General features: G+C 37.9%; 1 protein-coding gene across 1 annotated transcript; it reads left to right on the forward strand.

Moving 5' to 3' along the window:
- The first annotated feature begins 15,316 nt into the window (after positions 1-15,316).
- Positions 15,317-60,588, forward strand: PPP4R3A (protein phosphatase 4 regulatory subunit 3A). The gene is made up of 15 exons (XM_009815233.2): positions 15,317-15,927; positions 24,207-24,262; positions 34,098-34,196; positions 36,702-37,319; positions 46,193-46,270; positions 46,374-46,490; positions 46,995-47,111; positions 48,466-48,597; positions 48,692-48,794; positions 50,097-50,255; positions 51,504-51,673; positions 53,498-53,640; positions 56,244-56,434; positions 56,960-57,186; positions 59,508-60,588. The coding sequence occupies exons 1-15, from the start codon at positions 15,786-15,788 to the stop codon at positions 59,619-59,621; spliced, it is 2,466 nt and encodes an 821-aa protein (XP_009813535.1). The 5' UTR covers positions 15,317-15,785; the 3' UTR covers positions 59,622-60,588.
- Positions 60,589-65,096: the final 4,508 nt, after the last annotated feature.

The raw sequence follows: 65,096 nt of genomic DNA on the forward strand, positions 1-65,096 counted from the left end.
AAGACCAATGTAGTAGCACTAGATAAGACACAGAGAAGTTAAACAGTAGTGATCAGAAACAATCAATAGGTTCTATACAAGGGAAACTGGAAAGTACATTCCTTCATGGAAAGGAGGTGATTAAAGGTGGACAAGGCATAAAATCAGTGGTATAAACATGGTGATTCATTGTTTCTCAGAAGTGCAAAAGCTATATAGTAATTTGAAATAAACAAAAGGAAACATTTTTTTTTACATGTTGCTTGACTGAATTGCTGAACTCATTGCTAGAGGATGCTTTGGAAATCAGACGTATAGATAGGTTTAAAAATGGATTAGACAAATATATGGAGGATATGTACATCGTTTGCTGATGAATTCAATGGTCCAAAATGCTTTAACAACTGATTGTCAGAAATAAGGACCACTTTATATTACTCTGTTTCTTACATCCTTTCTTTGAACAGTCACAACTGGTCACTGTACAGAATGCTGAAATACATGGACCTTTGGTCTAACCAGTGTGGCAGTTCTAACAGACTTGTGACAGACGCTTTTTCTTTAACTGTGTTCGGTGTCATGCTGAGGCAACATCGGTTGAGCAATATGAGAAGTTCAGTATAAAAATAACATCCTTTTCAAAGTATTCTTTCCATTTGTATCTACCACCCCTCTCTACCGTGGCAGGCATTGCCAGTAGCTAAAAATACACACGCCCATAAATAACATTAGCACCAATCATGTGTAGCAGTGATCTGCTTCTACCATACTTGTCTACATCATTTCTGTTATCAGTTTTACCAATTCATAATTGGCAACTGCTTCCCCCAAGTACTCTGGTGAAAGTATGGCATTGCCACATGCACTGAAAACTAACAAAATCAGACTTTGTTACATTAAAAGTAGAACTACGAATTCTTCAACCAAAGACACCACGCTAAGCGCATTCTGCTATGAGGCCATTCCTAACAAAAAGAGGGATTGATTAAATGGTCTTCTAATCATTACTGTAGGAGAGTTACAAAGGCAGAAAGACAGTTTTAAAATGAGTGGCTCCAAAACAAACAAATTCAAACCAGTCCCTTTATACACTTGTACTGGATTGGCAGGCAAGAGGAGCAAACTTTGCAATGCAGATATATCTGCCAGTGCAAATATGGTATTCACTACATTCTTTTCAATGGCTATCTTTCTTTGTTTTGGGAGTACTAATTTATTTTCTCAACATAACTACCTATAGCATAAATCTATGATAGCTGTGATTATCCCAGAAGCATTGTGCATTTGTGATACAGTAGCGCATATTATAACACTGAAGAGTGGCAGTGTATGTGGGAAATCAATTAATTACATTTCTCCAGTTCCAATGACTGCTGAACGGTGGCTACAGAAAGATTCAAAAGATGAAAATGGTTTTCTGCTCCTAAAAGGACTGCCAGTAAGAAAGGTAGGCAGCCATTAGGTGGTGCCTAGGAATTGGTATAGAAAGGGTAGGACTTCCTAACTTGTGCGTTCATTTTTGCAAAGGAACGAGGACCGTGTGGTGTACACTTATGTGCATGTTTATCTGAAGAAGTTGTCAAGAACAGCCTACCAATTTCTGTAGCGAAAATGCATTCTGCAGAAATAAATCAACATGCAAAATCAGACACAAGATTGAAAAAGTGCATAAAATGAGTCTATTTTTAATGTATGCTAAAATATTCCTTTTGCTATTTAGGCTACTTAAACTGCTACTTTCCATGTAACCCCATGACCTTCCAGGGCTTTTATTTTTCAGTACAGTGTTTTGAAAAAAAAAAAAAAAGAAATTTCCCTCAGGATCCCTAAGTTCTGCTGTGAAAGATCTGAACTGAGATAGCTGGAGGCAAGAAACAGCACAGTTCCCAATTACAATACCGTTCACTGTACTATTATTAGAAAAGTACCATTTAATTGTCATTCCATAAACATCTCCTGTTCAAATGGCTGAAGATTCCTTTTGCTACCAAGTTTTTGTTTAATTTTGTGAAATGCGTGGACTTGAGTTTAAACTATTATAAAACTGCATGATATGTCCTGTGTTTAAAATGCAACTGATTAACAGAACTTGTATCTCACATTAAACTCACATTTCTGATTTTGTTGACTAAATAAGACATACATTCTGTTCATCTCTTTGCTTTAAACTTAAGACAAGCCTGTAAAAGTAAGATGTATGCTAAAGATCAGTCAAAGTGGACTGAAAGCATCTAATGTCTTCTGAACATGGTTTCTGAGCAGTGTCAGGTAGAGGTGAGAGATCACCTGAAAATCCTGAGCCTGAAGGACTCAGTCAAGAAATTATGGACATATATTAAATCACGTAATTCATATGAGTAGCAAGCACCTGTTGGCTCAGTTGCCACCGCTGAGGTGATGGCTAAGAATGAAAGAAAAAAAAAGATAGTTCTTTTTCTCTGAAGGACTTCCTGGGAACTGAAGTATTTGATATAGATGAATGACTTGCTTTGTTTTGTATGCTTTGGAGTTTAATACCATACCATTTCTTCTGTTGTATTATCCTGACATTAAGAATAACTCTTTATCCTCCTTTCTGCACAATAAATGTATACTTAATTTATATCCCTCTGTCTTAAGGTGCATTTATATGCAGGTAAACTACAGACCTGTACCTGAACAGAGAACAGGTATTCCACTTGGTGAAAACATTTATAATGCAGATCCCAGCAAACTAAGAATGAGAAATTATCCTAAGGATTCAAAAGTAAGTATTTTTTAATAATTTTGTGGTTAGTGAACATATCTTAAAATGAATTATTTTACCATCATTTATTTCATACACAGTGTTCTTTGTTTTTCTACAACGTACTTTAATAATATTTCAAAAAGCAGACTGTAACAGACAGGACAGTTCAGTGGTGTGCTTACAGCAGCCTATTTTCTTTCAATTAAGGCCTTTTGGTTACACACTATTGGAGGATACATATTTTTATATCAGGCTCTGTAGGATGTGATGGTGTAAAATTATGAATATTACATTGACAGAGAGGATAGATTGCGACAGAACAGGAATTGAAATATAAAATCAGGTAACTTCAATGTAAATGTTTAAATCATAGTCGTTAATGAGGAAAGCACCTGTGCCAGAGTTTCCACTTCAAATCTATTCTCATCACCACTGGCAGAGGCACTGATAAGATGTCATGAGTTAAAATAGAAAGACAGGAGAGGATATCTGTAAACCTAGCTCTTCCCATCCCAAAACACTGTTGTTAAAACAACTGGCATGGTGTGCCACTTTGATAATTCTGAAATTGTAACACATGTGGGGAAAAAATAGCTTTGTTATCAAAATTTTCAAATTGAGACTTTTAAACAGATCTTTACTTTGTGTGTTAATAAACCTTAAAAGTTAATACAGACTTGACACCATACACCGAAGTAGTAGAAGTTTTGTAGTTTCTCTGTGAAAATGTCACGTGGAATGTGCTCACAGGGGTTTTTGTTAACTCATACATGCCTCTCCATGTTCCTGGCTTTTGCCTACACTACAAAAGGTTTCTAAACTTTAAAGATCTCCTCTTTATAGACACTTCCTAACAACTAAAGCACAGGTTGACTTTCTGCTTGTCGCAGGAAAGGGAAAGGCCCATTAGATGGCTTGTCACCATATTGTGAGTCTAAGGAAACAGAGCTTTTGGCAATGAGATAAGCTGGGGCTGACTAAAGGAAATCTGTTGTGAGCAGCTGGGCCGTTCAGGCAGGGCTGGCTTTAGGCGTAAGTACAGAAAACAGTTGCTTAGGCCAGAAGTTCATGGGGACAGCAGAGGAGCTTCCCCAAGACCATCCTCCCCAAACAGCTCCCTTTCTACCAGTTGGCTCTGGACTCACTGCTTATGTCCTCGGCCCCAGTATGCATCTGCCTTTATTCCTGCTCCCATGCTACTGAAGGGGAAGGCCCATGCAACTAGAGGTATTCTCTCCAGCAATGAAAAGTAGGAAGATGGCACAGAGGTTCGTCTTTCTCCGTGCCTTCCCTTCTCCTCCTTGGTTTGGGCAGGGGAAGCTGGATCCATCCAGGGCTGATCTTTTTGGTTTCCAAAGAGTCTTTTAGGAATTTCAAACACAGTTCATTTTTCTTCCCTAATGGAACAATTTTCTGCTGGAAAACCCTGTCTCATCAAAGCAAAGAATACCATCAACATTTTGACAGAAAATCACTGGAATTTTAAAAGGATGGAATTTTTGGATGTAGTAATATTAGTGGAAACAATAAAGTAGAGATGAAATTTTTTAATCTCAATAATAGCATTTTGTAAGTCTGAAAAACTTTTTTTTAATATCAGATTCTTTGAAAAATCCTAAGTTTTCAATATTTTTCCAGATTAGAAATGCAATAAAAATTTTGGCCTGGTATCTGACTTGTAGCAAATATCATTATTTTGAAATCACCTACACCGTATAGGGATAGTTGCACTGGTTTACTCATAACTTCTTCTGTAAAGTCTTGTATTCAGGATGTAGTCAAGAAACTGAGCTAGAATCGGTTTTCATGGCCTTTCCACAGATTCCTGAATTGTATAAAAAGTGTGCCAACAAGTCATCTTGAGCTGAATGCAACTTACCTTGGCTGAGAAAATGTCTTCACTTTCAGCTTTCTCAGACTGTACAGAGAAGCTAAGAAATAGAGCATAAGTATCAAAATTATTGTCTGTAAGCTAAATTCTGGTACTTGGCCAGACACTCAACCAGTATTAGAGTAAAAACTGCTCAAGGAAAATTGTGCTCAAATTTGACTATAAAGGAGATATTCCAAACCAGCACCAAGGCTTGAAAGGCTTAATGAATACCTGAAATAACCACAGCAGTTTTTCCTTTAAATGTAGCCATGTAACAATATACAACTTAAATTTCAGGTTTTAAGAATGAAGTATCTAGTTACAATGCTTCCAATCCATTTCCAACTTAAGCATTTCAGGTCCATTAGAAATCTGTCATTTCCTTACTTTGTCACAGTTACTGAAGTCAACCAAAGGACAGGCTGGGAAGTCAAAGGTAAGGATAATTTGAAATTTGAAATTATAGGACAATTTTGACCCCAATGAGTCCATGGCAAAATCCACTAATTCCAGTGAAACCAGGAATCATGGTCTTTAAAGGTCATTGCATAATTACAGAAGTCAGAAATCCTTCTGAGTATTACTCTAAGAAAAGAGTAATTCCCTCATACTCTTACTTTTCTCGTATCCATGCTTTCACCATAGTTTGTGGTTACAGTGTATTCTCTATACAGTTATTTTGCAATATTATCAGGAATCTTTTCTCCCCTTGCCACTCCTCATGCCTACAAAGAGGCTAGACTAAACTAAATGACAAGGCTGTGTGCGGGAATCCCCAAAAAGTCACTTCCTGGGAAAACTGAGAACAGTGTTTGCAATGCGAAGAAGAAAGGGCACTATACATGGGATAAACCAGAGGCTGATACATGCTGATTGATAGGGGAAGCTTTCAAGCCAGTATAAGACGGGAAGGAGAAGGATAGTAAAAAACACTGGGAATGTATTTGGCTTGAAGAGGGAACCAAGTTGTGCAGGACCTTGCAAGTGTAGAGATTAGTCCTATAGCAGGGGACATGGTAAAGCAGAGATTTCAAACTAGTGATGGGTATGAGCAGAATGGCAGGTGAGAACATAACCTAAGCACAAATCATTTGGGTGTGCTGAAACGAATCAGGAGAAATGCAGTAAAGATAGGAAGAGGGCAGCTCCAGGAGTGAAGGAGGGAGATGAACATGATTAGATCCATGCTTTCCTAGATGAGAAGGTCAGGGAAGGGATTTAGTGCTGGTCGATGTGATATATAAAAGGTAACAGGAAAGCATAAATCATAATCCCAATGATTTGGGATTATGAGAAGTGAGAAGCACAGAGGAAACCAGGAAGGGATCAAGGCTGCAGCTTTACTGACTGGAATTACTCTTGTTTTCCTTCATCTCTAGTTGCCCTAGAATTCTCTCATGCCTGCAAAGCACTGTAGGATCTTTAGGTGATCAGGGCTCTAGGGTGGCAGTGCCAGGAGACCTCAGCAAATGCCTACTGGCAGCAGGCAATTCTGTTGTCCCCGTACATATGCATTAAATTGAATGGCTATGGTACCACATATTTGAAATACTAGAGAATGTCTTGAAATCAGTGACCCTCAAACACCTATGGAGGCTAATAAAAATCAGAAAACCCCAAAAGTCTAATAGGCAACAAATCGAAGTGAGGAAAAAATCAGGCCCACAATTTTTCCATGCACTGCTGCAAGAATGTGAAGAACGCATCTGACACCTCCTGCTGCCAAATGAGTGGGGGGTTAGATTGTTTATCCAGCTTACCCTCCAGTACTGGACTCCCTAGATCATGACCCCACACAGCTTTCATAGCATCCTGAGCCAGCTGCTGACACAAAGATACAAGTCCATGGCTACTGAAATGTCTCAGTCAGTATGAACAGCACCTACAGCTGCCTGCAAGGACTTTGGGCTTGTTTTGTAATGGGTCTCAAGACTGTCCAGCACTAATGATGCTTGACCAGGTTGAGCTGGAGCTTATGAATGATGACTCAGGTATGGACCCTGCATTGACATGCTGGGTTTTTATTCTGTTTCTCATGAAGCTTCACTTTATGTATTGAGACAATCTCTCACAGTCAGCAGATTGCTCTACTGATCCTTGAGCATTGTGGTAGAGACAGGATACCAAACAATTGCAAATGCCTCTGTCAGTGGTGAATGTAATCTGTCACCTAATGGGAGACAGTACTCAGTGCCCCACAGGAATCACAGTTAGGGGAAAAGTTAGGAAAAAAAAAAATTAATTAACTAATTCTCTTTCCCCATCTGTCTGTGAAACCAAAAACTACAGTAGGTGCATTTAATACATCTGGGGAAAATAAAAAATTGAAAATATTTTTGCAGGTTTTTTTTTTAAATTTTACAGGTATCAATGAAGCACCAGGAATGTTAAAAATAAAAGACTATTCAGGAAAAATACTCCAGACTACTTTATATAATACAGAGTCTATGTTCTTAAACATACCTGTAAGTTTTATAATTTCAAATTAAAATCAATATTATGACTAGAAATGTGTATAATCCACAGTTTCAGAACTGAACACCATTCACCTTTGAGGCAGTTTCGATATGAATTGAAATATCTTTTCAACAACACACTTATAATTTGGGCCCATATCTAGATGGGATAAATTGGGGTTTCTATTTTATGCATCATGTACTATTTTAAGGCGGTAGTCCCAGAGACAACGAAGGAAACTTTTGACAAGTCTTTTGTGTATGAACCTTTGGAATAAGTTGCTTTAGATATCTTGTTAAAAATCCTGCCTTTTTTAAGTAACCAGTTTATTCTATACACTGTCACCTAGACTCTTTGCCTTAGAAATACGACTTACTAACCTGTGTGATTACATTGCATACAGATTTTAGAAGAGTAAGTATGCCTTATTTGGATGAAATAAATGCTACTAGTTGATTTTGAACCCCCTAAACACCTCTGTGGAAGCTGTCTTCTCCTACTGCACTGCCTTATGGGAATTATAGCCTGGGCCCATATCATCTGTTTAGAGCTGGGCTGTGATGATGAGACTACATCTCCTGCAGTGGAATGTGGTCCTGCTGCCCAAACTAGGAAACTGCACTTTTATTTTGAACTGACTCATGAGGAAACCTTTCTTATCGATCAAGAAGAAACAAAATATGTGAAGAAAACAGTGATCCAGCTTTCAGTCTGCTTGATAGCAGAACTTTCCTGAGCACCAGAAAGCAAAAAATACCCACCACTAGACAAAATTGTTGGTCAGCTGAAGGTCCTTATTTCTATCTTGCTTGATTGCTTTTAAGAGCAGCATAGGTATGTTTCTTCCTAGCCCTACTTTTGCTTGATGTTATATTCAAAATTCAGCAATTCTTATAGAACTGATTGAAAATGGTGTCAAATGTTTCTGCTCAGCAAAGCCTGCATTTTGTTTAGGGTTTTTTTTTTTTTCTGCAAAACAAAGGATGATGATGATGATTTCTTTTAAAAGGGATCTGGGCTTTTCCATTTCAAAGTATCAACTATTCCTGGACTTTCCCATTGCCATCTGTCTGATGAATTTCAGGAACCATAAATAGACTGTAATTTATGTCATTTATAGGGCCTTAGGGCCCTGCAGTACGTGTAACTGCATTCACACTACACTTCAACGCACTGGGGCGTGAAAGCTGCCATACCCGCTTTGCACCTCGCGCTACAGACCTTTCTAGCACACACACCATTCCCAACCTTCTTCCTCCTGCACATCTGCTGATAATCCCCACATGCCACTAATGCCTTTGCCCATTAGTCACAGAAAGTTTCTGACTTAAGAGCTCTGCTTTGAGGCTATCCATACGCTCTGCAAGACAGCCTGGTAGGAGGTTAGTATGTTGGACTAGTGCATTGGACTTCAGCACCCATGTCACCTTGCAGCAGAGCGTTCCATCACTTTCTTCAACGAGGTATGAAGAAAGACTCTTTTTCTTGTTCTAACTGTGCCTCCCACTAGCTGGACTTCTTGATCCTCAGTTCTTGTGTCAGAGAAAACATTAAACAACTGACCGTTGCTGACCTCATTCATGTCTTTCAAGACGTTACAGACGCCTGCCGCATCCTGTCTCTGGCATGAGCCAGAAAGGAGACAACATGTATGGAAAATCAGGGGACTAGGCTGGGAATGTAGAATCAGGAGAATTTCAATGTGACTACTGCGGCATACCCATTCCAAAACAATTCACATTGTTATTTCTAGGTGACAATAAGATCAAAAACTCCAGTTTTGCATTTGCTCTACTAAGCTTCACTTCTGGCTAGAGAAGCGATGCGCTGTGAGGACAGTGCGCATTTCCCTCCCTAAATGCCTAGCCTCTGGTACTGCAGAGCTCATCCACAGATTACAGAGCCTGGGTGTCAGGTTCTCACCTCTGCTTCGTTAGCTTCATATGCAAAATGGAAGATACTACAGCCGACTTAGATAATTAGTAAAGTAATCTCTCTAGTAGTTGGATGTGCTCCCAATCTGTCTGCTGTTCATGTTACCTAGTTGCAAATCGTACCACAATCATTCCTGCTCTGTGCAAGTCTCGAATTATTTGCATTTTTAAGGCCATCATTGTCACGAACACTGAAGTGACTCATAACTTTTAAAACTGAAAAAAATAAGCCTATATTTGAGTTGTTGTCAGTACAATGGCTGATTTTAAAACACTTCCTTCAAAAAGCTCATCTTCCTTCTTTTTTTCCAGAACATTTTTTCAGGCTTCTAACATTTTTTTACATTTATTACATTTTATTACATACAGAAATACTGTTAGCTTCACCAGCTTTTGTCCAGGAACCTGATCCCAAATTTACACAGGTGCAGTCCAGTCATCCCGGATGACTGCTCTAATTAAAGTATCAGCCTACTGAGACTCTGTGTGTGTATGGATGAGTGTCTGTCTGCGTCCATGTGCTGCTGACTTGCTCTGGCTCTGACAATGTCCCTTCTCCTCCCCTTTTGGTCTTTCTCCCTTTTCGCTCCAAATCCACCTATGTAGTCCTTATTTACACAAACTGGAAACAGCTTTAACAGTTCCCACACTCACCCCAGGATGCGCCTAAGGTAATGAGTAATTTATTTTAATGAGAGTATTGCATTGGTTAGTAACTTTTTAGGTGATTAGCTAGATACACAATAGGAACATGGGCTAGTGTTTTCTCTTCTGGATTTTTGGTGGACTTTCAAAGCTTCTTGGAAACAAGGTTATGATGTGGATCTCACACTTCCCACCTCTCTATCCATCATTTTCTCAAAAGGTCAGCAACCATATGGGTCTAAGAGAAGCCTCTTGCAGTTTGAGTTACAGATAAAGTACTGAAAATCTTGTAAAAAAAAAAAAAGGATACATGGGAGCAAAAGTTAGCAATAGGAAGTCTGACATAGAAAAAGGAGAAAAAATCCTCAATAACATCTTACTAAAAAGGTTTACAAATATCGTCCATCAGGCACAATAATAAGTGTAAAAATAGAAATACGCATTGCATAGGGACAGCTACCATAATTCAGATGTCTCAGAGTTCCCCACTCAGAAAAGGGGGAATGTCCACTATCAGATGAATAAATGACCCAGACATATTCTCTGCATCCAATAGTTTCAGCAGTGCTTTGAAATTCTTCAGTCTTTGATGACGAGGTCTACGTATTTAGATAAAATGTAGCACTTCCAGAGAGGCATGCAGGAATTCAAAACAAATACAGCCTTTGCATGACTATGCAGTTGCACAGAACTCTTAAAAGGATGCTCTGCTTGGAAGACTAAGGTCTGTTCAGCACTGTGACATTAAGGTGATGATATGGGTTGAGAGAAAAAAGATGACATTTCTGTTGAGAGGACTTATATGCACATTTTGTAGGAGGAAGACTCACAGAATTTTAACTGCTGATCTACACAGGGTCAGGTTTGTGGTCCAGGTACAAGAACAGGGCTACCCCTAGAAGGGGATCTGCAGCACGATGTGAAAACTGAGCAGTGGCATCTGCGACCTCGTATTTGGCTGCATCTGAATGGTCCCATTTAGGAGGTGTAAGTGAGAGCACAACCAGGCCATCCCTAGCTGACCATGGTACCCCCCACCCTGGCTGCCTGAGCTGCTCATCCATAAGCTCTTGAATCAACACTGTTTACAGCTCAGAATTTTAAGTTGAAGTGTCATTGTTTGCCTTAAAAATGCAGCGATGACTGGTAGGTGCTTATGAGCTCACAGACATTTGTAAACCTGGAATAAGAAGCAGCTGCTAGTAACCTTCCCAGCTGTTCCAGGCTAAGGCATTCCTTCTCCTCCATCAGAGCCTTCAGTGGGTGAACCTCTCTGTTTCTGATCGCTTTCTCCTCCGTTGTATGTATAACTCTTCCAGCCTCTCTCAGTCATACACAGTTTTTATTCACAAGAGATTTTACATCGACTTTCTAATCATTACTACAAATCCTAAACAGCATCAGTCCTACTCCTGATTTCGGCACAATCATCTACATTCACCTCCACTGATCAATAATTCCTTTTGAGCTACGTTGGCCATGCCATATCTGACCCATGCAGAGCGAGCTTTCTTCATACAATACAATGTTGACTTTCCAGAAAAATACCGGACAATTATCCAAGTGTTTATATCTGCACCATTACCCTTAGGAGCGACTCTGTAATTTAACAAGAAATTAAACAATTTTTTCCATAAAGCCACATCATCTGCTACTGCTGTATTCCCATCTTGTAATTTCTTATTGCATCCTGTATCAGCATTTATTGTCTGTGATTGATGTCAGATAAATCAGTCTATTATTATCTGTGTTCTCACTTGTCCGATTTGAGTAGTCATAGCCTGTCTTCATGCCTTGCAGAATTTCTGTGATAATTTAAGCTTTATTAAAAATTAATATGATTTCATGCTTTCTGAGATGACACATGCAAACTCCTTTAGGACTCTCAAATTCAAGTTCTTTAGGACCTGAGTACTTTAAAATGTTTCATGCTAAGAAAAGTTGTTCAATATACTTCTCAATAATGACCAGGAAGGATAGTCATCATCATATCATATAAATACATCACACATTCTTTCAAGTATAGAACAAATTTATTTATTAAACAGTTTTACTTTTTCGTATCAATATCACCATTTTTTTTAAATCTAGATATCATAGGCCTATAAGAGTGCTAAGATTTAGAAAACTTGAGCTGTTCCTAACACTACCAACCATGCATATTCCTTCATATTCTCATCCATTTTTCTATGTTTTATAACTTGTAATGATTGCTAGGTTTGCCTTTTTTCTACTTCTTGTATGTATTTATTTCAAACTGCTGTGTTCACTTCCCCACTAAACTAGAAATGTATTTTTCTGAATCTCCCCTCTTTCTTGATCACAATATCCTGACTTCTTTACAGACGTCGTCTTCTTTATAGACTCCCTGTACTTTGATACAGTTTTTCTATGTAATTTTTCTTTTCACTCCATCATTCATTTCCCACAGCTTTTTTGGGAACAAGTCAAAATACATCTCTTGGGAACAAGACATAGTCAGTGTCCATGCGTGTGTATATAGTATCGATTGTAACCTTGTTTGCACATACTAAATGTAGCTATATCTAAATACTCAGGCAAGCAATGACTTTCTTTCTAGCAATTATCTTTACCATAATAAGGTCTGAAGTTGTTAGTTTCCCTAACATGATTTTTTTTGGTCAGAAAATCATTAGCTAGGATTTTTAGGAACTCTAATAATGCTTTAGTGCATAGCTCCAAGTGTCATGTCTGATCTGAAGTTCCTCGTAATAACAATCTAATTTTCTTTCCCAAAATTATGAGCAGATATTGAAAGAAAAAGTTATCTTGTTCTTTAGTCTTGACGGCTGTGCAAGAGGTCCTCACTGGTAAATCCATTTTAGGCTTATTCCTATTACATTGATCTATATGCAGTTACTTTCCTATGAATATGAGAAGTTTAAAACTGTATTCAATACTCCATTTCCTCATTTATTACTCAATTCCTGGTGGGCCAAAACCTCTGCCAGGGCAAGGCCCTTGATTATTTACAGGAACTAAGGGAGCCTAACCTTTTAATTCAGTTAAGAATGGCCTCTCACAATCCCTGAAGATATTTCCCTCTGGACACAGTCCTTCAAACCTCTGGAAATGGAGAGAAGGAATTGAGATGTGACCAGACACACTTTTGCCTTCTAACTCATGACTCTTAAGAAAAATAAACTGAGTAGTTTTTTTCTTTCACATCTGCTTTCCAGCATGGAAAGTTGCCCTCAATGCCCAGCTTTTCTTCTGGAATCACTGGGGTGGAAACATTTTAAAAAAATAAAAGCCCTTGGCAAATACAATGAGAATCGGGATAAAACCTGACAAGCGGGCACTATTGTTGTGCTGAGCATTGTTCAGACTGATACCAAAATAACACAAGGCCAATGAAAAGAAGCTGAACCCAAAATTTTCATACAGCAAACTATGCAAACTGAAATCTCATTGAACTTCTTGTTTTCCATTCACAAAAAAAACCCTGAAAGACTCAAAACCGCAGTGAACAGTGGTCTATGCTTAATCTGATGGCCACAAGAGGGTACAATTTGTAAATTGTAAATGAGTGTAACGGTCCCACGGAGGTTTCCCTAAGTGACATCAATCTTTTTTGAAGTCACAAAAATCCATCTCCAGAACTGCTTAAAAGAAATTCTGGCGCAGCACCTCCCCAGACACGTCCCCTCGGGGGCTGCGCAGGTCGCCAAACGAAGGCGACGAGCGTCTTTCTGTGCACGTGCTGCGTGACAGTTTCCCTTCATCAGGGCCCATAATCTGAAGTTCTCAGACAGCTGAATCTTTCCCAACCTTTTGCTGCATTAGTCAGGAACACCGTACTAAGAATAACAGAGCACAACATGCCTTCAGCTACACTATGGATGCCCGAACGATACTCTTGAGGACATTTGTATTCTTAACCAGGCCTGAAAGCAAAGGCCAGATGGCTTCATCTGAGCACATCAGGGAACTGGGGATCAATTGCGGAGCTGGACACTGTCTTTCTCATGGGGCAAGCAAAAGAGAAGACAGAGAAAGGAAAGCAGTGCTTGACCAGAGGCTTCCTCCTGATGTGTAATTAATTCTGGGGTGAAAGCTCGGAATCTGTGCTTTTGGCTCAAACCAGCCCAGTATAACTCCCTTGGACAAACAAGTATCAATACTTGTTCAAAAGTATAAAATAAAAATAAATTGATCTAACTGAGTATATAAATTGCAGTGAGCTCCCATGTACACAGCATATTTAGGATATACTCTGAAATGGACCCTCCCATGCAGTGGTGTGTCTGTGGGGTCCCAAATGCACCAGTGTTTTTGCATATTTTATCGAAATCCGTCAGACATATGTTCAGATGTTGGCAGCAGCGGCAAAAGCAGAGACTCGACAGCTTCTGTTTGTTACTGCAATTGTTAGATCCTATCTCTGTCTGTGGCGATCCAACAGCCGCTCACCAGAAGCTGTTTGGGATCTCTCAGCAATGTGCGACGGGAAAAAAAGAAGGGAAGAAAGACCAAACCCTTGGGCGAGAGGGCCGGTCCGGCTGCGCTCACAAAGCCAAGTCACCCCGAAACACGGCCCCAGGTGCGGCCCAGGGAGGTGAGGGGCGGGAGCAGCTCCCCGAGGCCTCCTCGGGGGTGGGACCCCGCCGCGCACACGTGCGGCTGCCGGCGGACCCCGCCTCGCCGCCGCGGCCGCGCTACCTGCCACTTCCTGACCCCGGCAGCACCTGGCGGGGTCCGAGCCGCCGCCGGGCGCGGCAGCCAGCGGGGGCAGCCAGCGCCGCCCCCCGCGCCGCCGACCCAGGCCGCGCTGCCCCTCCGCTCCCTGGGCCCACGGTAACGGCCCGGCCAGGGCCGCCCGCGTGTCCCGCCCGCGCAGATCCGACAGGGATCCCGACAGGGCGCTGCGTGAGGGCGGTGCCGGGCGCAGTACAGGGCACGCTGCTGTGCGGCAGGGCTGCCGGTGCTGCGTGGGGTGGCCAGGAGCGCGCGGGCCCCAGCCGCTCACGCCCGCCCGTCGGCGCGGAGCGCGCCCCCAGCCCGCTGCCGGCTCGGGGCCGCTGGCCCTTTAAATGCTGGCGGGCGGCCCGTGCCGCTGCTGGCTGGGAGACCCCGCGCCTCCAGTGAGAGGTGAAACCAAGATGGCGGCCGCGCAGTGACTGAGGCGGAGACGGAGCCGGTGGGAGCAGGGCTGCACGGGCCGCGCTGCACGGCGGCGTCGCCGCTTGCCTCCTCTTGCTCCCTCCGCGGGGCAGAGCGCCTCTCTGCCGGTTGGGCTGCTGAGTGCCTGGACCGCAGCCACGTCGCAGGGCGCGCTGAGGAGTCGGGACTGAGCCGGCGCAGCACCGGGAGGAGGAGGAGGAGGAGGAGGAAGAAGAAGAATATGGCGGCGGAGTCGGGCTGGGAGTGAAGCCGCCGCCTGCGACAGGAGCCCATGGGGGATACGGGGCGCTGAGCTTGCCCGCCCGCTTCATCCCGCCCCGGGACAGACGGTGCCCGCAGGCCCCGGCCAGCCCCGGCGGGAAGGAGGGCGACTTCTTGAAGCCCCGCGCTGACGGACGGCGCGCGAGGGGCTTCGGGCCTGGGCAGCTGCTGCACAATAGAGCCGAGCTCCAGGCCGGGGCGAGCGGCCCCTCTCCCGCCTGTCTCCCCCCGCCAGCTTCACCCCGACCTCGCCAGCCTCCCGCCTGCTTCCCTCGCTGGGGCCCCGGCCTCCAGGGTCGCCTGTTCCTGTCACCCAGGGCCGGCTGCCCGTTGCCGCCCGTGCCATCTGCTGTCCACCGCTGCTTCTACTCCCGTGGATCCACTTCTCCTTCAGGATCCCTTCTTCACCGCCTCTCCTGCCTGCCCTTCATCCTGCAAAGAGCCGCTCTCCTCTCTGCGGCTCTCCCCTGTGTAGGCTTACTGGCCTTTTGTGCAGCGCCTGACTGTGCCTGGGGGAGCTCTCCTTTCACATCTTCACCTCTTTTCTTGTTCCCCCTCTTCCCTTGTGCCCTCCAATCCCCGATAATGAGGATGTCTTTGGAGAACTGAAGAGGAGTAAGAAGAGCTTGCTTGGCGTGGCCGTGTGGGGCTGCTACCTTCTTTTCCGTTCCCCTCCTTTGAGGGGGGCCTAGCCCCCGACCAGCCTCCTGCTCCTCCAGCAGTTGCAAGCCAGAGTGGTGGCTGTGGTGTGGCAGGCGGCAGGATGACTGACACCCGGCGGAGGGTGAAGGTTTACACGCTAAATGAGGACCGCCAGTGGGATGATCGAGGAACAGGGCATGTGTCCTCTTGCTACGTGGAGAGGCTGAAGGGCATGTCCCTGCTAGTCAGGGCAGAGAGTGATGGTAAGTGTGTATGTCTGAAGGTACAATCTTTCCTCATCCTACCCAGAAAAGGAACTGGGCTTAGCTTTGTGTCTGTTGCCTTAATGTTTTGCTGTGTGATTCAGATGTGATTGCTAAAAGCAAGTAGGCACTAACCATAGTTCATTCGTGTTAGGCCAAGTGGAAGAAATGGAATATTGCTGTCAAGTGCAAATATAGCAGGCACTTGGTTCATAGTGAATACACAGTGTTGCGTACAAAATATGTTCAGGTCTTGTTGTAAATCTTGTATGGGTTTGGATATCTAGTGATCTATCACTAGATGCCCAATGTACTCCAGTTTCAAAATGGGTCATTGTGGAGTATCCTTCCTTAAATGTTTCTGGGAACGATCACCTCGTGAAAGTTGTTAAAAACTTAGATCATGTTTTTTAGTATAAATTTTTAAAAGGTCATTGGAAGGCTAACAGCCTTTTTTTTTTTCTTCTTTTTTTTTCCCACACCTCTTTTCTTTGGTAGCAAGAATTATGTGAGACATTCTAAAAGCTATCAACAGTTATCAAAGTACAGTTGTTATAGTAGTAAAGAGAATACAATGGACAGAACAGCATTTTCAGGGATGCTTGCTTTTATGGCATAGTACTTCTCAATCCTTCAGCGGTTCTAGATCTTCCTGTAAATAAATTTAAAATGACTCATTATCAACTTCCTTCACATTTTCTGACAACATATGGCAATAGTGTAGGTTGAGTAGTACTGTCTACCCCTGTAGCTACATGTTTGGCTAGTCTTGATTATTGGTTAAGTGAGTTCACGACTGCTATGATCAGGGTAGATTTTAAAATGTATACTGTGCAGTATCTAGCATGTACCATTTTGCTAGTGAAGTCTGCCCATGCATGACTTACTACTTCATTAGAATGTATAGTCACTGTATCTAGTAACTTGTAGATCTAGTTGTAGTTTGCGAGTGTCAACAGACCTTGTAACTTTCTTTATTTGGCTATTTCGTTGTAGGTACTAGGATGAAAAGCAACTTGAAAATCATTAGTTCGTACTGTTTGAGAAAGTTCTGACAAACTGTACAATCTCTATAGCAAAGATCATAAACTGAGATGGAGGAAACAAACTTTCATCTAAGCAGGATTTTGATAATTGAGCTTCTGATAAGCATGAATCTCAGGGTTTTGTAGTTTCTTGATTATACTTTAAAAAGTTAAATTGGTACTTGATTTTATTTATTTTACACTGAAGGAGATGCATTTATAGTTTGGCCAACTTCATAGTGTAAGAGAAAACATTCAAAATGTAAATATACTTAGTTTAATTTCAGTATGAGGGAAGGAGGTAAAAAGAAGGTTATCACTAAATTTTTAGGCTAATCTTTACACTATATTTTGTTGTAGATACAGTCCTTTCTGTCTACATGGCTGCTGTGCTCAGGTTTAAAAACTGTCATGTCTTCTATACGCTAAACAACTTCCTGATATTTTTTTTATTCTTTTTAGAAAAGAAAGCAAACGAACTGCAGTTCATAACCTGCTTGTGAAGAAATAGCCCATTCAAACTAAAATCCCTTTATTGACTTTCAGTGGGATATGTATGCTTAAGACTGATTAGAACCTGAATTGGACTGTTGTTGCCAGCTTATTTGTTGTAAATGAACATCTGTAAGAAGGAAAATACAAACTGGTATAAACGATCCCAAAACAAAGAGGAAGTCATTACCCTGTGTTGCATAGCTCTAATCAAAGCAGAACTGCCTCAAGCTTACTTATTGCACCTAATACACAGAAGCATATTTAATAGGATACACACATTAGACCTCTCAAAAAGCATACGGATACTTCAAGAGTATTGAATAATATACAGAGCTTAAGTCCTTAATTTAGTAGGTAGTATCAGTCCTGGGTAAATGTGCACCTATTAATAGGCTAGCTTTTCTAACTTGCTTGTGTAAACAACTCAAAAAATTTGATTTATATTTTGTTTACTCCCAGTGTCAATTGTTTGTGGGTTAATTTTGAAGGCAAATGCAGTCATTTTTACATGTGAGAAAATGGTTTGGAAAAAGGTAATGCCAGACTTGTGTTTTAGGTACTGTGCAATTTGTGTGTTCCCTCACGTGCTTTTTTACCTACATGAAGTAGTTGACTGTGATTTATTTTTTTATATATATTTTTTTTTTTCCTAGTTACCTAAAACATACAAGTACTAGGAACCTGACTTACCATTTGCCTCCACCTTTCCATTGCGTTCTTGTATTGTCTTTCTTTGTCAGCGCCTCCTCTTTCCACAATGAAACTTCTTCCTTCCTCCGTTTCTAAACCAGCTCTTCCTAGCATTTGAGCTGAGATTCATTCTGTGCATGCTGGCATGTTCTTACTGTCTTACTCCAGGAAGCTGACTGAAAACCTCGGGATCTGCCTGAAGTTGAGGGCTCCCGTTTCCTGAGTGGGGGAGGCCGGGGGGGATGTTAGCAGTAGTTCCTGCTGTGTATAGGAAATTCCCACTCCTGTTAAAGGGCCAGTTCGTCTGTGCACAGAGCAACAGCAGAATTGCCTGAGGTTCGTTTGGCTAGCACATAGTTCAGTCTTTTGATTGTGCAGCTCAGACTTGGTGTAGCTCCATAGCTTCTTCACAAGTGGTTGAGATTTTACAGCAGGGTCAGGGTGTTCAGATAAGGGAACTACAATCAGTATGCCAAGTCCAAGGTAAGCTGTCATCCAGAACTGGAGCAATAAGAACTGAATAAGAGTGCAGTTTTTTTGTCTATAGGAGTGGGTTTTTTTCTTGGGTTGGTGTTTTTTTAACACTGTCTTAAAAGAATTTAGAGCAGATGAGTGATTTGTGTTGCTATCTGAGTCTAATGCTCCCAGGCACTAAACTTTAAGAGTCATTGCAGGCAATTTGGAGTAATCTATTATAGTACAGTAATATCATAAACTGCTTTGAGATCACATATATTATGCTTTGAAACAGGGAATTGTATTTCTTTTTTACACTTAAACAACTGTTAACTTTTTTACTTAAAACCCTGAAAAGTTTATCTGTCTCGTTCCTAGTTGCAGTGTGTCCTACTTGAATTGCACTAGAGCAATAACAAACTCTTTTCTTACAAATGATCACCTTCCATGTGAGTTTCCATGTATAATCAGAAGCCTTTGATTTCTTACCTGTTTCTCACATGATATTTTAGGCTGCTGTGGCCTGCCTCATTCTTAAGATGCCTGTGTGCTTCTAGATTTTCACTGCATGGTTTCAATTGCTTTTTTTGTTCTGAGCCTGAATGACTGAAGTGACCTCTAAAATGAACTTTTCTGTTCCACTAACTTGGGTTAATTTGAAGGCTTAAACTTTTAATTAAAAGCTTACTAGTTCTGTAACTAAACTTTCTGACAAGCCAAAGTGAACTCCCGCATTGGAAGCCATGTTTGCCAGCTTTCTTTTAGGAACTATCTAATCACTTTTATTCAGAAGCTGTAGTTTGCCACTTCTGAATTCTATATGTTAATGACACTTGCCACAGGGTGGGCATCCATATCCTCACTGTTTCTTTAGACCAGGTATCAGTAATCCTGTAATACTGGCAGAATGCTTAGCCAAAACTTGGCTTAAGTTTGCTTTACCTTGCTCAAACTCAAGGGATGAATTTTATTTATTTATTTTTAGGAATGCAACACAGAAGAATTTGTGGTTATGTACTTACCTTAGGTTAAAATGAAAAAAATGTGGGGGGATTTTTTTGTTTTTGTTTCTTTTCCCCTTGTTCTCCCCTTTCAACGTTTGGGTTTGACCCTTCAGAAATGTGGTAGACTGAGGAATAGTCTCTTGTGAATGCAGACCGTGTTCTTGGACCTCGGTTTGAGCTGTTTTGTAAGTTTCTGTGGATTGGTTTCTGTGATTTAGTAGCAGCAGAACTGATTGCAGAACTTAAACCTCTGTTTGCATCTTGCAAAAAAACAGCTGTTGAATTGAAATTTTCATTTAAACATAAGCATGTTTATACTTGTGAGGAGTAATGAATGACACTGTACCTTTCCTCCTTTTGAGGAAGGATCCTCATAACAGTTTGATGGGAGAGGAGCAGTATTCTGTATCAGCAGGTCTCCCCCATATGCATATATGTAAACAAGTTTACAGATTTGTTGTTTAAGAATACTGGATTGGGATGCTGATGTTCTCCAAATACCTTTGAAAATAGCATTGTATACCTATATGTAAACTCCTTTGAGCAAGTCTTTCCCTACAAACACATTCCTTTCACAGCATAGAATGGTGTTACTATACTAACAAAAAACCCCAGCTGTGCTATATTGCATTACAGTGGCAAATAACAGAATTCTGCAAATCAGTGTTTTCTTCTTTATAGGTGGTTTCAGATGTTACTTTCTGGCACCAGTGTTTTGCAGTTACCTTTACAAATTCATTCAAAGCTATAATTTAGAAAATAACTGGATCTGCATAATTTTGGGGAGTTTATTAAAACCGTAGCTTGTATTAAGGTGAGTTTTCAGGTCTTGCCTAACTTTGAACAGAGTCATTGGGTCAATGAAGATGAAATTTTGTTGGTGTATTTTAATAGACTGCATAGTCTTAACATATTCTACGATAGTACAAAGAGAAAAATACCTACATAAAAAGTAATTGCTTATGACAAATGCAAGAGGAAGCATCTTGAACTGTATTTAGGAATCAATACTGATAATGGACTTTGAATGGAGAAGAACTTTATTTGCAGTATCTTAAATTTCTGTATCCTTTTTCTAAAGAATGTGTTACAGGCATCTGTTACTGTTGCCTTGTTCCCTGAAGCAAGTAACAGAGACCTAAGACTGCCTCGTACCAGGAAGGGGCCTGGTCCTGTAAAACTTACTATATGAAAATAAACTCACTGAACTGACTAGTAGAAGAGTCACTGATTTTCCGAGTTGTTGAACCCTTTTTGGGGAACAGATTGCACAAATGGAGCATCGGATTCTCTAGAAGGATGGTTTTGTGGCAGTTATAGAGCACAGTTTACACTTCATATGTTTCTATCTCCAAATTCATATTTTTTTTAGTTGTTGTCCGGAATGGTGAGGAATAAGTTGACTCATGTGGTAATGACAAGCAAGTCAAGCCTTATAAGGCTTGATTTGTCTTTCCTGCAAGCATCAGGTTTAGTCGAGAAGAAGAAATGCTCTTTTGTGGTAAGTCTAGTAAAGAGGTCATTCTCTAGTATCTGCTTCTAGCCTGGAAGATGAAATGTCTGCATTCAAAGCTGAGGCTTTGAAACTGAAAGTAAGATTGAAGTGAAATACTGTCTATAACTGCTGATCGTAATGGAAAAGGAATGCTGTTTTTAGATGTTCACTAGGCAAATCCAAAATTCAAAGCTTGAGACTATGGACTAAGTAGTACAGTGTATTGGATTCATCAGTAAAGCTCATCTTAGATGTTTTCCTTCTCTGTCCTGTTCTATAGTTTGTGATTTTTATTTTTTTCTTTAGTTATGCTGTCACACTTAAGCAAATAAGCTGCTTTGTTAACAGAGCTGATGCAGGTTAGAAAACTGGAAAAACTCTTAAAAAAAGAAAGAGTACTATATGTGGCTTTGGGGGGGAGATTGCTTTTTTGTTGCCTCTTGTTTTCCCTTGGGGGCTCTATAGTTTGGTTTTATTGTTGGATTGTGTCTTAGTTTGTAAACAGCTCTTACTGCAAGAGAGTTGAGACAGGGCGATAGCTTCTCAAGCCAACTTCACTAGTGAAGGCTGCTTCTTATAGAACAACAGACTTAAAAATTAGGAAGAAGCAGCCATCACAGGTACGTTACTCTGTCAATTAAAAAAAAAGATTAATTAATTCATATCTGATTATCACTTACATAGTAAGCTAATGAATATCAAAATCCTTGGTAGAGCTTCTAAATTCATGCGGTAATAATCTTTCTTATCAGACAGCAAACTGTTCTGATATTTTTGTAATTCTTTCATGATACACCCCCTCTTTCAGCAAGTGAAGTTCTGTGATCTGGTTCTTTAGTTTCTCTTCCCTTACCTCCCCCAATCTAACATATTCATCCATGACATAGACAGTGGGTTCGTGCGCGCACCCTGAGCAAGTTTGCAGGTGACACCAAGCTGAGTGCTGTGGTTGACACACCTCAGGGACAGGATGCCATCCAGAGGGATGCCTGGACAAGTGTGAGAAGTGGGCCCATGTGAACCTCATGAGGTTCACCAAGGCCAAGTGCAAGGTCCTGCACCTGGATTGGGGGAACCCCTGTTATCAATACAGGCTATTGAAGGGATGAAGGGATTGAGAGCAGCCCTGCTGAGAAGGACTTGGAGGTACCGGTGGATTAAAAGCTGGACATGAGCTGGCAATGTGCGCTCGCAGCCCAGAAAGCCAACCATATCCTGGGCCGCATCAAAAGAAGCGTGGCCAGCAGGTCCGAGGGAGGTGATTCTGCCCCTCTGCTCTGCTCTGGTGAGACTCCCACCTGGGGTACTGCATCCAGCTCTGGAGTCCTCAGCACAGGAAAGACATGGAGCTGTTGGAGCAGGTCCAGAGGAGGGCCACAAAAATGATCAGAGGGATGGAACACCTCTCCTATGAGGAAAGGCTGAGAGAGTTGGGGTGGTTCAGCGTGGAGAAGAGGAGGCGCTGGGGAGACCTTATTGCAGCCTTTCAATGCTTAAAGGGGGCTTCTAAGAAAGATGGGGACAGACTCTTTAGTAGGGCCTGTAGTGATAGTATATGAAAGAGGGTAGATTCAGACTAGATATGAGGAAGAAATTTTTTACGATGAGGGTGGTGAAACACGGACTAGAACAGATTGCCCAGAGAGGTGGTAGATGCCCCATCCCTGGAAACATCCAAGGTCGGGTTGGACAGAGCTCTGAGCAACCTGATGTAGTTGATGATGTCCCTGCTCATTGCAGGCGGGTTGGACTAGATGACCTTTAAAGGTTCCTTCCAACTCATACCATTCTATGATTCTGTGATCTTCTGTTAGTAGCAATTCTTCAGGAAACGAGCATGGGGTTTTTTGTAGATGTAACCTATGAGACTGAGGATGGTGGTACTTAGTAAACAAACATTGGTTTGGGATATTTTTTGCTGTGGATTTTATAATTGGTGTACTCTTCAGATAGTGAAAACTAGCTAGTCCTTCTTGATTCTACTGCGAGATTTGGAAGTACAATTTTCAATTCCAAGTATGTTTTTCAAATCCAAGTAATTTGTTTTCCTGTCCTGTCTTCAAGTTCTCAGGCTTCCATATTTGAGGTGGTTGAAGAATTTTTATTTTTCTTTAGTGTAGATTTTGTGAGGACATTTGGCAAATATTCTGGTAATATAAATACAAGATTGCCTTAGAACTATAGCTGTGAAACTGAGAAGTTGAGACTTTTCTTAAAGAATAAATTTAAGCAGGTAAATGAATGGAGAAGTGCCTCTATAAGGGGGTGCTTGCAGCCTTATGTTTTAATTAAAAGACTGACTATGCAAGTTAATTTATCAGTACTTCTTTGTGTATGTTGAGTGAAGCTCTGCAGATATGTAAATTTAAGTCATGGCTGTAAAGAGTCCCTCATGCACTGCCATTTGTGCAGCTGAGCAGCAGGGTGGGTGAGGGAAGTGATTGGACCAAAAATAGAAGCAGTTTTAAGGGTTGTTTTCACCTCTGAACCATTTAAATGTGGCATGTATTAACACTGATGCTTATGCAAAAGGAAGGGCAAGAAAACATAGACATGAGAATGGAACTGCTGTTCTATGTCTTAAATCAGTATAAGCTGCTGTGAAACCATTGTTCCTAAGTTTATCATGTCTGAAGTTTTTTGGTATTGGCAATCACAATGGTTGCTGCAGTAAGCATTAGTTTCTAGATATGCTTTCCAGCAAACTAATACAAGTGTTTTAGCTAAACTTTAAGGACAAATACCACATGATTAGCAAGTTTCATACAACCAACCGTAGGTGATCTACAGAATGCAGTTGTGATGCTTTTTGTCGGCTAATTTTTTTTTTTTTCAGACTTTATCATCTCTAAAAAATTTTCTTTGGAAAAGTCATTACTCAGAATAAGAAAGAGGTTAAAAATCCAGTCCTCAAAACACTTCTGAATGTTCTGTACTATGTGAACAATATCTTTGAGGGAAAAATGAAATGTAAAGCTGTAGAATATGGGTTTAACAGGCTTACTGTTGAGAGGAAAGGTGTTAATACGTACATGAGGAAAGAGTGATCAGAAAATTAATGTTGAGATTGCAATTTTAGTGCACATGTAAATAAGCGGAACTTTTTTTTTCTAGGGTCTCTTCTTTTGGAGTCCAAAATTAACCCGAACACTGCGTACCAGAAGCAACAGGTAAACATACTTTTTTCTCACATTTAAAGGCAGGTTCTTAAACTTCAGCAATACAGTCATTTTTTTGCCTCTGTTGCAAATTATATTATATGTTCTTGTACCAAAAATAGGAGGCAAAGTAGTTCTCAACATTTTTTGTGCATTTCATGATACATGTGTGTTATTTCTTTCCATTTTTTGTGAAGTTATGTAGATAACTTGCACTCTATTTTACACCAAAAAATGCTCTGGGAGAGAAGGGCAAAGCATAATTGTGAAAATCACAAAGTAGCTGAGGTTCCTGAGGGTTATAGTATCTGAAACTTAATATCATCTGGCTTTTTTCATCTTTATATTTCAGATACTACAACTCTGAATGTATTTTATTTAAGAGAAGACTAGAAGACTTTAAAGTTATTTACATGTTTACCTTTGTTTGGCTTTTACTTGGAAGATGGATATGGGTTGCTACTGCTTCAAAGCATTCTGTATACATAAAAGCAGCTTCTCGCCTCTAGTTTGCACCTTCAGTTATTTAAGCTGTACATTGTGAGTCCCTAAAGAATGCTACGGAGATGGGTGAGAAGTGAACTGTAGGTCTTGCACTTTGTTTGCTGTTCTTATCTCATGGATGCTGAGAATTACCCTTAGAGGTTTAGAAATGCTGAACCAGATTGTATTTTTTTTCCCTGTCTAGTCATACTGTAGTTTTGCCCACAGGTGGTCCCAGTGGTTGTGCAGCTGCAGCTGTTTGTAGGATTGTACGTTGCCCTGAACAGGGAGAACCAGTCTGGGTTAAAAATATCCTTGCTTAGAAAATTTAACCTGTATCTGCCCCTTGATATAATTCACCATGCACCATATAAACAGTCAGTACTGAACAACTGGTAAGGCCAATGTGAGGTGGAGAATCAATGGCAGGGAGTAAGAAAGGACAAGAACTAGCAAAAATGCTAAGCAAACTTAACTCTGAGTTGTAATCCTGACTAGCTTGAGGTCATGGTTCTATGATACATTAACTTGAGCTTTAGGACTCTAAAATGACATTGAATATTTCACAGCTCTATGGCATAAAGTGCAAGTGTAAACTTGCTTTGCTGTTTCAAATCTGTTCAAAGAGCATTGAGGGGTGAGCTTTGTATCGGTAGGCTTTATGCCAGATCAAACATGAAGCCTACTTAAAGTAGTCATAAAATTGTAAGATCAGTGCAAGCCACCACACATGCCTGTCAGTGCAACAGCATTTCATATCTGTGCTCATTGCTACTCTGGGTCAGACATGTATTGTAATCTAGCACTGCACAAATCCAGTACTGGTGATTGTGAATACAAGGTTACAGAAATAAAAATATTAACCATGACTCTGTCCTGTTAGAACAGCACTGTACGTTTTCTGTGCTGGAAAAGGAAAAGTGCAGTTCTTAAAGCTTTCAAATGCTGCATAGACAGAAGTTTATATTTGCAGATGGATCATTCATATTATTTAAGCAAAGCAGTCTCTAATATAGATTGAATGTAGGGCTCCAGGCTGAGCCTTAGAAATACCAAATCTTTCTTGGTGCATGTATTAATCCTGTTTTGTAGCACGTTATCTTTCAGGTGACGCCTACTTATCCCTTCCCTCAGTAAAAGGCAAGTTCAGAGTTTAAACCTGATTCCATATGAGCTAAGCTTGGAGCTTAGGAGCTGAAAGGAAGAGTTGCTTCTTTCCAGCTTTGCTCATAGAACTCTGAACTGCCTAAACTCAGTAAACCACGAGAAAATCAGCTTGATACTCCAAATCCCTCTTCAAAAACTGGTAATTCTCTGTGTCAGCAGAAGTTTCAAGCCACCTCACACAAGATCCATTTGTGGAACTGTGGGATGGAAGAGTGAGTGAGATCTTACCTTTTTGGCTGCAGAATGCCACTTAGGTCACCTCAGCTACTAATGAAATTGCAGTCTGAGATAGAAGACTTACCTTTGAGTTTGCCTGCAGTTGTCAATTGCACTCATAAAATTTCAAGAAAAATCTCCTAGAAATGCAAGACTTAAAACTTCAAAGTAACTTTCCAGTGTTACAGTCTTACCAGCCAAAATCTCAAAATTTTGTTATGAGTGTGAACCTCCATTCCGTTTTAAAGGGATACATAGCAGTACATCTGTTTTTACTGTGATACACTTTGCACGTGGCTTGTGGGCACTTCAGATATCTAATGGAATAAGTGGATGAGTTCTGATTTTTGTCTGGGCTGACATGAGGCTTGTAAGAAGAAACAATCTTTTATTGGACCAACTAATATAATTTGTGGTTGGAAGGAAGGAGAGATGTGTGATAGATAAGCTCTTGGGGGAACTTGCTATGCCAGTTGCTTTGGGTCCTTCAGCAAGCCTATAGATACCTTTGTGACAAACAATGAAGTTCTCCCAATGGTGAAAGAACCTTCTACCTTCTGCACTATCAGTGCCAGTGTGAAACGGATTGTCTCATTAATTGTTGATATCGCTAAGTATGCAATCTCAGGATATACATATGTATATTTTGATGATAACTGTCACAGCTTAGATCATTATTTGTCAAAATAATAGTGTGAAAACCTGAGTAGAAGTTTGCCTTGCTGCCTCTGTTCTCTTGTAGTTTCCATGGATGTTTTATACAACAACAACAAAAAAACCCCAAAAAACCCCAACCCAACAAAAGCCATACCCTATGAACCTGAGCTTCAAGTAAAATTTTGTTAAATTGTCTGCTTCAGACTTCTTGGGGTTTAGAATTGAAAGCAATGACTGCCCTTTATTGTGGATTAGTCAGGTCTCTGTGTGCACGTAAATGCTGATCTAATTGGTGGTACATACAACTGTCTGATTTTCCCTTTGGAGAGGAAGAATACTTGGCAAATCTTGAGACCTGCTCAGGGACTCATTTTTCATACATCAACACAGTCCTGAGATACTTCAGCTTGCACAATCTAGTCCCTGATCTTCCCAGACTCACCTGCCGTCTAGAGGTTTGAAATAATTCCTTAAAGAATGAAACACATAGGCAGTCTTTTAACTACCTTTTCACTGATCAGATAAATTAAATTAGTCTTTCTGTCACAATAAAGAGTCATTTTCTGCTGAGCATTCAAAAAGAAAGATACGTCTACGTATCTGATTCTGTAACATAGAATTGCTACCAGTGGAAGTTTTTGGATGCTCTGAACTGGGTACTTCCTGGCAAACTCATCCTTACTTATACTAGAACTAGAAGAAAGGAATCCATATGAGGAAAATAAGCTAGAAAGAAAACAACTTGAGAAACTAAAGTCCTGTAGCTCAGAAAAAGGACTATTTCTTACGTTAAGGTACTATTTGTAGGCAGAAGATTTCTTCTGAAAAAGCAAAATGTGCATCAATACAGCCATTAGACCTCCTGACTTCTATTCTTGATTAGGGATGTATGTTAAATTTTATTGGTGTTCTTGTTTTAAAATGTTACAATAATGGTCCTGTAACTTTGATATGGAATATACTGGATTTAATTATGGGTAAGTAGCACACAACTTAAAAGCAAATTTTGTTTACGAAGTGGAATTTAATTATACTATAGGTTGCTGGACCGCACATAGAATACTTAGTTTTCCTCTTCTCTTGATTGTTTTCTTAATATACTAGTAAAGGTAGAAGGTATTCTAATTGTAATGTCCTGGTGAAGTCAGTTCATACACTTCAATCTGCTCTGGTTTTTTATGTGTTTTTTTTAAGGCATTAAAATGACACAATTCCAGAATGCTAGTGACAGAGGTGCTGTTCTTAAACAAGTGATTCTTATTCAGAAAATGAATAATTGCACTAGTATTTTAGGACAACACACCTCTTCCTATGCAACCTTAAAGGAGAAATAAACTCTATATACATAGCATTTATCTAGGGAGAAGGCTGATATGGGTGTGGGCTAGGGTATATACTTTTCAATACACTTTCAATATACTTTGGCAGTGCTTCAGCAATAGAACAGTAAAGACTTATATCCTCAACTTTATTTTAGATACTTCCATGTACATCCTGTAACCCAGTGATGAAGTATGTATTGCATCCCTTTTTGTGCCTGAAACAAGGAAGACTTGAGTCGCTTACAGCTTCCAGCTACAGAGTCTTGCCTCTGCACTAGAAACTTCAGTGTCTCGTGTCCTCTGCTTTTGCAGTCCCTTTTTCAGTTCCTCAAAAGAATACAAAGCTTAAATTCATCCAGAGTACCATCTGCTATCTGTGTAGCTCGAAGGTGGCTATCCTTGAATGATGGAGAGCAGACTTATTAATATTTTGAAAAGATCCAAAAGGGCACTGGCAGAATGCTCAGAGAAGATGAACTTCCTACCCTTGCTGTCAGGACAAGCGAGCCAACAGTGAAACTATTGCAATAAAATTTGTGCCTGTTGTAGCCAAGATAGTAAGGAAAAGAGTGTGGTTTTGTGGGGTGAGGGGAGAAACAAGGGGAGTGACCGCTGTTGGTTTTGGGTTGGGTTGGTTCATCCATTTTAAATGATCACATGTTCCTTTATCTTCATGCGTGTTTTCCTGTGAAATCTAATTTTTCTGCTGTTTCTGGGTATGGCTGTTAAGCCAGTGACTTGAGGTTCTGTTATAGAACTAATAAACTGATTTTATTCCACATGATCCATGGGAATACAGCTATGAAATGGCTAACTGAAAAGTCACATATGGTGGTTGAGCTTTCATAGAGGCTAATAGAATACATTCTGCCGAAAGCCTGAGTGTGCCTTTTGATATTTATACCAGTTTTTGGGATACTTGTTAGCAGATCCAGATATCCAGGTTCTAGGTGAACAAGTGCATGAAACCAAATGCAGAATTGAAACTTTGTATTACATTACTGGGGCAGGTTTTTTTAGCCTCAAGACTCCGCTGCAGCCTACCATGATAACTATATATATTTAATACTTAAATAACCTGGCTAGTGCCAGTAGTTTATTTCATAAGCAGAAAGCTGCTTGTGAAACTGTACTTTTGATTGTAAATAATTAGCTAGCAAGATGCTGAAAGGTGGCTTGGCATGTCCAGGGAAGTGTCTGTAACTGTAAACAATGTAAGGGCTTAGATAAGAAAGACTGTCAATCAGGCAGTCCAGGAGGGGGAGAAACAACCTTTCTCTGTTGAACTTCCAGTGGGGGCCAGGAAAGTCTCATAGGCCTAAATCAGTTGAGGGCTAGTAGGAAGAGATTAATTTGCTTTTTAAGACAGAATGCAAGGATTTATGAAAGATCTATCTAATTTGGGGGTTCATTACTTCTTGAGAGTAGCTCTAGGGATGCCAAGAGAATATTTTGGAGCTACAGAGAAGACTAGTATTCTCCCTGGACATGAACACCAGTGAGAGGGCATTGTCAAACCATAACAGTTTTCTTAATTTTATCACATTAGGAAAGAAATCTTAAATAAATTTTACAGCAGAATCAAATCCTGAGTACGAGTTGCTCTGAAATTCTTCATTATGAAATTCCAGAGCTTGCTTTGGAGGTTGTATGAATGCTGTACAACACACCTGCTAATCAACTTCATAATAGTTAAATAAAACTGATTTAATATCTGATAAAAGTGTGACTTCTGGTGAGTGTTGTGGTGAGAACTTGAGACGGATAGTATGTATTCAACAACCTTTCTATTAAGGAAAGTAAGCCTTTTGGAAATAAGTTCAAAAAGTGAGGGGAAATCATATGGTAGATGTTAAGCCCGGTCCATCTAAGTACAGTTGCCACTGCTTGCTGGCTTAAACTATTGCAGTAGTATTTTTGAAGGTCAGCTTCTTAGGAATGAAGTCTCAAATAAAGCTGTAGCACACACTAGTGCTTCCTTGAAAACCTCTAACCAGAACTTGCTCCATGTGGGCTTGATGCAGCCAACAATGAGACAAGTAGCAGAGATTATATTCTGAAGATTATATTCTGAAGTTTTGCCTCAGGCTGTATCTTTATACGGATAAGAGTGCAAAAAGTTAACCTCCATTGGTAGAAATGATAAATACCTCTTTATGGGAATGTTAAATACATAGGTCTTCTAACGAAGAGGCCATGCTCAGAATTTTTGCTTAAAATTAAGAATTCCTGATTATATCTGAGCAGTCATAGTGACCAATAATATGAAAGAAGACAAATTCATATAAACGGTCTTAGAGGACAGCAAATTTTGTATGGGCTAAGGTAGTGATGACACATCCAACTGGCACTGTTGTCAAAATATTTTTTTGCAAAGCAGCAAATGATTTTCAAACTTGGAATAAGATTGTGAACTCTACATAAGTAGTTCCCTGATTATCATCCTGTTTAAAAAAGATCTTGCCAAGAACTCTAATGCATCTTGAAAAATGTGAGGAGCTAAAATGCTAGGATTCTTGCAGAGCACTCAGTGTAAAAGCCTTCAATGATAAGACATTTGTCCATGTTTATGACTCTGTTCACACAATGTAGCTATGGCTTAATACTGCAGTTTCACATTTTAATCGCGTTTAACAACAAGCTAGATAAGAACAAATTTTAGATGTTTGTTTTAGTCATCCCATCCAGTTCCTTGTATAGAGGCTAACATTTTGTATGTAATGCAAAAAAAGATATATTTTTGATCAAACGGAGCCAGAACTGCTTTTATGACATGTATAAGATTGAAGATATTATGCTCATAGAGGTGTAATATGCATGACTCATTTCCTTACCTCTCTAACCAATAGCTACCGTTACTAAGCATATTTATTTACGCTCCTGTTTTCTCTTGGAATGGAGAAGGCAGTCTTAAGAAATTTCAGTTGCTTTTTGGAGTTGCAAGAAGTAATGTTTGGCATTTGGAAGCAACAGATGGTCCTATTCCATAGCTGAGAGATCCAGAGTAGTTGGTGGACTCAAATTACACTGAGGAGATTTCAGATCAAACACATAGAATGATTCCTTTAAATAAAACAAGCAGAAACTAGGTTTTTATTCATGTTTTTTTATCTTTAACTACATCTAGCATTTTCTTCAGTCGCTTCTCTCTACATGTGTAAGTCTTGTACTGCTCTTCTTTTTGATGATTATAAGCTTTCTAGGATTAAGAAAATGGAATTACATTAATAACTGCATTTAGCAGTGTATTTAAACTTTGAACTGTGTATTATGCAACAGAGTGAAGTGCTTTTGTCTCATTGTTTCATGTTCTCTTTTTAAAAGCCCTTTGAGGCAAGAAAGGATGTACAAGCAAATACTCTTACTACTAAAGATCTGAAGAGTAGCAACTGATAGATTTCTGTTGAGACACTGGTATTAATCTAGAATATGAAATCCTTGTGTGATAAGACAACAGATAACTAATCGTTTGAAATTGTTAAGGTTGGCAATTGGAAAATGCTTTTCTAATATGAATAAACCAAACTTGAATGTTATTGTTCTGCTGCTCAAATAAGAGTTTTCAGCGTTTTTTTGTTTTGCTTTCCAAAGAAGAAGCAATTATAACACAAACAAAAAAAAAAGAGAATGTGTAGAGGTGAAAAAATACTGTCTGAACTTACATGTATGACAGTAGATGATCTTGTTTAACAAGATTACTATATTATGGCCAAACACACTTCTGTACGTCTGTAACTATAGTTCTCAAAAGCAGCTTTACCTTTGTGTCTTCCCTTTCATTTTTCCTGTGCCTGCCTTCATCCCTCCTCTCCCTAGAGGAAAAAGACAGACAGACCGACCTGTCTTGGTCCAGAGCTGGATTTTATTTAGAGACTTCGAGCTTTCGTTTATTCAACTTACTGCAGTTAATGTAAATAACAGTGTCCTTATTTGTGTTCTTTTAGTCATTTCCCTATTTGTAGCCATGTTCTTTATAGGGAAGAAAATAGGTTTTGATCTTCTTTTGGAAATGGCTTGCTTAGAAATCTAACCACTTTCACTTAAATGGAAATGTAATTAGATGAATTGTTGCAAGTTCTGCTAGGGTCTGCTTAAGATTTAGTGTTAGGGTTTGTTTTTTTTAAATGAAATAAGCTCTCCTCAGTGGGAAGCTGATGAGACAGTGGCCTTGAAAATTACTGCAGTATAAATACTAATTGCAGAGATTAATGTATTAGATGTGGAACCTGATACATACAATGAATACTGCAGTAAGGTACCTACTGTTTTTAAAAGATGGGGAAAAAAAATTTTTTTTTTCTTTTGGACCTTCCCTTTCTAAATTTTTGTAAACTGTTATTTTTCTTACTCTATAGGAGTCAACAGTACTAGGTGCTGTCAATCTGTTATTACCAGAGTATTTGCACTGTGACCTGTCTTGTAGAGAATAAACTATTAATTGTGACTTTCTTCTTCCTTTTGTATTTTGGAGGTGGTCTTCCTAAATCCCTTTCTACTGTGTACCACCTCTTCCTCAACCCTTTGGAAAAGGAAAAGGTAAACTATTTGCCATTTGCAAGGTAAAACCATTAGTGCCTCTGAAGCAGTATAGCTGCTCTGGTAATGGCAAATTGATTATATTGTATTGCTTGACTGAATCCTAATGGAGCTAGCTGATCATGCTATTTAGATTATAGTTTAGCTTAAGGAGTTTTCTAGTAAGTGCATATTGAAATCTAAATGTAAGATTTCTCTTTATCGTCAGTGTTCATTTTAATATTTGAAATAAATTAAGCCTAGTTAATAAACTGTCTTAAACTTTATAAATGTCTGGCAACTTATAGTGCTTTTGCAAATATTTAAAATTAACTCCTTTAGGAATAATAACTATAAGCAAAATCTATACTTAATGAAGCAAAAATATTTTATGGTTCTCATTGAAATACAAGTAGAAAAAGTCTCATGTCTGTTGTCTAGTGAGTAAATGCATGTTTTAGCACTTAACTGAAATAATGCAGTTTCATGGGACTATATATATATTTAATGGGGCTATATTTCAGCTAGCTGTTCTAGGAAGACAAAAGACTTAAAATAAAACTTGATTCAGTATGTAAATAATGCAAAATATATTTCCTTCTCTCTTTGTGTTTTTTTTATTCTAAGAGTAATTTAGCAGACTGTCTGTAAACTACTGCATCAAATACCTTATCAGTGTGCGATATTGCTGTTTGTAGCATCAGCTTCCACTTCCGTATATTGTTTTTGTATGCAATATGAGGGCTCTGATAAACTCTTGAACTATTCTAGTAAGTAGATGAGAGCTTAAGTGTCTGGGTAGTAAACATAGCTAAGCATGGTTTCAACTAACTTCTAGAAATCTAGGGCAAAACATCCTTTCAGAATTGTAGTTTGGAGTCAGAAAATGGTGTGCATGATTCAGTGTAATAGGTATGCATACTCTTAGGCAGTTAACTGTGTGCATATTCAAGTTTATTTTCTTGTTTCAAGTTTGTAGGCATTTTGGGGCTGCTTTTTAAGCAGCTGTTCTGTGCATTAGCACAGTGTCTTCTGGGGCCTAAAAAGAAAAAAAATGATTGTAACTTTGATCCTACAAAAGATGTGCAGTTTTATGTGGTCCAATTGAAACAGATTTAAAAAAAAAAACCCAAAACCTGTTGCTTTTGTTACTGTGTTTTATCAGAGGATGCATTGAGGTAGAAGTACGTATTCTAGATGAACCTTTTGAGATTTACAATATTATGGTCACATGAATTAAGAACTAAAACTTTCAGTATCTTTCTGGAACTTCCTTATTCTGATTTATGCAGAAATGTTTTTAATCCTAAGAATCTCAGAACGTGTAAAAATCTTAGAAAGTATGATGATTACATTTGTATTGTAATACTGTCCTGTCATAATTAGGTGTCAAGCTGTTTTAATTTTAAAACTTTACTCTTTGAACACTATTCACGTTTGTAAAATCTGAAATACATTGCCTGAAAATACTCTTCCTCTCTTTAAAGGATACCTTGATTGTGTGGTCTGAAGCTGAAAATTATGATTTGGCACTTAGCTTTCAAGAAAAAGCAGGATGTGATGAAATATGGGAAAAAATATGTCAGGTAAGTTTGATAAATGTAAGATTGAGACAACCTAAATCATCTTAATGCTTGTGTTCAAAATTTTTAGACTGTTCTAAAAGGTGAATCTGAACACAGTCGATAGAAAGTAAAAACTATCATTTTAGCCACCTCCCCCAAATTTTGCATTTTTGAGTTCTAAAACTTTCTTCTTCCTCCAGAAATTTGATATGAACTTAAACTATGTTTGGGGGTTTTTTTAGTGCATTTTCAGGTCTTTTTGCTTAACATAACCTTTTAGCTTTGTTATTGTCCAAGGAAGTTTAGCTCAAAATGAGTGCTTAAAAAGTTTCATAATAATTAATTTTATAATTAAACTTTCATAAAACTTTCATAAAAAAAGTTTCACAAAACTTTTTCCAGTTGGCCAGAAGGGAAAAGGTTACCTGTCCAAAGTTTTATTGTAGAGACGAGAATGTATGTGAGCTCCTAGTGAGTTTTATAATGTATTTCTAATGGATTTAACCATATCTTATTCACATTTCTCTTTCTACATTTTTCATTCTTCTCTTTCTGTTACCTCATTCTTCTGTTTCAGGTGAGGGGAATATTGAGTTTCTCAACAGAGCTTTATTCCGTGTAAATGTGACAGTATGGTTCTGTTGACTGTCTGGGTATGAAAGATTGATCTGATAGTTGAAGTAGGTGATAGCTCTATCCCTGTATTGTTTAAAGAAATCAAACAATTTATATCAAGCATGTCTATATTTTAATATGTGCTAATTAACTCATTATGTTTTACCACTATGACCGGATGACTACATAGTTGCTGAATGAGTATTGTTTCTGGATAACATTTGGTCAGGTATTAACTATTGACCAATACCCAAAAGAGTTTAGTCAATATATTCACTGATGTTAGTTCAATTTGTCAGGTTTTGTTTGGGTTTTTCCTTCCATTCCAAGCATTACAACTTTTCTTATTTTTGTGCTACATTAGGTGGAATTTCTTTAAATTTGTCTAATTCTCTCTCTATGTGCTCTCTCTTTCTGTTCTTAACAAATGTCTAGCTCTATCCACTCTGTCTTTTAGAGTTTGTTCTTACAGGTTTCAGAAATAAAGCAAAAGAAATCTGGTTTCATAATTGCGTGTGTATAGATCATGCCTTTTTTTAGGAATGAGTATTTTCAACAGTTTACCACTTACTTATGTAAATAAGTACAGAAACTTAGGTAAATAAATACAGAAACATTCCCAGGAACCTTAGCAGTCGAAGGACCAAAAGTTGGGGACAGAAAAAAAATGGGAGAAAGGGGAAATTGTGTTCTTGAGAAACATCCAGATAAGAAGTCCAGCTTCCTCAGCCTCATGTAAAGATCTAATATTTTTGTAAGAAACCAGTGTCTTTACATCCTGTTTTGAGGCCATGCTATTGTATTTGTGTCTAGTGTACTTTAAAGATCTTAAGCTTCCTCAGTCATTAAAGCTTCTTCTAAAAAAAAATACTTTGATACCACTTCTACTGGAAGTGGTTGCTGATGTATAAGCAGAACAGTATGTTGGTTTTAACAGCGTTCTGGATTTTAATCTAAGTGTAGGCTTGCTGTTATCCATGAAGAATTATTTCTCCCAGATTTTTTTTTCTGATTTTGGAGATTAAAAAGAACAGTACCTTCTGCTGTTCTGCACAGCAGTGGCTTTCTGGATTTGACACATCAGACTCCAAGCAGATACTACAATTAAGATGTCATTACAGCTGAAACACTCTGGTACCCAAGTATCTGTATTTTTTTCACTAATTCGTACTTTCTGCAGTTTCCTTATTGTATCTCTAGAGAGATCTTTGCAGGTCCTGTGCCTTGTTTTTCTGACAGCTCCAGATTTCCTCTACTTTTTTGTTAGTGTTGGTTTGGGGTTGTCTGTTCTTAAGAGAGGATTCTGTGCCTCTGTTGAGTATTTAGAAAATGCATGGTAACATTTTGGCTTGCAGCTCTCCAGAACTGAAAACAACAATTAAATTAACAAGACTGGCCCCTCTCCACTGTTTGAGGTAGCAGAAGCTTTGAGGAGCATCAACAGCACTTAAATAGCTTATAGATAAATGTTTAAAGCTGTCACTGCAGTAATGTAATACTGGTTTGTATTTGAAAATCTGTCTGCAGATAATAAAGACTGGAAACAAATAGCTTAGTTCAGTAGTCTATTAAAAAGTTGTTGTCCATACTAGTAATGATGAGTTTCCGTTTTTATTTGAAGTACTCAGAAAATGTAGCTTTTTTTCTTTATTCTTCCTCCTTTTTATAGAAAATAAATAGAATTAAATATCTAATGTAGAAATAATTTTGTAAAGCCTTCTGTTTGAATAAATCTTTTCATTATCTCTTATTTTCCAAACCAGCTGTACTCAATGTCAAGCTTACATGTGCACTTCTATTTTGACCATACGAAGGAAAAGTGTGTGACATTTAAAATGGTATTTTTTAAAAAAACGTTCAAGCAGCAGTAAATGTTAAACTCCACTTTTTTGAACACATCTGATTTTGTAGGTTCAAGGCAAAGACCCTTCTGTTGATATTACTCAGGACCTTGTCGATGAATCTGAGGAAGAACGTTTTGATGATATGTCATCACCAGGTCTAGAATTGCCATCTTGTGAATTAAGTCGACTAGAAGAAATTGCAGAACTTGTGGCATCTTCACTGCCTTCGCCATTACGTCGTGAAAAACTCGCACTAGCACTGGAAAATGAGGGTTATATTAAGAAGCTCTTAGAAATTTTTCATGTGTGCGAAGACTTGGAGAACATTGAAGGACTACACCACTTATATGAAATTATCAAGGGAATTTTCCTTTTGAACAGAACTGCACTTTTTGAAGTCATGTTTTCCGAGGAATGTATAATGGACGTAATTGGATGCCTAGAATATGATCCGTCTTTATCACAGTCACGGAAACACAGGGAATTTCTGACTAAAACGGCAAAATTTAAAGAGGTGATTCCTATATCTGATCCAGAGCTGAAGCAAAAAATACATCAGACATACAGAGTACAGTATATTCAAGATATGGTCCTACCCACTCCCTCAGTTTTTGAGGAAAATATGTTATCAACACTTCATTCTTTCATCTTTTTTAATAAAGTGGAAATAGTCGGTATGTTACAGGTAAGTTTCAGAATTTCAGTTTCTTTATTTGCACTTGAGCAGAGAAAGTTGGATAATTTTTCTTGGAAAGATTGAGGTGCTGTGGTGGAACCTTCACTTCTGTGATTCTGAAAGTAGTTTTGAAGTATGACATAAAAGGCATGGATTTGAGTGCTGAGCTGTTAAATATATGTTCTTAAATTTCAGATTTCGGATGAGATTCTCTGTAATTGATTTAAATGGACCAAACTTATGTAGAATCCTGAATGAGGTTGTTTGGAATGAATAGTACTGTTTGCATTTTGAAGGATTGATTTTGTTAGGGGTTTTTTTCTTTATTTTGGGACTTCTAAGGGACTACAGTTAAGGATAATTTTTGTCATGTTACCATGACAAAAAAAAATTACTTCACCTAAATTTCACAAATATAATCTCATACTAGGATATAACTGTTTCTAATTTTGAAGTAAATGAAATTAGTTGTTTGGAAGGTACAGGTTCAGAACATAGCATTGCCTTAGGTGCTTGAATGTTTTTTTTAGTTTGTCTTGTAAGTCCGTAAATAATACTGCTTGGAATTACCAGTTTTTCATGACGTATGTCTTACTGCAAATGTAAAGAGATTATATGATGCTTTAGATATCTTACCTACATGTCTTAAGTATTTTGCACCAACCCATGAACTTCATGAACTGTGTAGAAATAGGTCGCATATCTCTGTAATGGGAGCTTCCTAAAGCTTTCAACTAACTCAGCAAAGTGTTACAACACATGTATTTTGGTTTGTAGAAGTTAATTATCATTATCTTAGTTCTCCTATTGTTTAATAAATTAATAGCTACTGTCTTTGTAGGGGCTGTCTGATCTGGAGAAATGGACAAAATGCTATATGCTACTGATTAACTCAGGCGTATTTATCTTTAGTTGAATCTCAGAATGCACCCTGTTTAATTTCATGGAAAATACAGCAAAGGAGAGTGAAAATTCCTTTTGCAAGCTCATATGGCAAATCATCGTCAAAACTAGGCTTCCTGACTTTTCATCCACCACACTCAGTTGATCAGAATACTGATATTATTTAATCCACTGTCTCGGAGCTTTAATCTGTCATGTCTACACATGGAGTGTTTGATAAGCAGCCACATGTGCAAGATGTCACGCAGGCCTAGCAGCTGAGGCATGTGCCTCACTTATTGGAGACAGACCATCACTTATTGGAGCAGCCACTGGAGGCCTGGTGGAATACCTGGGGCATATTCAGTAGTACTGGACCCGAGCTTATGCCCAGCTGAACCAAACTCTCTGTGTCTGTATATGTGTCCTTGATAAACAAAGTCACAAATGCATATCTGAAACAGTCAGAAGGCCTTAATCATTTTGGAGTGGCCTGTTTGAGAAGGCTTTGAGAGACTGCTGAAAAAGATTCAGTTCAGGGGTCTCGACTTGAGTATCCATTACGACTACTGTCTCTAAAATATTTTGAGCTCTTTACAAGGGTTGCTAAAAGCGAAGTCCTGAGGATGATACATTTTGGCTTGAGGAGGAGGGGAGGAATTATTCAGGAGACTTGGTGCCAGTGGCTGATTCTGAGAGGGATCTTAAACTTTTAAAAGGAAACTGGGCAAGGAGAAAGGGGACCTGATCCTGCAAAATCATTAAGGGCGTTTGCCGGAAATCCCGAGGTAACTTGATTGAGGACTAGTGGCTGATTAGTTTCCTTTTTTCTGTCTCTTACAGCCTGTGCTAGGTTAACATATGTAGGGTAAGCTTGGTTTACGATATCAAGGTTTGTGGGGTTGTTAAACTTGTTAGTTGCAGTTTACAGTTGAAATAGAGGCTCAGACCTGATTTTGATTTGTTGTGTGACCACAGGTTTCTGAACCTTATCTTGACTTCTGTTGCTGTTTTCTATGGTTGAGAATAAAGTATACTCACTGTGCAGTGGAGCCAGAAGAATTAACATTGCATAACTTTCAAAGTTTGATAAATATTTAAAATTGTTCAAGTGCTTTCTATAGCTTTGAGGAGCCAAGAGTCGTAGCACACAAGGAAGAAAATATATCCTGTGCTATATGCATTTCTTAGTCCTTTCACAGTACAGCTCTATAGCATTGAGGGAGAGCTTGCTGAGTTTATAAATAAGAATGCTGGGAATTATTTGACATGGATGATCAATTCTTGGTTTTGAGGGAATTAAAAGAGGCTGTCACAAATTATATGCCCATTGCATTTCTAAGAGAGTAAAAGGCTTGCTTGCTTGATTGATTTTTCAAGTTCTCACAGTGTAGCTCTAAGCCAAGGTTTAAACCTACTTACCTAGCATTTATTTATTCATTTATTTATAGAGCAATATGTCAGGTTGCACTTTTCTGTAATCTCTGCCCCCTAAAGTTTCATTCTCCCCTTTCCTTTCTCCACCCCCTGTATTCCCACAGTCCATGTATAAAATGTATGATACTGTTCCTTCTCATTTCTTTAAGCAGAATAAATAATGTTCTGAGAACAAAATTAAAAGACTGCTGTTGTTGATTTCACTTCTGTAACTAATTCTTAAGGTCTTTCTTCCATTAGTGTATGGTTTAACATGCATTTCTGTAGCTGGTTGTATCACAGTAGTTTGGTGGTGGGGTATGTGTTATTTCATAAAAGATTTAAAGTTGTCTGTAATTGGAGTTCCTGGCATTCATCATTTCAGATCTTAAGAGATCCTGGTGCTCACTAACCTTACGCGTGTAGTTAAGAAGCTGTTTCTTTTATAAGTCACTACTAATTGAAGAGTTTGTGGGATGCTTCATGGTAGTTTATTGGGAGTCATGGATGAGTCTCAAGTCCTTAGTGGATGCATAATACAGGTTGTTATGCTTCTGCTGTTGACTTTAGGTTGCTTCTCCTGGACCATTGAGGTTGTGACAAAAAAGCTGTCTTTTTAGGAAATTTTACTTCTCAGATTAAAAGTAAACTCCCTGAGCAGCTGGTATCCTGTGACATACTGCAACTATGGCACGTACAGCTGAGTTGGTTTATATTCTGTTCTTTTCTTTCTCACTGGCTGTGAAGGAAAGGATCATGAAAAGAAGATGAGCTCTAAAGAGCCCTTTTCATGTCAGACTGTGTATTAACTAAAGTGGCAATTTGCAATACCCTCATCTCAAATTAACTCAGCCATACCTTGGTTACAGAAAAGTGACTAGAAGTTTGTACAAGACTCTGTGCAAATTGTGCCTTATGCTTTTTGACAGGCTGGGTAACTTTACTCAAAATTACCACTGTGTCTTATTTAAGGTATTTGGTGTCAAGATAGGACATTTAAGGTCATTAAAGGTCGCTGACAATTAAGGTCAGTTTTTCAATTATAACTGGAGAATTCTGTAAATAAGAATATGCTGATTCTTAAGAATTCTGGCTTTATGAGGAGAGATTTTGGATGCCTTAAAAAAAAAAAAAAAGATACAAATTCTATAGTCATGGAAGATACCTGCTTCCATGATTTTGCTTTCTTTGGTGACTAAATAACTTTTGGCTGTTCTGTGGTAAAACCAAAAATAGAGAATGGGTCACCTTTGGCACTTACGGTTATGAACTATATTCCTCCCTCTTCATTAAGGTTAGCTTTCCCGTAATCTTTATAAAAATGCTTACACTGATGGGCTTTTCTGAGAAATGGAGGTTAGTTTATTTGTGATTTAATTGTCTAAGATCTGTCATTTAAAGTAACTACATCAAGATCTTACTAAATTAGATGCTGTTGGTTACGACGGATAGTAAACCCATGATACCAGTATTTCCAGTCTACAGAATTAACTCTGTGGCAACCTACTCAATTACAGGTTTAATGGTTCAGTGTACGTAAGATACGAAAGAGGTATATAACATTTTTTTCCAATTTCAGCCCCTCCTAATATGCTCTTACTGCTTGGGCTCCAGCCTGTTCTAGTCTTGAGATGCCACCAAGAAACCTTGCTGAAACATGGAGTTCACCGAGTTTTGAGAGTGGGGGTGGGACAGGTAAGTGGTGTTTCTTACTTTATATGACGCTCTTTTGCAATTTTAAAAATATACACTAATGTTCACACTGGAGGCCACCAGTTCTTTCCCTTTGTATTATTAACTAGTTCTTAAAAACCAAAAACTTGCAAAACTGCGCCATAGAGTGAGCAAACACTGTTTCCTCCCATTCTCTCCCCCCATCTCATTGGCGTGTTCTTTTTGCCAGCAAGATCCTGTGGTGTTTTTATCTTTCAGAAAACAGAATATTGTTAGGATTACTTTAGAGTTCATGCATTTAGACTTCAGAGTCTTTTATTTTCAGGAAAGTGGAGAGTGGAAGGGGAAAATTGGATATATGTTAAAATACTTCATGTGCCTAGTAGAGCAGTGATCGCACGGCATTACTGTACTGGTGTATCAGCTGTTTTAAATACAGAAATCATATTACTGATAGTCCCTATGCCCCTTTTCAATAACTAAAAAATTGTAGGCATTTAGGTACATCTGTATATTTTACTGGATTTATATATAACAATAGGCTGTTTTTAATTTTGAAAGTAGTTTTACAGATAGTTACTTATTCTTAACAGAACCCTGTGGATGTAGATGAAATTATCTGTACTTGTTTTAGAGGAAGAATTGTGTCAGTGCATGTTGGTAGTTTTGCCCAAATGTATTAGGATTGGAACGTCTTCTGCCGGTCTGCTGTTTTGCAGTAGTTGGCTCAGGAGTAACTTCGGAGAACTACTATCAGCTAAATTTACCTTGCAGTAAAGTGTAAAAGGATGCCACTTTCTGGGGGAAATGACTTAGTGAAAGAAGTTTGCAAGTGGTGCGTGCTAATGATTTCTGAGATGAACTTTTTAGTTGTAAAAAATGATTTTCAATGTGTACAGAAACTCCAGAGGTGGATCCTGCTGCTGTTTCAGTGTGTTGTCTCAAGTGGAAATAGCTTATTGATAGCGAATGAAGGCATGTGTGGGAAGGCACTCTGAGATAAAGGATATTGAAACATTTTAAACTATGAAATCTTCTGGCGTGGTAGCAGGAAGGAATGTATGTTTGAAGCTGTAATTCTCTGTTCGCTGGTAATATTTTGTGAAACTTTCTGGGCTGAAATATCTGTCTAAAATGAATATGGAGGATGGAAAGTATACTCTTTTTCCAGTTTAGGTGTCATTAAGTTTCTTGGGTTTTTTTTTTTTTTTTTTTTTTTTTGAGAAAAGAATGGTTTTTGTCATTTATCTGTAATCACAGACATTAAGTATTTGATAACTTAAAGTTAATTATATTTGAGAGGCCTGCTTTTGAAGAATGTTTTTTAAGTGCCTTTTGGGAGGAGGAGGGCTGCTTTGAAAGTTGAATCACAAATGTAAATAGTGTTTCTTTTTGTGATCCTACTTTGTGGGTTTTCTTGTTTTTAAACTCATAAATTATTGAGTGAGTAGATGACCTGGCTTGATTTTATCTTCATGAACTTTGAAAGGTATTAAATCCTAGAAGCAACTACTTAGATCTTGCAAAAGCATCAATGAATATACTTAGTGTTTGGTATATGCATAGTTTACATACTGCACATTTAATAATTTCTATGCATGGAGAAAATAGCTAGATTCTACAATTACCCAGTAAACTACTGTTTGCAATTTTGTTTTCTTGGAAAACAGTTGTGACCTTCACAGCTTCTAGGATACATCCAAATGGGTTTTGATACTTGTCTGCATGAAGAGGCCAGATACTGCAAAGAATTACGCATTTGCACTGTGTTCACTTCACAGATGTATTTTGGGGGATTTTTGCAACTTGGAAAAAAACCAGAACATTTAAGCTTGTGTAATTCTAGCATTCAGTGTTGGTGCTTTGTGACTTCTAAAATATGTGAACTCTGCTCTCAGACTGTGCATTTCCATAGATGCTAGTAGTGTTGCTCAGGAATGTATGTTTAGATATGTTGCCCATGGCAGTAATTTTACAGCTTGAGAGAGAGAATCTTGCATTCAGAATGTTCACTGCAGTCCCAGTTTTTCTATAAAAGTGAGAGGGTTGGGGTTTTTCCCATCAATAACAAGCTGTCTAGCTTTCATTAAGCATCTGGAATGCGACAGTGCCTAAATGCATTTCAGGGCTAAGACATAACTGCAAAGTTAGTAATAAGTTGTTTCTTGGAATAGCTGCCATTTACTGCATATTATCTATGTAAAGGTGGGATGTTTCGAATCACTCAGATCCATCTTAATTCCTCTGATATTAAATATATCATGGTTGTTCTGAGGCCTAGAGATTTCAGATAATCCTATTAATTTAAAAATACAATGTATTTAGTGGAGTTTGGGAGAGGAGATGGTGTGAGAAATGCTTCAATATTATATTTAATACAGAATTGTAAAATATTGTATTATAGTATATATGTGGAGGGCTGAAAAATGGTTGCATACCAAACTTGTGCAAATTCTTCCTGAAACATTGTCAGCATTGAAGTCTTCATGACTTCCCAATGTTAGGAAGTCCCCTCTACAAGTCCCAAATGTTTGCAAGCCCAGTAACAGGGTGAGTGGGTTGGCCTGCGCTGTGGATGGCCACATCTTGAACCGGGCAGGGGTGTGGCAGGATCTGGTCAGAGGGCTGAGCTGGGGTCCTGCCTATGCCTGCCTGCCCAGCGAGGCCCTGCCTGCTGTGTAGTGCCAAATGTGCAGCTTCCCTGGCCACCTCTGTCTCAGGGGCTCTGCCGTGGGTCATAAACGAGACTCACATGCCACCAGCAGTGCAGGGTCTCCTCCTCTCCTTCCACATTTTGACTTAGAAAAATGGTTTGATGCTTTGGGTGATGTTGTGTACCTTTTTTTATGCAGAACCATACTAATCATGGCTCTGACATATCTAAATGCTGAAATTTCCATGATTTTTTCCGGTGATCATTCTGAGATATTTCTGTGGTATTGACTTTCACTTACTGTCAGGTATTATGAAGAAGGTGAAAAGTTAATTTCACAGCAAGAATGGAAATAGGGTTTACACTTTCCAGTTGGGGATAAGCATGCATCTTCTCAAAAGTTTTGACAGATGAGATTAGTTTTACACCCTGATCAAAGTAGCAAAAAGATAAATGAAAGTAAACTACTTAGCCTTTTCTTAAATGCACTGCTAATCATGGAGAATAACTTGCATGTTCTTCAAAAGAACTGGGGTTTATGTTTTGGGTTGGTTTTTTTTTATTTCAGTAAGTAAGTATGTCAGTATCTCTGTGGGTTAGTTATGTTACCTGTAATGTCTAAGGAGTTAAATATTAGAACAGAAAACTTATCAAGCCATGTAACAGCTGGATAGCAGGAAGACAAACATGCTTGTATTCTTTCATCACTGCTTAAGTTATGTTTCTTGAAATCAAAGACCTCAATAGTTATTTTGAACATGTTTGACTGTTGAAATCTGAAAGTCAAACTTTACTGAAATTCATTGTGGAGGATCAAGCACTGGAAATGTAAACTTCAAATGAGGCCTCTCCTATCTCTTTTTGGTTTGATTTTGAAGTAATCACAGAAATAGCACCTGAAATTGTGTCCAGAAATCATTCTTTGTTCATTATCATTAGACTGTTGGGTCAGCTTAGAAGCACAGCACAGGATCAAACAAGAGGAAATGTGTGGCATATCCTAAATATAGGGTTTACCTTATAGTGTGGTGAAATGCGTTGTAGGGTAGTAGCTCATGCCAACCTATTTTGGATTTATCTATGTTGTTCAGTGCCATGTAGAGATCCTGGTTGGGGCTGTGACAGCATTATAGCTGCATTAGCATGGTGTGCTATCGGAACTGAGGTACTCATTTTCTCAGCAAGGCTGCAAGGTGAGCCTGGATGAGGTACCTAGATAATCTGCAATATAAGAAAGTTTATGTGGATGTATCTGAAGTACTTTCATGGTTCTGCTTTATGCTGTGTAAACATAAGCAAGGCAACTTGGGTTTCTAGCACTGTGGTTTTGGGATGGAGGGATGTTGCACGTGGTGTTACTGACTTCACAAGAAAAAACACTCTGGCAATTTTTTGAAAAAATTCATTCATGTCTGATGTACAGGTATCTTTTTCAAGCAAGTACTGTCTTATTACTGTATAATATTGGGGAAAGGATGGGGGAAGATTTATTTCTGTTTAAATAATCTTCTAGGTTAGGACTGTAAAGGTTATGGGAACCATTTGTGATACACAATTGTAATGTGTTGGCCGCTCTTTGTAGTTTTGCTAAGGTACAGCAGCATGAAAAGTAACGGAATGGTTTTTGATTGCTGCCAGTCAGAATGCCCAACAAATGCTGTACGTAACAGGAACAGTTCTTTTGATTTGGTTTCTGGAATTCACTCTTGTCTCAACATCGGGGGGAAAGAATCTCACCTCGCTCCTGCTATTATGCAGCTCTCTCTTCATCATGTCCTTGCTTTAGTTCTGCTGCAAAGATCTTGCAACATTCCAAAGATATATGTGTGTGTAGGCCTGAGTGGGAGATCACGTTTATCAAAATATGTAAACGGTTGAAGCAAGGGTATTGTAGTGTGGTTTAGGGGGATGGGCATGTGACAAGGGGGAAGGAAGTTAGAGAAGTCATAGACAAAATGATGAGAATGGCAGTAGAAAATAGAAAAAGGACAGCCAAAAGGCAATACAAGATACATAGTAACTGAGAACGAAGCATTGCAGGGTGGGGTAGTGTTGAACATGACGAAACCTCAAAAACCAGATTCTTACTGATTTGTTTGAAAATTGAATTAGAAAGTTGATACTGGTATGATTAACAACAGTACATAAGCGTATGTTCTTTTAATTGCAGGAAGCATGGTTTAGAAGAACTTTAGACTATACTTGGATGCCTTTTGATATTGTCAAATAAACAAATGGTATTGTTTTGCTTTTGTAGGAAGATGAAAAATTTCTGACAGACTTGTTTGCACAACTAACAGATGAAGCCACAGATGAGGAGAAAAGACAGGAATTGGTAAGAAATCCGTAAAATATACATGAAGTAGACAGTTACTACAAAGTGATACATGCATTTTTTTTTTTTAATTACTAACTAGTATATTACTCCTGTTTTTCAGGTTAATTTTCTGAAGGAGTTTTGTGCATTCTCTCAAACACTGCAACCTCAAAACAGAGATGCATTTTTCAAAACCTTGTCAAATATGGGCATACTGCCAGCACTAGAAGTCATATTGGTAAGTCAGTTCAGTGTTATTTGTGATAACAATTTTGTTATCTCCAGAGAGGTTTTTTTAAAAAGTAAGTATGCCAAACTTCAGTCCCATGGTTTTCTGAAGAGTTTCCTTCATTTGTCTTGTCTTAGCTTGAGATTCAAAACATTTGAAATATTTTTGTAAAACTTAAAAAGCAGTTACATTATGACATTTATAAGTGCCCTGGCATTTTTACCTTTTTGTTTTCTCATTCACTTTCCTATCTTTACATGCTTCTTGGTGTACAATTAAGTAAGAAAATAGGAAAATAGACCAAAGGGCAGGGAAACCGTAAAACTTACTTTGCTCAACAGTTGTCAAATGTACAAAGAAGAGGTTAGAGTCAATTCAGTTTTAGAATACAGTTTTAGTAATAGTTAGGTATGACTTGTAAGTAGGAATTAAAAGCTATGTGCTTTCTGTTTTTCATTCCATTTAAGCCTTTTCTTTTACGGAAACATAAATTATTTTATATGACTTTTCTAGGGTATGGATGATGCACAAGTACGAAGTGCAGCCACTGATATATTCTCATATTTGGTTGAATACAACCCATCCATGGTACGAGAGTTTGTCATGCAGGAAGCGCAGCAGAATGATGATGTAAGTAGAGGGTCCCCAGAAGTGTGTGTATTGTTTTTTGAAATTACTGTTTTATATTTACAACTCTATTAATGACATGAGCCCTAGTTCTGAAGAAGCATGGAATATAGTCATGATGGTTACATGATTCTGAACTACTATGTTTTTAAAAGTTCTGTTAGGTGAGATGAGTGTTCTCCTGTTTACATATTCTGGTTCCATTGCATGTAAAGTAAAACAGGTTACCATAAACCACCATTTTGGTTAACATCAACTGTCATACAAGCAAACCAAAATGGTTTTGAATGATTCTGTGTGATTCTGTGACAGCCTCCTTAAAATGCAAAATATAAATTTCAGTCTTGATCTTAGCAAGTACATGTGTTTTTAATTTACTTGTAAGAAACCTGTGTTCAGTTTACTATCACACACATTGAAAGTGGAATTATGGTCCTAAGTGTTTAAGAACCCTTTTTGACAGAGGTTTACATTTCCCAGAGGTCCCCTGTAGCTGATTAATACAGAATGCTAGCACACAACTAGTGGTAAGAAAGGTATTTCAAAGTGGTATTCAGCGGAGAAAAAAAATCATACTGCCTTTTCCGTAGAGGAGATAGTTTTTTCTTGTATCTGCTGAAAACATGCCAGAGAACAGGAAGCTGCTGGTGCTACTACTGCTGTACTGGAAGAAAGGGGCAGCTGGGACAGGGAATATAGCTGGTGGTTCCAGCCACTTGAATTTGATGGCTGTCCTCTTTTATGGGGGATAGTGGTAACCAAGTAACCTTAGTGTAGGGATTCCTAAATGTAAATGTTATTTTCTACATTTATGTGTTGTTCTTGTTTTCTGCAAATACATGTTGGGGTTATTTTAGGTGAAAATAATCTCATCAAGTTCAATAGCATTATAAAATTTACTGTTGTATATTTGTGGAAATAAAACTCTTGGTAGGTATTCTAGAGGGGGATACAGATTAACACTTATGTACTCTGAAAACGCTTCCAGAAATCAGTTGAATTTTGAGACTGTTAAGTATCTGCCTCTATAGTTTTTATCTTTTGGTGTTTCAGTTCAGACTAAATTCTAAATTAGATTGTTAATTTCAGAACCATTTTTAGTTGCTTTAAAAGATTCTTCACTGCTTGCTGCCTTACTGTTGAACCACTGACCAGAATGTGTCACTGGCATGTCAAGTTAATTTGTTTCTGTTAAGTTTGGGGTTTTTTGTTCGTAGTTGTTTACGTTTTACAGAATTTCGATAGAACACCATTTTTAATCAGGCGGTAACCGTTTTAGAAGATAATTTCAGAATTAGGGCAGGAGAGTAGCATTAGAATTGATTTTGGCTTTTTTCTTTTCCTTTACCCCCGTTAGGATATATTACTCATTAACCTCATTATAGAACACATGATTTGTGACACAGATCCAGAACTTGGAGGGGCAGTGCTACTCATGGGTTTGCTTCGTACTTTAGTTGATCCAGAAAATATGCTTGCCACTGCCAATGTAAGTAAATACCTTCAAAAGAAATTATAGTTGTTTTCTGTAGAGTATTTGGTGCTATGTTACATATGTAATTTTTTTTTTAATTATTCTTTAGAAAACAGAAAAGACAGAGTTCTTGGGTTTCTTCTACAAACATTGTATGCATGTTCTGACAGCCCCTTTATTGGCCAATACTACAGAGGACAAGCCTAGCAAAGGTAATGCCACTCTGGATGTTGAGCTCATCAAGGCTGTTGAATGTCAATGTTTAAAACAGGGTAACTGTCAAAGAACGTTTTCTGTCTTGTCTACCAAAGAGAATCCGAGACTATTGATATGTAGTTCAAAGTAAAATGTTGATTCATGATGCAGTCATTTGAATAATTTGTAAGTGTAAAATTCAGCAAAGAGATCTGATTTAAGAAGTGAAAAGCACTTGCTGAAGCTTTTGCTTCAACAAAAATTAAAATATTTGTATAATTTTTAGTAACTCATGGGGGCTGTTCAGTGACATAGACTTGTAAACATGCGTAAATGTTTTTTAAGGTCAGGGATTACTAGAAAGGATGCAAAATTGCACCTGAGAAGGTGTATATCACCATACTGTGCTGAATTTGAGGGTATTGGTTCTAAATCAGACTAAGAAAGAAGAGATCAGTGATGAAGTAACTGTTCTTGCTGGCTACTAGCAGCAGTACTGTTTGTTTATTAATAATATAACACATCCAAAATGGATGTAAAAGAAGGTACATAAATGATACCTAAACATTGTGTAAACTTTTGAATTTATTGTATAGATTTCCAAGGGATTAGTTCCATTTATCTGTTTTATCTCAACTGGCTTCCAGATAGATTGGAAGTGAGATTTTTACTGTTTAAAATACTTGTGTTCTTTAATGGTCAACAATCTGGCAATATTTTTAAGAAGGTAGCATTACCTTTTAAAAAAGACTAAATCTAATGTGTATTTAATTTATTATTTGTCTACTTAAGCAGGATTTGGGTTACTTTTTTGTATATACTAATATGATTATGTCTTAGAAGTATTAAAAGAGCCTGAGGTATTTCTTGCATAGTACTTTCGTTAAAAGGCATAATAGATCACGTTTTTGGTACAAACTTAGTCAAGGTACTGTATATAGGGCAATATTTTATGATACAGACATGTGGACATCATAATGATATTTGGTTAAATAAACCTGACCACTTATGTTAGTGTTAAGTTCTGTACTCTCTGAACCTTCAAACACTGATTGAAGACAGACAAAATGTAGTTGTTTCTATAGTTTAAGAGGGTTTCCTGCCATATCTATATAAATAGAAAATATTCAGTCCCTAACAGGCTTGTTCAATTTCTAATTTAAAGACTAAGCATACCCTCCAGCATGTTCTCTAAACTATCTGTGGGAATATACAAGAACTTGGAAATGTTTACCAGACTGCAGCTGGATATTTGAAGTTAGCTTCTGAAGGCAATATCCGAGATATGTTTAATTATTTTGGGTTTGTTTTTATTATAGATGATTTTCAGACAGCCCAACTCTTGGCATTAATACTGGAATTGCTAACTTTCTGCGTAGAACATCATACTTACCACATAAAGAACTACATCATTAACAAAGATATCCTGCGAAGGGTCCTTGTTCTCATGGCCTCAAAGCACGCTTTCTTAGCATTGTGTAAGTTTGAAAGATAAAGAATAAACTAGTATTTTGTGAATGTGAAGTGTTACATATCTTTGTTCTGCTGGAAGAAAACTGTTCACAGATCATGACAATTTGTGACAATACAGAAATTCTACTATTATGCTCTGTGTTTCTCATACCGATTTATAGCTATGTCAGCTAGTATTAGTAAATAATTCTGCGTTTATAGGTGTCTTTTTTTCTAAAAAGCAGAAGGATTTTTCTTAATCTCAATGTAGAGGCGAATTGAAAAGATGGTATCTCAATATTGAATATCCTAAGAGAACCGTTGTAAGTTTTGATTTTTTTTTTTTAGTCAAAATTATCAGAGATATTTAATTAGAGATACAGTTTTCTGACTGCATTAAACAACACAGAAGTGCAGTGTGCTGCTTTTTGAACTCTGATAGTTTCTTGACCATGCTTAGCACATTAATAGCAAGGCAGTGTGACTTAATTCTGGAGGCAAGCAAGAGATTTTTTCCATGATTCTGTTGTGCGCATAGGGTAAAAAGTTGACTGAGCAGTACTGTACAATAAGAATTATGTTTTAAATTTGTAACTGAATCACCTGAGTTTGGTTTTAGAACCCTTGAATAATCTCTTTTCATGTACACCTAGTTGCTAACAAAAATATTCTGCCTTTATAGTAAGACGATACTCTACTTTCAGTTTATGCATGGACATTCACATGCTTGTGTATGCTTTGGAGTTTTAGAAGGAGCTTTAAACTGGATGTAAATTAAGTCTTTGCTTTACTACGTGTGTGAACTAAATGTAATTTACCAGTTTTAAAATGAGATAGTTTGCATCCTAATCAAATAGGACTTAATTAAATGTGATCAAACTTATAGTTGAATAATAGGAATGATAAGCAAATTTCCCAGTTCTACTGAGAAAATATTTTACCTTTATCATAAGTCATTTAAAAAATCAAAAATACACCTTTATCTTAGTAATAATATAGTTAAACAGTAGTATATTATTTCTTCAGTGAACAGAGGTGGTTTCAGTTGTACAGTTACGATGGAGGATTTCTTTATGATAAAATAGATAAGTCGTCTTCAGGAGTATAGTCAAGACTGTTGAGAAGCAGTAAATAGCTGAACGTATTACCTGGTCCTAATAATGTAATGCTATATAAGAACTGAGATTGCAAATTGTCCTAACTAATGCTGAGTAATTTCTGGATTTTTTTTTCTTTTAAATTTAAAAATTCTTTTGACAACACTTCTGTTTCAGGTGCCCTTCGTTTCAAGAGGAAGATAATTGGACTAAAGGATGAATTCTATAACCGTTACATAATGAAAAGTTTTTTGTTTGAACCTGTGGTCAAAGCATTTCTAAATAATGGTTCCCGTTACAATCTGATGAACTCTGCCATAATAGAGATGTTTGAATTTATCAGAGTGGTGAGTGCTGTTATATGCTGAAGATAATTACTGTATTGTTAAATTTTGTAGTTCAGAAAGACTTTTCTTTTTGCCTGTACCCTAAGTTATACTATCATAGTGATGTGATCATATGATACTGTATTTTAATGAACTTCCTTTTGTATCAGTTACATATTCGTACGTGTTCTTTCTTATGTTCAAACGGTACCATGACTTGAAAATTAAATTCACTTCATACTCAGTGTACTAAAAGTACCCAGAGTTGCAAAGGCTGCCCTAATAAAGTTTCATTGTGCAGATTGGATGGGCCTTTTAGAACAGCAATGTCCTTTGAAACTACTGCTACAAAAACATCAAATTTAGTTGTGCTCTGTAGTGTCAATTCAATAGAATATAGAAACATAGGGAAGAGATACCAGTCTTTTTTGATGATATTAACAGAGTGCTACAAAGTCCCTTCCATGGGGAGTCTCTTAAAATATTCATGCTAATTTGGCTGTCTGCACAGTACTGTTTCCTCACTGTTGTCTGCATCCAGGTTCTGACAAGTTGCTGTACAGACTGCAAATGTGGTAAGTGGGGCCAAGCTAGGGTGCAGACAGTCGTGGGAGGAATAGGTGGGTGAGGAAAAAAGGAGGCTTTGTCACCTCTTGAAATCTTCTGTGCTGATGACCTCCTTCCTCCTTGAGTTGGGACTCAAGGTAATTGAAGATGGAGATGACTTGATCATTGTGGAAGAGTTGATTTAAAAATTGTTTTGAAGCTGTGAAAAAAGTTAATCCATATAGGTGGTCTTTCAGTACTCCATGGGATTGTGTGCTGATTCTGCAGTGCATGCTATGAGGAAATAAATCATCTTTTATTTTCTTATTCTCCTTTTCACATAGATACCCAGGTTGCATTTCCAGAATACTACTTGGTATCTGGAAATAATTTTTGTCTATTTTATTTCATTCAGGTTTATTCTTAAAAAGCTCAGATTAAAAAAAGTGTGCTTTTGTTATTACTGATGTATTACCATTCATAAGAAGTGACCTTTGAGCATATAACCAAAAAAGGAAATAACCAGCTTATTAAGATTTTTGTTGCTTTGCTTGTCCTCAGTAGATGGTAATTCAGGTGTTTATTCTGCAGTGTATTCCAGGGGCTGTGCAGTGCTAAGAAAGCCAAACAATGCACAGGAGCAATTTTCCTGCTGCAGCATGCAGACCTGTGCTAGTCTCAGCTGTCTAGAGTGGCTTTGGGCAGCCACAATGCTAAACTGAAATAGCAGAACAGTTGGGAGGTTTTTGTAAAGGACCTTCACCAGCACTATATGGCCACAAAGGAAAAATCTTGATGTTAGTTTCTGATTAAAAATATCTTCCTTGTTCTCATCCAAAACAAATGCGTTGAATAGTTATTCTTGCATATATAATTTATTTGCAGCAAGGAAAGAAACAATATGAATGCTAAGTCTGTATCTCGTAAACATATTCTTTAATTGACTGATTATAATGGATATCAGTTAATCTAGCAATATAAAAATATTTATAAGTTACAGTAGGAAAGACCTTTTAAAATTGGTTTTGGTATAATTTTCTATCAGGGTTTTAGGTTCCGTTCATGTGTTTTGAAGGAGATATTGCTAGAAAATTGCTGCTATTATGTCTGTTCCGCTAATTAAATACTTGAAGCTCTAGATTTTTAACTACACTTGTATGCATAATACTCATTTTTACATAAGCTAATTAATATGATGCTTTCTATGGAATGTTTAAAAATAATCTCTCATTTCAGTTACTTTTTATATTGTATTAAATAAATTCATTTGAATGAAAATAAGTCACTTTGTTCCTATAGGAAGATATAAAATCGTTAACGGCTCATGTAATTGAAAATTACTGGAAGGCACTGGAAGATGTAGATTATGTGCAGACATTCAAAGGACTGAAACTACGATTTGAGCAACAAAGGGAAAGACAAGATAATCCAAAACTTGACAGGTAAAATGCACTTAGTAAATCAGTGCTTTAATTCTGTTTTGGGAATATTGATGGGTGGTTGTGTGATAGTGGGAAATAAAAATAATTTTGATTCCTGCTTGCATCTCAGGCATTGTTGAATTTACTTGATTAAAAGTGTGATTTCCAGATGTGTTGCTTCAAACTCTTGATCAGCTTTCAGCTAACATGTTAGTTGCTGGACCCCCAGTAGTAATGCTAAGTTGTCATATCCTAAACTTATGTACACTGTTGTAATGAGGCTGGAAGCTCATTTGCTTAAAAAACAGATTCCCACTGTTTGATTTTTGAAAGATTGTTGAGTTGTGAATTACCATTCTGTGGGGTTTTCCTTCAAAATTTCACAACAGATTTCCTTTTATTTTAGTTAGCTGTGGGAGTAGATATTTAGATAAGCTCTACCAAAATGATTGAGAAATAGAATATACAAAGAAATTTTCAGGGGATGCTTTCTTGTCAGTATTAGATTTGCTGATGGAGTAAAAAACAATCTGATGTAACACTTGAATCACAGAGCAGAAGTTTACTTCCTTAGTGTATGCAGTTACCTAAGGTTAAAAGGATAGGGTGTATAAAAATAGGAAGTCTAGGACTTTTTACTCCATTTATTTTTGGCAAATGGTTTTACTTTTATGTGTAGTTTCATTCAAACAAAATGGACTACTTGTGTGAATAGATGAGTTACTCTTAAGAATTGTTAGCAAGATCTGTTCTCGTTCTGTTGTCTTGAATTAGTTTGAAAACACATTAAAAAATTAATCCAGATGATTCATACTGGGACATCTTGAAATCTCAGACTTTTAAGTTATTTTATTTCCTGCCACAAGATTTCTTTAACCAGTATTTAAATTTGAGACTTGTACAATTAAAATGAGAGTATAATCGTAGATTTGTTTTAAAATGTTGAAGCACTTTCAAGAGTATGTGTGGGATCTGCAGTTTTGAGTGCTAATGTTTTAAAGGTGAGATGTTATTATTTTGGCTTGTGTCAGCTAAGCTTATCACTTAAACAATTGTGAAATTCAAGCCTGCAACTGTTACATTAATGCCTGTGTTGGAAAGAACACCCAGCCACTTCCTTCAGTAATTTCCATTCAGTATAGGAAGTAAAACCTTAGTTTTTTCTTGGCTTAAGTTGAGCTAAGTGATTGTGTATAGTTGTGCCGCATGAGTTTATCCAACAGAAAATTACAGCTTCAAGAGAGAGGTTTGTAGCTCAACCAGCCCAGTTTTTACCTTCTTCCTGCATCTTACATAGTGGCTGCACAAGCCCTGTCACAGCCCATGTAATTTCTTAAGTGAAAACCCAGAAAAAATAAAATGCAAAAATATCAAGACTCTGTTTACACATTTTGACTAAGAATGGTTCAGTAAGGAAGGAGGCCAATAATTTTGTTAACATTGGCCACAAAACTGTTCAGAAGAGTGCCACTTAAGTAATAGTTTTGCACGATTAACAGAACTTGAATTTAAATGCAATGTAAAATGATGCAGTATGTATAGATCCAGATGATGGTGCTGGCAAGCAAATTATTCAGAAATAGATTCATTTTTAAAAGTACATTTAGCGTTCTTATTAAATACCTTGTAATTTCCCTTCTGGCTTTTTCCTGCAGTCAGTAATGCAAGACCTTTTCGCTAAATAGAATAAGCTCAGATTGTATTATTAACATTTGGTTCCAGTAACAGAGGCTTTATGAAAAACGTCAAATTTCAGACTTACGTTGTGGCTGGTAAATTTTGAACAAGTGCTGCAGAAAGTTTGTCAAGGGTTTCACACTTCTATTGGAAATTGACTGTTAGAATCAACATCTAGCAATGAAAAGAGTGTTTTCAATGTCTGTTCCACTTCACCTCCCCCTGTTCTTCAGGGTGCACATCACTGTGCCTCTCCTCCAAGGCCATAATACTGCTTCTGTGAGAAAAAAAGAAAAGGAAGGTGGAGCTGAGATAGACCAACACTAATAATAGATCAAATGGGGAGGGAGAAGTAGCAGTTTGTATCCCAGGCTCTAAAGAATGGAAAATACTGATAGTGACCAAAAATTGTAACAGGTGGATGTGGCAGAAAGAGATAGCTGTATTTTTAATGTATCTATTTTAAACTGGAGTCGTATTTAAGTTAGATTTTTGGGGTTGGTTTTTTTTTAACACGTTGGATCCCAAACACTGATGAGTTAAAAAGTATTTTCAGAAAAAAGGGTAAAGTTTCTAAGCTCTTTGCTTTACAACTTTTTATTTATCAGTGCAGACTGTTAAACCAAGCCTGAATGCAACACTTCAGTGATGTTTATTAAAATTACTTTTAATAGTGCTGTTTGTAAGCTACAGAATTTTGGACAGATAGAGTAGTCTGAATGTGCTATTAGCAGAGTTGTACTTTATTTGATTCTTTATAAATATAGGTTTTTAATGATATTTGCATTGAAAACGTAAAGATTCACATTACATAATGATTTGCTGGTCTTTTTATTGCTTTACAATATTTGTATCTGTAAGCTGTCACTGTAAATGTCAGGTAGATGTTTTATTATTAATATGAGTTGGGTTTTGAATCAAAAGTTTTAAAACTTACTGTTCTGCAGCATGCGCTCCATTTTGAGAAACCATAGATACAGAAGGGATGCAAGAACCCTGGAGGATGAGGAGGAAATGTGGTTTAATACTGATGAAGATGATATGGAAGATGGAGAGGCAGTGGTGCCCCCTTCTGACAAAACTAAAAATGATGAAGATATTATGGACCCTATCAGTAAATTCATGGAAAGGAAAAAATGTAAGTAATGAGAAGAAGAATGCCATATGGCTTATGCAGAAGCCATAACTTGTATTCTTTACTGCAGTGAAGGAGTTGCATGTATTTACTCTGAGGTTCTTAGGTTTTGAAATTGTGACACCAAGTTGGTGGACAGCCCCTTCAAAACAAGTTTTGTAGTCTTTAAAAGTGGAATGATACAAAATATTGTTGTTGATTTCTTAAAGCATTTGAATGACAATCTTAGCTGATAGTCAAGTTTTCCTGTCTTTTATTCAGGTTTATAATTCAAAATTTTTGATGTAAGTGTTCAGCTGTTACCATTGGTAGAATAAAAATATTCATTCCTGGCCAATGACAACAGCTGGTAGGTGATATAGTAGTATCAAAAGAAAAAAAAAAAAGTCCATGATTACTCACTTTACGTAAAGTATATAAAGTATTAAGTCTTTTCCCACACAGTAAAGTGATTGGCAATTAAATGTTCCGTTCAGTAATACTGCTTCACTTTTGCACTTTTTTTGTGTTTATTTTTTTTCTCTCCAGTAAAAGAGAGTGAAGAAAAGGAAGTTCTTCTGAAAACTAACCTTTCAGGTCGTCAGAGCCCAAGTTTCAAGCTTTCCTTTTCTAGTGGTACAAAATCTAACCTTACCAGCCAGTCATCTGCAAGTAATCTGCCTGGATCCCCAGGGTCTCCCGGATCCCCAGGGTCCCCTGGGTCTCCGGGATCAGTTTCTAAAAGCACATCTCAGATGGCAGCTATTACAACTAAGGTAATTTTGAATGGACATAAGTGGACTTCATTGTTACAGACTAGGAATTTGCTTTAGCATCTCTCTCAAGTTTGTGTGAATTCTGATGTGTTAAGCAGTAATGGACTGTGTGGTTTGTGTGTACCTTTTGTCTGGCCTTCAGCATTTTTGAGGAGATCTGACACGTATATAAAAAGAAGTAGTAAAAGCTCTTTTAATGCCCAAACTCTTGAAGTGTGAAGCATACAACTAGATGCTGTTTGCAGTGACCTTTATTGTGAAATGCAGACAACACTTTACTTTTGTTAAATTGCACGGGGATATTTGGCAGGTATAAAATATAGAAGTACTTCAGAAACATTGCCAAATTTTGCCAGACTCCACGATGTCCCACCACCCCCATTCAGAATTTCTACTGTTACTGTTTTTAATATTGTTTGGAATGATATAGCTGACACATGTGGAAGAAATAAATTGTATCATGCAGGGGTAGTTGCTGTAAGCCAAAATGTAAACGATTTCTAATATCTAGCATGACTTTTTTACCTTTTGAAATAACATATAGTTTTGGATTGGAACATAATGAAGCAGAAAAAGAAAGCCCGTTTAAAAGAGTCAGTATAACTTGCAGTGAATATCCAAAAACAGCATTTTTAAGTACATTTTAGGACCCTGTTGGATTTTATCAGATTTTTGGCTAAAACTCTGTTTAAACCAAGTCAGGGAAATAGAGTGACTGGTGTTTTCTCAGCACTGGCAGACAGATAAGGTAGTGTTGGTACAGTGTAGTTCGGATAATGAGAATTTACTTTCATAACAAGTGTTTCCATTTCTGAAAGGTCAGGTATGTATCTCAATTCTCAGGTAGCCTCAGAATAACTCTGATTCATCCTTGTTTTTTAATGCCACCATACTACTGCTTGTTCACCTAACTTCTAGTAAAGGCAAGTGGGGTTTTAGGTTTTTTCTTTCTTACAGTGGAATGTGGCTTAAGAGTTTGGGTTTGGATTACCTTCTCCTGAAAACACCTGAATGAGAAGAGTTTGGCTGATGGAAGAATGAAGTGACACTTCCTCTAAATCCTTCTGTGGAGGAAGGGGAAGCAGATTTATTTCATTTATGAAAAAAGTGCAGTAGTGAGTCAAGCACTTTTAAAAAGGGATAGAATTGGCTTTGAATTTAGTTCAGTCTATTCTGTATTTCTGCTGGAGGCTTGTTCTCTCCCAGACAGTATAATTCCTTGAATCTGAAATGGAGTCTTTACATATGGAGCATATTGCATACAGTATTGACTCCAAAATTTCAAGTCGTGGTGGCAAAAGAAAAATGTTCAGGCCACGCTGAATATGCAGTGCACTGAAAAACCATTCATGGATTCAGGCATAAGCTACCTTCTTTCAGTAAAATGTACACTGTTTATGAATGTGCCACAGTCGCAAACTAGAAACTGTTGAAATCGTGTTTTTCATTAATTATCTGATCCTGTTTTCTGTATAGCATACTCAGTGTTATGTTGTATGTGACTGTACAGAATGTGTGTAATTGTATTTTGGTATACAGTTAGCTGAAATTTTCTGGTTTGGATCTCTACCATTAGACACCTGAATAAGTAATACGACCTTTGAGTAGAGTGCCAGTAACTGCCATTGTAGTTAAGCTTCAGAAATTGCAACGTACTGTAGTTAGAGGAAGTTTTAGAAGTTCATGCCGCTTCTTCATGGGTCCAAAGCTGCCTAATCTTAAAATTTGTGGTTATTTGCAATACAAGGGAGTTTTTAATATTAGTAGATATGCTTTCATTTTCAGCTGCCAAGTTGTTTAAGTGTTGTAACCTGTACACCTCATTCAATTATATTATACAAAAAATACTTTAAGTTCCTACACACTTAAACTAGCTTTTGTGAAGACAGACTGTGTTCTGAAAGTATTGTAATTCAAAAATTCAAATTGAAGGGTGTTCTGAAGGTGCTTCCAGATTGCCTGTTGCTGCAGTCAGCTATGCTCAGTAAAAAAAAAAAATTACATCTTTACAGATAGAGCTGCAGTGACACTTAGCAAAACTAAGTAGATTTTTTGTTTTTCTTAAATTTCAACTGGAAATATTTCTATCCAGTTGGATAGGTAAAACCCCATTTTGGATTTATTCATTTAAACATTTTTCAGACAATGTCATTTTCATTCATACTGAAGGATTTATTCTTATTCTGCTTCATTTTATTCAAAACTGCATGAATCAGTATGCTTATGGCAAAATTCTGTGCAAACATAATTTTCCAGTACAAATGCGAAGTATCAATGTGCAAACATTTTCTTAGTTATAGTAATTGCGTCTGTCTTTGTAGGGAGGCCTTGTTGGGCTTGTAGATTATCCTGATGATGATGAAGAGGATGATGAAGATGAAGATAAAGAGGAAACTTTACCTTTGTCAAAGAAAGCAAAGCTTGAGTCATCATAATGGCAACTGCTGAAGAACATTACCAGTTGGGGGAAGGATATTTTTTCCAAAAACAAAACAAACCCACAGCAAAGCAGCAATCTTTTGTGAATTACTGTGTCTGACACAGATCAAACTATACAAACGGATTTCTGCCAATCAAGTGCCAATTCAAAAGAGCAGAAGAAGGGGAAATATTTCATTTAGGGGAAAGACTTATGCCTTTGAGCTCTCCAGCTTGGACCACACATTGCCCTTTTCTCAGGGAAGGAAATGGAAAACAAAACAAACAAACAAAAAAAAGCCAACAGGGCAGGAGTTTTGTTAGTGGAACTCTGGATTGGCTGGTCAGTTGCTACAATCAGAATATGCTTTCTTGGACCATGTATGAGACTTCTGAAGAAAAGGTGGTTTTTGCCATCATTCTTCACTAGTTAAGAATGCCAGCAGTTTCTTTGTATAAAAGAGACCTGCCTTTGAAATCGTACATTCTGAACATTTTAGTCAAGCTACAACAGGTTTTAAAAACCTCTATGGGGGAGGGCCGAATATAAAGTTTCCTCTTTTTTTTTTTAATCTGTTCCCTTTGCCCTTTAAACTGCAGAATTTTTTTTTGGAGGTGGGGGATTTGTTTGTCCCTTCTTGATTAAAGATTGAGTGGAATTCTAGATGTGGTCACTTTTGTGTCATAATTTTTTTTTTTTCCCCCCCTGAGTGTATGCTTAGTTGTTGAGTATATATTTGGGACCATTAAAATTTTTTGATGTAATATAATCTCACTGTTGTGCTGGTACCTGTTTCACCCTGTGTAATTTTGTTCTGCATCACAGTTCTTAATATGTTTAGGATTTTATGGAAGATGGTATAGTTTTTATGGGAAAAAAAAAAATCTTACCACAATGTGCATAAAAGCAATACTATTTTGTGACTAAATATTTTATATTAAATTTTCCATCAGCAACTGTCTTGAGAAAAAATTCAGGGAAATAGGATGGAATCAGAAAATTGAAACCTATAAATATGAAATTAGTATTCCAAAGAGACTTTGAAATATCATAACTGAGAACAATGGTGGTAGACTAACTCATCAAAATGCAAGATGAATGATTTAGGAATACCAATATATTGACTCATTTGACTTACAAAAATAAAAAAGAAATTATTAAAGCTGAAGGAAAATGGCATTAGTGGTATTTTTTTAAAACCTCTGATTCCCTTTGGAATACCAGTTTTAGTGAATTAAAGATGGTTGTAGAATAAACTCTTTACAAGGATACCATCTTTTGAAATTTATTCTAATACTCAATTGAAAAACAGCAATTAAACTGTGAGTCTAACTCAATGACTACATTCTTTCCCCTTTTTCCAAAAATCTAAATAGTATTAGTTATTCATTTGAAACTAAATTGTTATATCCTGCGTTCTTACTGCTTTTACAGAAGATGGCTTTGACTGCACAGCAGTGCTTTCTGTGAAGGGGAGTTTACTGAGTTCCTTTGCAAACAAGACACCCCTTCTTACGTATATTTTCAAGAGTTGATTTCCTTTCAGACTTTCAAAGCACCAATGTTGCAACAATCATGATGTTACACGTTAGTGTATCACATACAAATAGAAACAAGAGAAAGGAAAATCTGAGGTTGGATCATACACGATCACATCCAAGTGTAGATTAGTACTTTGTTTTGAAAATTGTGGGTTGCATGGTAGATTCTATGCTAACTACAAGTGTCAAAGCTTTAGTGCTTGGACTTTATTAATACATATTAGTAATTGCAGATTTAAATGAGAGTATGTATTAGGAAAATCTCTTTTCCTCAAAAAGTTAATTTGAAATCACTTTCCAAGGTTCAGTTTGTACGATGGGTTTGAAATGTCTGTGACAGAGCTGTTCTCAGCAATAAATTTTACAGAGAGCGCAAGAGTTGAGCACTTGGTCACTACAAGACTGGATACAATCTGCTGCTGCAGTATGAGAGTCCCCATGCTGCCTCAACGACCTGTCTTGAAAACTGATTTTTGCAACTGTGGTGTCAGAGTAGACATCGTGACAAGGAAGTCTGTAATTTTGCAGGGTTTCTTAGCCTGAATTTAAATCGTACCCAATCTGTCAGACCTTCCTTAAGTGTAAAGCTCTCAAAATTTATCCATGTAGTCATCTTTATGTCCTCCAGGCTGTATCTCAGGAAGTCATTCTTCTGAGTTGGTTGAAGGAACATTTTTTGTTGATTTTTTGTGTGTGTGTGTGTGTGTTCTTTCAGCTATTGAGTGCTTGATCTTGTGATGTTTGATGCTGCAGTCTTCTAAACTTTTGAGATGCTTTAATAATTCTTGTAGGAATCTTGGATTTTAGACTTTCAGTACTTGAAGCATTACATTTAAAAGAAGAAATACTATCCTTAAGTTACTGGGTTTGGTCAAAAGAATAATGGAGGTAGGAATATTTTTTAACTTTTTACATTTTTATGAATCTCTAAAGGACTGGTAAAATATTAGGCTGCACACCTTTTAATGCTGTCTAACACGTAGTTAGGTGGTTAGTTGTCTTCCCAGAGATCTCATGCTTGTGGCCTGACAGGACATGTCTACATTTAGATGATATATTCATGGAAGTTGGGAGTAGTCAGGAAGTAGGTGAGTTGGGGACAGTGGTGTGTATGCTCTTGCACAGTGACTTTCACTTTTGTATTCATGGAAATCTTGAAATATATTTCAGGAAAAAAGGAAATAGTGGGATTGTGAGAAGTGATGGATATTAAAAAAAAAAAAAGTGGGCATGAGTTAAGAGATGGAAAAACGTGAATCATCAGTACAGGCCCTTATATTCCTTCAGTGATTGAAAGACTTGATGCTGGTTACTCTGATGTACACTTCCCAGCTTTGAGCCTGGGTTCGCTGGGGATACCAGACAAAAGTATATAAACTACCTGGTCCCCCAAGGAAGCACACGCTTACATGAATTGAAAGTAATTCCAGGTAACCTGGAATATTTCCAGATTTTCTTCCACTGTACACAGAGGGCGGCTGTTTTCAGGTGACAGTGCACATCACTGAAAAACAGATCTCCTATTTCATGAGGGCAGAAGGATCTGAAAGCTGGTGTGTCTAACAATAAGTTGCCTCTAAAATGTACCTGCCTGTAATATGCCTACTTGGTAAACAAGATCAGGCTGTTCATCCATCTCTCATCGCCCACCCAGATGTTCTTATGGAATCAAGTCTCAAGTAGACCCAATCCTTTTAACATACCAAGGATGAAACTGTTCAGATCAGTCTTGGCTGTGTTTTTACATCTCTGCAAATTTCAGAAGCTGTTTAATTAGATAAGTGAGAAAAGTCTGTTCTCATATGCTGCTGTGGCTCCATTAGGGAATTAACTGCCTTTCAACCCAGCACAAGTTACATTGGTTGCCTTGCTAAATTATGTTTCCTAGCATCTGTAGAGCTGGCACGAAGTTCAGCCTTACCTTTGTCAACCATTTTACAGCTGCAGAGTCCTCCTGGAGCAATGCTGTCTGTGCTAGTACTGCAGTTCCCCTTCCTGGAGGATATCAAGACCCATTCCAGGTAAGGTGTGAAAGTAGGAGAGCAGGTGGGTTACTGCTTAGGCTCACCCACAGCGTAAGTGTAAAACCAGGCAAGCATTCAAAGAAGAGAAGTTATCAATAACTGAAATTTTTCAAGGTAAGTTGTCCGTGTTCATGTTCTCTACCTGCTCCTACTGCTTTCTCTTTTTGGAGTCCAGAAGAAGTGAAGGTATATACAGCTTACGGTTCAGTCCAGAAAGGAGGCAGGACATGTGGGCATGCTGCAGATACAGCAAAACCTTCTCTGGAAGGGTTTGTAATGCCTGCCTTCAAGCATAGCCACAATTTAAAGTATGTTACTAATGCAAGGGAGGCATAACTTCCTATATTTTCACAGGTGGCTGGCTATCTAGCAAGCTTCTATCTCGATTTAATATTGCTCTAGTTGCAATCACATTCATTGGAGCATGTAAATCTTGTGGGGTTTTCATATAAATTGAAATTAATAAAACTATTCTAAGCTGGAATTGAAACCCTGTGGACTGCTGGAAAAAAGGCAATCTAAAGAAAGGAGGTGGGAGATGTAGTCTTCTGCATGCCAGTTGAATTTATGAACAATGCAAAAATAATACATAAGCCAGTGGAAAATATTTTTTTAAAAAAGCAGGTAGAATGCTACTGGCAAATAATTGAAATAGCTACTGATTTACAGTGATTTCAGACCTATGCCAGTAGCCTCGCTGTGCACTGTTGCACCTCTCGGAGATGTAAGGTATCTGTCTGTCTCAGAAGTTCTCTGAAATGGCTCCATGTGAACAACCGTTTGTGGTTTAGGTTGAGACCTGGAAATTATTCGGTATAGGGTGGAATTATGCTCACAAAATGTGCATCTGTAATACAGACTGGGGATGATTTGGGCTGAATAGCGTTGATTTTGATACTCCACTTGTAAGCAACTTTAAATTGTGTGCATAAAGATACTGTATGTGGGCTGCCCACCTAAAAGGTTTCAGAAGCATTCAGTAGTCACACGTGTGTCACTGTTTGTTAGCATTGCTTCTGGAAGTACATGCATACCGGAGCCCTTACATTATGCTCATGAGTTTTCAGATGAGGCTAGTCTTTTCTCTTGTGTTTCAGATGTACACTTTAGTGACTGAAATCTTGGAAATTTGATTTTAAAGTGTGCTTACCTCAGTAAGGCTTATTTTAAACCTGCTGATGTTGAGTGGCCTTTTGTGGTGTTCAGGTGGGAGGTTGATGCTGTTACGTTGGAGAGTTCAGTACAGTCTTCCATCTTCCTGGTGAGGCCAGAGACAGTACAATTGTACCTTCCCTCTGTCACTGAATTGGTGTTGAGTGGTGAAGGATCCCCGAAGGAAGCTATGATCGGGGATGTGCAATTTGTTAATCTCCCCAGTCGGCAGGATTTGATTAATGTTGTGACTAGGGATGTCGGGTTAATTGGAAGCAGCTCCTGATGAACTGATTTACAGAAGCCTGCTAACAACAAGTCTATACTAACAACAATGAACATTTGGGAGAAACTTCTTAAAAAAAGTTGTTTTTTGCTATTTGCTATCTGCTTCTACTTTTACACGTCTGACAATGTTGCTAAGTTAGATCCATCTTGAGAAAAAGCTTGTTGCTTTCCCATGGCTCCCCCCACCTCCATGATTCCCCCAAACAGAAGTAGCTTTCTCTGCTGCCATCAGTCGGGATTTTGTAGATCAGCCAGAAGAACTGGAAGCTGCAATTCTTAATGAAGAAATAACTGCTGATTAAAACCAACAACAGAGCACAGCTCTTAGCATATTTAAGTTTAGCCTCAAAATGGAAATAAATCTTCTACTTCTTCAGGGTCTAAATTACCTGCGATAAGAAAAAAGGAAGATGTAAATGTAAATGTTTGTTTTTCATGGGTAGGAGAACTAAGTACCAAAGCTAATAATAGAGTAATACAGGTGTT

Source organism: Gavia stellata, chromosome 7, assembly GCF_030936135.1.
Source record: "Gavia stellata isolate bGavSte3 chromosome 7, bGavSte3.hap2, whole genome shotgun sequence".
NCBI lineage: Eukaryota > Metazoa > Chordata > Aves > Gaviiformes > Gaviidae > Gavia > Gavia stellata.

What these genes read in the sequence shown, in the direction of transcription:
- PPP4R3A (XM_009815233.2), top strand. Translation starts at nt 15,786, where the DNA reads ATGACTGACACCCGGCGGAGGGTGAAGGTTTACACGCTAAATGAGGAC. An exon ending in AGAGGACAAGCCTAGCAAAG is followed by an intron (nt 48,795 to 50,096) that starts GTAATGCCACTC and finishes TTTTTATTATAG; the next exon opens with ATGATTTTCAGACAGCCCAA. An exon ending in GATAATCCAAAACTTGACAG is followed by an intron (nt 53,641 to 56,243) that starts GTAAAATGCACT and finishes ACTGTTCTGCAG; the next exon opens with CATGCGCTCCATTTTGAGAA.